Source organism: Arachis ipaensis, chromosome B3 (genome assembly GCF_059453495.1).
Source record: "Arachis ipaensis isolate K30076 ecotype BB chromosome B3, ASM5945349v1, whole genome shotgun sequence".
NCBI classification, from domain to species: Eukaryota; Viridiplantae; Streptophyta; class Magnoliopsida; order Fabales; family Fabaceae; genus Arachis; species Arachis ipaensis.
In genome coordinates, this window is record NC_142438.1 from 2,763,210 (window position 1) to 2,822,617 (window position 59,408).

The 59,408-nt window shown below is 32.6% G+C and overlaps 9 protein-coding genes and 1 non-coding gene across 11 annotated transcripts; 5 read left to right on the forward strand and 5 right to left on the reverse strand.

Moving 5' to 3' along the window:
- The first annotated feature begins 808 nt into the window (after window positions 1-808).
- LOC107629283 (Acyl-CoA N-acyltransferase with RING/FYVE/PHD-type zinc finger domain-containing protein) lies at window positions 809-6,722 on the forward strand. The gene is made up of 18 exons (XM_016332033.3): window positions 809-2,019; window positions 2,117-2,203; window positions 2,287-2,491; window positions 2,598-2,721; window positions 3,120-3,212; window positions 3,323-3,404; window positions 3,488-3,547; window positions 3,645-3,697; window positions 3,963-4,129; window positions 4,382-4,592; window positions 4,802-4,856; window positions 4,960-5,016; window positions 5,140-5,388; window positions 5,546-5,607; window positions 5,706-5,762; window positions 5,858-5,951; window positions 6,063-6,203; window positions 6,298-6,722. The coding sequence occupies exons 1-18, from the start codon at window positions 1,195-1,197 to the stop codon at window positions 6,385-6,387; spliced, it is 2,712 nt and encodes a 903-aa protein (XP_016187519.1). The 5' UTR covers window positions 809-1,194; the 3' UTR covers window positions 6,388-6,722.
- A 348-nt stretch (window positions 6,723-7,070) lies between these two features.
- On the forward strand, window positions 7,071-8,363 carry LOC107629282 (cyclin-dependent kinases regulatory subunit 1). 2 transcript variants are annotated; one of them, XM_016332032.3, is made up of 4 exons: window positions 7,071-7,190; window positions 7,305-7,462; window positions 7,571-7,631; window positions 7,928-8,363. In XM_016332032.3, exons 2-4 carry the CDS (start codon window positions 7,410-7,412, stop codon window positions 8,078-8,080), a joined length of 267 nt encoding a protein of 88 aa, XP_016187518.1. In that variant the 5' UTR covers window positions 7,071-7,190; window positions 7,305-7,409; the 3' UTR covers window positions 8,081-8,363. The 2 variants fall into 2 exon arrangements, with proteins under 2 accessions (XP_016187518.1, XP_016187517.1); XM_016332031.3 differs by having other exon boundaries at window positions 7,087-7,190; window positions 7,368-7,462.
- A 1,283-nt stretch (window positions 8,364-9,646) lies between these two features.
- Window positions 9,647-10,732, forward strand: LOC107634123 (uncharacterized). The gene is made up of 3 exons (XM_016337697.3): window positions 9,647-9,880; window positions 10,064-10,183; window positions 10,470-10,732. The coding sequence occupies exons 2-3, from the start codon at window positions 10,101-10,103 to the stop codon at window positions 10,594-10,596; spliced, it is 210 nt and encodes a 69-aa protein (XP_016193183.1). The 5' UTR covers window positions 9,647-9,880; window positions 10,064-10,100; the 3' UTR covers window positions 10,597-10,732.
- Window positions 10,733-11,741: 1,009 nt separating this feature from the next.
- ACD1 (Pheophorbide a oxygenase family protein with Rieske 2Fe-2S domain-containing protein) lies at window positions 11,742-15,276 on the forward strand. The gene is made up of 7 exons (XM_016332029.3): window positions 11,742-12,647; window positions 13,007-13,242; window positions 13,427-13,553; window positions 13,926-14,062; window positions 14,239-14,398; window positions 14,535-14,810; window positions 14,903-15,276. Exons 1-7 carry the CDS (start codon window positions 12,213-12,215, stop codon window positions 15,155-15,157), a joined length of 1,626 nt encoding a protein of 541 aa, XP_016187515.1. The 5' UTR covers window positions 11,742-12,212; the 3' UTR covers window positions 15,158-15,276.
- A 32-nt stretch (window positions 15,277-15,308) lies between these two features.
- LOC107629281 (histone H2B.9) lies at window positions 15,309-15,894 on the reverse strand. Its single transcript, XM_016332030.3, has one exon. It carries the CDS (start codon window positions 15,845-15,847, stop codon window positions 15,428-15,430), a length of 420 nt encoding a protein of 139 aa, XP_016187516.1. The 5' UTR covers window positions 15,848-15,894; the 3' UTR covers window positions 15,309-15,427.
- Window positions 15,895-17,418: 1,524 nt separating this feature from the next.
- On the reverse strand, window positions 17,419-18,483 carry LOC107632380 (protein SENSITIVE TO PROTON RHIZOTOXICITY 2). Its single transcript, XM_016336066.3, has one exon. It carries the CDS (start codon window positions 18,481-18,483, stop codon window positions 17,419-17,421), a length of 1,065 nt encoding a protein of 354 aa, XP_016191552.1.
- A 3,853-nt stretch (window positions 18,484-22,336) lies between these two features.
- RPL9 (ribosomal protein L9) lies at window positions 22,337-24,778 on the forward strand. The gene is made up of 6 exons (XM_016332028.3): window positions 22,337-22,572; window positions 22,733-22,860; window positions 23,480-23,525; window positions 23,848-23,945; window positions 24,026-24,073; window positions 24,261-24,778. The coding sequence occupies exons 1-6, from the start codon at window positions 22,420-22,422 to the stop codon at window positions 24,379-24,381; spliced, it is 594 nt and encodes a 197-aa protein (XP_016187514.1). The 5' UTR covers window positions 22,337-22,419; the 3' UTR covers window positions 24,382-24,778.
- Window positions 24,779-24,996: 218 nt separating this feature from the next.
- TRNAV-UAC (transfer RNA valine (anticodon UAC)) lies at window positions 24,997-25,069 on the reverse strand. Its single transcript has one exon. It is a non-coding gene; the product is annotated as a tRNA-Val (tRNA).
- A 5,049-nt stretch (window positions 25,070-30,118) lies between these two features.
- Window positions 30,119-31,455, reverse strand: LOC107629278 (zinc finger protein ZAT5). Its single transcript, XM_016332027.3, has one exon. It carries the CDS (start codon window positions 31,330-31,332, stop codon window positions 30,298-30,300), a length of 1,035 nt encoding a protein of 344 aa, XP_016187513.1. The 5' UTR covers window positions 31,333-31,455; the 3' UTR covers window positions 30,119-30,297.
- Window positions 31,456-52,182: 20,727 nt separating this feature from the next.
- LOC107629277 (superoxide dismutase [Cu-Zn], chloroplastic) lies at window positions 52,183-54,919 on the reverse strand. The gene is made up of 8 exons (XM_016332025.3): window positions 54,444-54,919; window positions 53,901-53,962; window positions 53,776-53,815; window positions 53,569-53,664; window positions 53,443-53,474; window positions 53,205-53,280; window positions 52,845-52,898; window positions 52,183-52,419 (listed from the first exon to the last, which is right to left on the reverse strand). The coding sequence occupies exons 1-8, from the start codon at window positions 54,679-54,681 to the stop codon at window positions 52,394-52,396; spliced, it is 624 nt and encodes a 207-aa protein (XP_016187511.1). The 5' UTR covers window positions 54,682-54,919; the 3' UTR covers window positions 52,183-52,393.
- Between the last annotated feature and the right edge of the window lie 4,489 nt (window positions 54,920-59,408).

The following is a 59,408-nucleotide window of genomic DNA, read 5'->3' on the forward strand; positions in this document are numbered from 1 at the left end:
TAATCGAGGAGCTAATCCGAAGAAAGAATTTGTTCTTTTTTGTTTTTTGGACACTAAAATTTGTTCCATAAGCACTAACAAGTGGTATTGCAACGGGGCCTTAGCCCAATAACGAATTTACAAACAATTGAGTTGGGTCTGGGAATTTTTGTTCCAATACAAACTCAATCCAAAAGGTAACTATAGCAAAAAGAAAAACGGAAAACAGGATGTTCATCCCCCAAAAAGAACAGGATTAATTTGATTTTCGGCAATAATATATACAAATTTGGATGTTAATACCAACAAAATATATATAAATTTGCACGTTGTATGATGATAAAAGTTACAAAAGCTTAGAAGTTAGAAACATTGTTCTATTCCGAACAAAAAATAAATTGCTTGCTTTACTATGTTTTACTAATAAGATAGTATTAATATTAACTATGTAAGTAGTTTCACACTAGTGGCACATGAAAAATTTAAATTTAAAAATAATATATATTTTAGCGCTTTGAAATACATTTAAAAAAAATAGTCAGAAGTACGCAAATAATACATTACACACTTGACACTGTCATCTTTAATTTAAGGTTTTTTTTTTTTTTATAATTGTAATTCTAATCAATGAATGTGAAAAGAAATAGTGATGTCAGTAAATGCGTCAACTGAGATCTAAAATTCTAAATGCAAGTCAAAGTAAAACAAAAATACAAAAAAATTGGAAAAAAGAATAAAAAATGGCGCCTATGTATATCCACAATGACACAAAACACGATCGCAAAGACGGAAAAAGACAACACCAAACACGTTTTGCTTTGAACATCGCAGGGTTATTTTCGTCATTCCAAAAATAAAATGCTTCTCATTTTCGTTTTCCTCTTCTTCCTTCTTGAAGGTAACCAATCCAACCTTCACACTTCACTGTTCTCAATTCAAACCTCACAGAACAGTATCTCTCCCTCTTTCTCTCTGTTTCCTTTTCTCTTCGTCAACCAAGTTCCCTAATTTAGCAATTTCTAGAAACCCTAATTTGCTTGCCAAGCTTTTAATTTTACGATTCCTGCTCAGATACGGTCAACGGGAGTAGGAAGAGCTACCAGTTTCGATAAGGTTTGAACTTTATGATTTCTTAGTTTAGGGGTCTTAGCTCATACTCCAATTAGATTTCAGGGGCTAGCTGAAGTTGATACTGTAGTGTGTGCGTGCGCGTCCATGGCGAACTGTGCGGATTCGGAGCAGTTCCTGGTGCTGTCTAGTATCCGGACGGGTCTCAAGAGAGAGTTTGCATTCGCCATGAAAGCTCAATCCGAGATCTGTGGGTCACTGGGCCGGACCAGGGCCTCCAAGAACGGGAATGCGGTTCAGGTCGTGAAAAGCCCGGTCAAAAAGCGGTCCAGGAAGTCAAGTTCGGGGGAAGGGAACAAGAGCGAGCCGAAAAGTGAGGACTTGAATTGTGGGGTGGTGAAAAGCGAAGATGGTGGTGGTAGAGGTGATGTTATGAGTGAAGAGGAGGCAAAGAGTGATGTTGTTGATGTGGAGGAACTAAAGAATGAAGGTGTTACGGTGGTGGTGGATGAAACGGAGAAGGTTGGTTGTGAAGGTGACGCGAAGGAGGGTGGTGAGGTATGTTGTTCTAAGGAAGATGGTGTTGTTGGTGGGGCAACACCGGTTTCAATTACAGGTGATAGTGGTGGTAGTTTGAAGGGTTCTGTTGTTTCTATGGAGAAGCCATTTAGGAGGTTTACTAGGTCTCTACTAAAGAGAAAGTTGGAAGAAGATGTTAGTGGCGCAAAGGATGGGAATGATAAGGTAAATAACAATGCCGAAGCTGTTGAAGTTGGTGGTAATAATAAGAAGCGTGCTAATGATAGTGGCAAGGATGTTGAAGTTGGTGATGATGTCAAGGAGGGAATTGAAGATGGTGCATTGGTTGCTGTGTCCAAGGCTAGTACTAAAAGGTGCCCAACAAGTCTGAAGGAGCTTCTAGCCACGGGGATTCTTGAGGGTTTGGCAGTGAATTATGCTCGCAGTGTGAAGGTGTTGGCTGATTTTCCTTCTTATTGTGTGGGCTCTCTTCTTGAGATATGAGTATTGCTGTTGAAAATGCGAGTGTCTAAATTTGAGAAATTTGCAGGCAATCAAGGCTGGAGAAGCAGAGCTTCGGGGAGTGATTAATGGCAATGGGATTGTGTGCCATTGTGAGGATTGCCATGGTGTTGAGGTAAGTAAAATGAAGATACACTTTATGTTACTGTATGGTCTAAAAATATTGTGTGTTAGTTCCTTTGTTTTTTGTGGAACTAGGTTGTGACGCCCACCTTGTTTAAGCTTCATGCCAGTCGTTTAAACAAGTGCCCCCCAGAGTATATATACCTTGAGAATGGGAGTACTCTTCATGACATCATGAATACATGTTTGGATGTACCATTAGAAACCTTGGAAGAAGTTATCCAAAAAGTTATTGGAGGCTTCACCATAAAGAAATCTACCTTTTGTTTTAACTGCAGAGGTTTGAGATTCACTTGTTTGATTTCCTCTGTACTTTTTTGATGTGCTTGCAAGCTTATTCCAGTCAGGCTAACAAGTAATTCTATTGTATCATTGTATATCTGAAGATACCAATGTTGTGTCGAGACTATTATGCAATTCATGCATGGAGTCAAAGGAATGCCAACCTAACCTCCCCACTCAAACAACTGACACTAGCAATTGCAATGTTTCACATGCAGTTCAATCCAGGTACTAGTTGTTTGCTTGATGATCATAATTAGTATATCATGGAATACTATAACAATTTAAGAAAGAAAAGCATGACATTTGTTGGATAGCAAGGCATTTTTTTTTTAAGTCATTGTTATATGTAATATAGGTAAGGCCATCGTCGGAATTTACCGAGCATTTCTTTTCTGTATATTTATTAGCAGCGAGCTTATAATGTGTCCATATTCTGATTGTTTCTATACTAGCAGGATGACAAGTTTGGTTTCAAGCATTGATGCATTGGTGCTTTATTTGAGTATCATTTGTACAGATGTATTTGCATGTCACTCTTACATATGTATTACAAAACTGATCGGAATATCGTTGCCTCAATGTAGTCATATGATTATATAACATGAACTGTTTTACTATTGCAGATCCCCAGAACCCATCGTGGTTCAAAAGTCAATAAACAATGGAATGAAGCACAGCACATCTCGTGATAAGAGTGACGGAAAAGTAACTAAGAAGTAAGCATTTGTGTTCTGTTGGAAGTGCAATTTTTGTGTATGAATTAAATATTATTTTTATTTGTTTCAACATGTATTTTCTCCCTTATACGTCTCTGAAATTTTGAAAGGGATCTACGCTTGCATAAGTTGATCTTTGAAGCAGATGTGTTGCCAGATGGAACAGAAGTAGCATACTATGTTCGCGGAAAGGTTGCATTGATAATGACTTGTCTTTATTTTCCTATTTTTTATCAATTATAGCACTTCTGAATGTGCTTTTCTTGTGTTGGCAGCGACTGTTGGATGGTTACAAGCAGGGTTTTGGAATAGTTTGTAGCTGCTGTGACAAAGAGGTACTTCTTCTTATGTAGTGTAATTGTCCTATATATTTGGTTTCAACCAGACATTTAACACTTCTTTTTGAAATACAAAATAAAAATGAATGAACAGATTAGTCCCTCCCAGTTTGAAGCTCATGCCGGTTGGGCATCACGTAGGAAACCGTGAGTATTTGTTGTTCAAACTCTATTATTGGATTATCGCCATGCATCTGGCTTTACCTTACAAGGCTGTCGGTATTCATTGCCTCTTTTCATTTGAAAACTTCTCTTTCGCCCCTCTTCTTCTTTTTTTTGCCAATTTTTCTCCTTCAACTTTCTAGCCTCAAATCTCAATGTGTTTGGACCCTCAAATTTTGTTGTATGGTGTATTGAGAAAATTGACTAGTGTTTGCTTCCCTGCTCTAACATTTTGATGTATTTATTGCAGTTACCTCCACATATACACATCTAATGGAGTCTCACTCCATGAGCTGTCCATCAATTATTTAAAAGAACGGAAGTTTTCCTCCAGTGATAATGATGACCTCTGCAGTATATGTTCTGATGGAGGGGATCTTTTGTGTTGCGATGGATGCCCAAGAGCATTTCACATCGGTGAAGTCCCAGTAACTTATTTTCCATATTGTGTATAAATTGATTCTTTTGTAATATACTTGTAGATGGAGTGTATGTTTTGGTATTTTGTTATTCATGTCTAGGAACTATTTGACAACTCAGGTCTATTTATGTTTATAGAAGAATTGTTTCTGGCTGAACACAGAATTAGTTTTGGCATGTGCCTTATTTAAATAATATGTTTCTGCTTTGTGATCTCACCCTTAATATTTGCTTAATTTGATGTTGCAGATTGTGTTCCTCTCCCCTCTGTTCCAACTGATACCTGGTATTGTAAATACTGTGAGAATGTCTTTCAGAAAGACAAATATGTGGCGCATAACGCAAATGCGTTGGCAGCTGGAAGGATTGCAGGCATTGATCCTTTAGCACAGATACATGAAAGGTGTATTCGCATTGTTAAAACTCACCAGGTTCACCATGAGGGATGTGTACTGTGTAGGTAATATCCTGTATTATTTAATTAAGCAAATTATTATATTATTTTCTGAACTTCTCTTCATCTGGCTATTCTTCCTTCATGAGCACTATGTAACTCTTGTAGTCATGACTAAATTTATTAATATATCTTACAGCATGCTCCTTTTATATTTTTTAATCACCCCTGTTTTTCTCCCCATATATATATGGCTCAAGTTTCTTAATTTTCAGGCAACCATATTTTAGCAAAATCTTTAGTCCCCGAACTATGATGATTTGTGATCAGGTAGGTATTGTGTTTCCGGTAGATTTTCAAATCTTAATAATTTTAATTATTCCTATGCTGCTAATATCTGTGTCATAAATTGCTGATTGAAGTATCTTTGCAGTGTGAGAAGGAATATCATGTTGGGTGTATGAAGGATCATAACATACAAAATCTAGAGGTACAAGATATTCTTTCCTTTTTGACTTCCATCTTGAAAGTTTGTTTAATCTTTATCTTTTATTGAGAAATTTAGTTTTATGCATTGTTGATGTAAATTTATTTGATGGGTGTAATTTACCAGGCATTGCCAGAAGGGAATTGGTTCTGCTGCTCAGAGTGCAATGGAGTTCATGCTGCTTTGGTAAATTTAGTGGCTGGTGAGGAAGAGAATCTTCCAGATTCCCTCCTTAGCTTGATTAAGAGAAAGCATGAAGAAAAAGGTTTAGAAACCGGGGCTGCTCTTGATGTTAAATGGAAGGTTCTGAACTGGAATCTTATTGCTTCTGACAAGACCAGAAAATTGCTTTCGGAAGCTGTTGCTATCCTCCATGTGAGTATATATTAGTTAATTAATTTTTTTAATTTTCACCTCTACTAATTACTGAGATCATGAACTAGAGCATTCGGATTTGGTGGTTTACCTTTATGTTAATCTTATATACTTTTTTGAGAGATTAACTTAGTCAAATTTGGTATTTGTTTCCTAGGAGCGTTTCGGTCCTATAAATTCTGATTCGAGAGCCGATTTCATTCCAGCAATGATTTATGGGTAAGCAACACTCAATTCTTTTTGTACTAGTGATACACTTATTCAACATTTCTGGACATGTGAATGAACCCCCAGTTCTTTTCTTCGGATTTCGACAGGAGGAAAATTGGGGATTATGATTTTCGCGGAATGTACTGTGCAGTTCTCATTGTCAAGTAAGTCAGATTGTGAAGTGTGATTTTTTGCTAAGCATGCACATGTTTGGTTTGATGCCACGTCTTATTTTGGAATCTATTTTATGTTTTTGCAGCCAAGTAATTGTATCTGTTGGAATATTTCGCATCTTCGGGCATGAAGTGGCAGAGCTTCCCTTAGTGGCGACGCCTACAGACTGCCAAGGACAGGTTTTTATTCAATTTTCACTTCAGCTATGATTAATATATACCTTTCTTCCTAGAACTTTTTAATTTGAGTAGTTACACATAGTAAATTATATATATGTTTTTTCTGAATAGGGTTACTTCCAGTGCCTCTTTTCTTGCATTGAGAGGGTGCTTGCCTCTTTAAAAGTGAAACATTTAGTCCTACCAGCTGCGGAAGAAGCTGAATCAATATGGACCAATAAATTTGGGTTTACAAGGGTTGACCAAGATGAGGTGTGTAACCTAATTTGGTGTCCGGCTATCCTTACTATCTATCTATCGTCGTTAAACCTAGACCTTGATCTCACCATTTCCATTCTTGTCGCAGATAAATGAATACAGGAGACGTCTCCGAATGATGATATTTCAAGAGACTCCCTTACTGCAGAAGCCGGTTTCTGCACTCGCAAGTACTTAGGGCCAAAGGAATATTTCATCTGCGGATCTTTCTTTTTAGGGTTGTTTTGCTGGGTGTAGAGTGGGAGCTCAGAGCAGAATAAAAGCATTGTATAGGATGATCTATTTGGTGTACAGAGAAAGAAAAAAAACACTAATCACTCCTCTTTCTTGGTGTAGTTCTCATATTTTTTGTTTTGGTTCTACTGAAATTGAAATGAGGGTCATGCTAGGGTTAGCCAGGACAATGGATTCTTAGCAACTAGCAAATTTTGATGTTACATTCATTTGGTTTTGGTGTATAATCCGGTTTTAATCTTAATCCCGATGATAAGGTGCTTTATCTGTCTTCATTGTTAATACTCTATTTGTAAAGTTATTAATATTTTGTTTGAGTAAAGATGAGTAACAAATAATAATACATTAATCGTGTAAATTTTAAGATAATGATGCAAATAAAAAAGATTTAGAGGAAGAGGAAAACACTCGTTATTTTTTTATGTATCCAACGCCTTCAAGTGTATTTGCGTGTAGAAAATTCAACGTTGGAGCGGGAAAATTTCAAATTTGAAAAAATAAAAGTCAAGTGAATGCTTCGTTTTTTAGCCGTTAATCTTTTAAATTCTTAATACTACTATCTTTTTATTTTAAAAAAGGAAACAAAAAATTGCACAGTGCCACAGTGTATTATATAAGAAGTGAATTTACGATTCCAACCCTTGTACTGATTTTTTCGCCACACAAATATATTCCCTCCCTCCCTCTCTCTTCCATTCACACACTCTCACTCTCTCTCTCTCTCGTTAATCATTTCTCGTTTCTCTGGTAAGCGCTCTTTCTCTCGCTCTCGCTTTCTCTCTCTCTCTCTCTCTCTCTCTTTCTTCTTCGATCAAACTTCAATTCCATTTGATTTGAGAAGATCCTGTTACTCTCTAACAGATAGATACTTTGGATGAGAATTTTGTATTGGATTAATTTTTCTTTGGACGATTGAACGAACAGAACAAAGTCGGAAAGGAAAAAACAAAACCCTAGGCTTTGACGATGGGTCAGATCCAGTACTCGGAGAAGTATTTCGATGACACTTACGAGTATAGGTAACAGTAACACGCACATTTCTCAATGTTTACATCATCTTTTCCAATCGACTCAACTTTTTATGTTTCTTCTTTTTTTTTTTTCATTTAATTTATATTAATGTTCAGGCATGTGGTGCTGCCTCCCGAAGTTGCTAAGCTGCTTCCAAAGAATCGACTTCTCTCTGAAGTATGTTAATATTTTTTTTATGTGTTGATCGAATTTCATTGGAATTACTCTATATTTTGAATCTGGTCATGCAAATTGGTAGAAATCAAGAGAAACTTTCGATTAGGTTTTCGAATTATATTTTGTAGTTATATAGTCTGTTGTAGTATTATTCAGTTGATGAAGGCATGAATATAATTGTTTATTCACTATTTTGTTTGAACTTTGAAGGCTCCTTTGTTGGTTGATACATATTTCTAGTTTTAGGGGTTTCATTTCTAATTCTTTTTCCTTTGTGCTTGGATTTGACTATACAGAATGAGTGGCGTGCAATTGGTGTTCAACAGAGCCGTGGTTGGGTTCATTATGCGATTCACCGCCCCGAGCCACACATCATGCTTTTCAGGAGGCCATTGGATTATCAGCAACAGCAGGAAAGCCAGACCCAGCAAAGCATGCTCGTCAAGTGAATTTAGTTTCCATTGAAAATCTGAAAATGATGATTACAAACAAATTTATATAGGTTTTTATATAGTCCGTTTTAACATGGCTGTGTTGTTAGTTGGCCTGTTGGGGATTCTCTTCTGTGGAGAATCTGAATTTGATTGAATGTGGTTTTTTTAGACTTTCCGTTGTCAATTTGAATGTCCTTAAACGTTGCTGTTTCTTAGGGATATGTTGGTGTACCTCACCTCTCGTGTACTCGTATGCATGCTGGATTTAATGATATTCACGGGGCTACCTTAGTGCTTACGTATGATATGTGAATCTGGCTCTGAGCTTTAAATTAAAGAGTACCTATGGTTTCCATTAATGGTGAATTGTAATACCCCTTTGCTACAAAATTTTTCAGTTCCGAACTAGATGTTTCATTGGAATGAACCATGTTACGTTCGTGCATCAAAAATTTTATTGTCCAATTTTTGCTTCACTTCACGTGTTTACACATTTCCAAACATTGAGCTTTTAATAAAGCATTAAAATAATAGTAGTGATGAGCACAATAAATTTGGGTGCAAATGATACAAATTGGTTGCCAGCCAATTAGAGGAGCGTTAGATACAAAATTTAGTGGTAATGATGAACCATCTTTTACCTTCACTCGCTGGCTGTATCATGAATTATACTTATATCTCAATAACTTTTTTCTGTTAAGGCTAGGGGTGTTCAAATCCAAATCGAACCAAATTAAACCGTTTATCCAATCCAATTCAAATCGAAAACCGATTAAAACCGTACTAATTCGGATTTGATTGGATTCTATTTTTTGCAAACTGGTGGATCGGATTTCGGATCTACTTTTCATAACTGATTTAATACAATCCAAACCGCATAATGTATATAATATTATTATTTTATTATTATATTTACAATTATATATATAACATGTTCAATTGTTTATACATTTTTATATTATTCATGTATTATTATTATTTAATAAATATTTTATGTTCAAAATATTATTTATTTATTTATTTTAATTAATATATAATTTTATTTTTATTGTTATATTATCGTTGGCTTTTTAATATATTGTTGAGACTTGTTATGTCATTGTTGATTATTTAAAATTTAATGTTGAGACTTGTTATATGTATTTAATTTTTTTAATTTATAAAACCGCAAATCCAATCAAATCCAAACCATAGCGAACACCCCTAGTTAAGGGCATGCGTATTCGTTTTCTGAAAAATAAAATAGAGAAACGAATGAAATTGTTTTTGGTAAGCTTTTTTTTTTTTTTTTTGTCAAGTGGATTGGACAACCCCCAATCCTAGGTATTACACCCATGTATTACACACTCACACAACACACTCACACATACTACATGGGTATACTATTAATATGGATTCTATATTCCTCACTGAGGATTCGAACCCGGGTGCAGCTCCCAGCGAGGCAGGTGATACTGCCATTGAACCAAGGCCTCGGCTGCGTTTTTGGTAAGCTGTAACTCATGGAGAAAATTCACGGGCCTGGCGAGTTATGTTGGGCCGTGTTGTTTAAACAAATTATTCATGTGGCCAAAAAAGAGAGGTCCAGCCCAAAAAACGGTCATCCTCCTTCTCATCACGTTCCCGTACAAGTGTCCTCTTTCTCCAACTTTAACTCCACTCTCCGATCGCAATTAGGGTTAGGGTTCGCAAGCTTTTCCAAATCAATAGCTTGCTCCACTACCTGCAGCTCTGAGCGCATTGCTATGGCTTCCTGATTGGGTTGGTAGCATCGCTAGCGAGTTTAGAAAACAATTTTGGATCACTTCTCAGAAGGTAGGTCTTTTACCTGATTAACTTTCGATCCCTATGAATTCTACTCGAAGCTTTCAACTTCTGTAAACTGTGAATCTGCAATAGTTTCTATGTGTTGAAGGTGTGTTTTGAAATTCATCTAGGGTTCGGAATTTTTGTTATATTATATATATAGGTAATGCTTTAATTGTTGTTGTAATGTAGCTGGTCAATTATTTGGGGGCATTTGATTGTTGCGTAAATGGCACGTGCGCGCAATCTAATAGTTGCTGGAGGGCTTGTTGCTTTTGCTTCAGCAGGGTTGGCATTTCCGTTCTACATGGCGTAAGTCAACTCAACTAAAATCTCAATCACTTTTCAATCTTCAATGCCATTTGCATGTTTAAATCATGTTTGAATTTCAGTTTGAAAGGTGCAAGCTGAGTTTCAAATCATGCTCAGATCATGTTTGTCTCAAACTGCAATTTAAAACCATTCAATATATGTGGCATAGTTATGGTGTGTGTGTGTGAGTTGGGTTACTTTCCTTGTAAGTAAACAATTTGCATGCTTTAATGCAAAGAAATTGGAGTTAATACTCAATAGTAGAGTTTGTATTGCATTTGCCCAGATCTTCAAAGAAGCCTGTAATTGACTCAACAAAGCCGCTTCCGCCGCAAGCAACTTTTCGAGGGCCTTACATTAACACCGGCTCGCGTGACATCGGTCCTGACGATCAAACTTTCCAGAAGAAATGAAGCAAGCCTGAGAATCACCATGTTTTGTGTTAGAAGGCTAAGCTCATGCATAATATACATACATTTGGTTATTCTTCAAAAGGAGTTTATCATCTGGCATGCAAATCATTGCAACCGTGGCAGAGTTGTGCATGTTCTTAAAAATAATTTTACACGTGTTGAATAATGTTTTGTTCTGAAAAAATGATGTAGTAGAATCTGCTAGCAAAGAGTTCCCCCACGGTTTGAGGGGATCATGACATGGCTGGTCGTTGGAAGATTTGAGTATCATCTTGTATGAACTAAGAACCAACCTAGACGGTGGGAGCTTTTTTTTTTTTTTTTTTCTCTTTTACTATTTATATTTTCTTTAAGAGGTTCTTGAATCTGTATGGATTTATGTTACTTGAGTGATTGTAATAAGAAAAAAGATGAATACTATCGCCACATTATGACTCGAAGCTCATTGTGAGAATAAAATTGCAAATTACTCAAAGCTCATTACCATTCTGGCTTGCAACTAATTTAGGTTGTGTGATTATCATTTATCAATATCTTTCAGAGACTGAATAAACTACCATTTCTATTTACAAATATTTTGAGCGACGGTAAATCTATTCATGAAGAAATATATCTGATTTTGTGATGATGGGTTTCATATGATAAAATTACTGAAAAAGGGCTGAAGAATTTAGTCATTGAGCTTGAAACTTGAAAGTGCTGTCCGATGTAAAACTCTTAAACTGCTTCAAAAACAATGGCCTCATTGTCAGATTTCATTGTTTCATGTAGTTGTTGAGAAACGTTGACGTCTGTTTTTGCATCCATGCCACAAGGGTAATAAAATTTTATCGTGACATGCTCTATTTTCAGCATCTAATCTAACACCGCTATGAGCATTGCAACACTTAAAACGTGCTCACCAACCGTTCATTGTTTTGTCTTTTTGTTCCCAGTTTTACTTCAAAATTAACTTTATGAACTCGTTTATTCACTTTGAATATTGAGCTAATACTCATCTTTTCACTTGATAAATTGAATAATTACATATACTACATTTTATACTTACAAAGGACTAAAACCAAAAGTATTGATGTTCTAGTTGAAGCTAAATTGCAAGACCTGGCCCACGTGTACTTAACGTATATATTATGCTACATGGCAGCAATAGCATCAATCTTGGAATGCTTCTCTTCAAAATTGTGGACGCCAATTGTTTCTCTCACAACCGATATTTTCAGTTCACACACTCTGGATCTTTCCTTTCTCTTTCTTTTTGTTTCCATAAGAATGGGAAAAAAAAATAAAGTGAAAGTTTCCAGTAATTACACAACATTAAGCGCTGTACTAATTCACTGAATTGAGGAAATAATCCAAAATAAGCAAATAACCTTTATTTTAATAAATAAAATAAAAAATGTCTGGAAAATGACAGTGTTGAATTCAGCAGAACATTGTCTGAAAACTGGAAAAGAGGGGAAGGGGAGAATACAAACATGAACATTTAAAACTTGCACGACTCAACAATCCTTCTTCCATTCCCCTTCCCTCAAATTCGAAACAATAACCAAAACCCTCTTCAAACCTTAACAACACCCCAAGCCCCCCAAAAAAAGTTTTTTTTTTTTTCACCATTGATGGCACTGCGACACTCTTCTTCAACCTTTTCAACCACGCTAACACTCTCTTCACCGAGAACCAAACCCCCAAAACCTTTTCCGCTTTTCTCCTTCACAAAGTTCCCATTTTTAACCGCACCAAACTCCATTTCCATCACACGGAGAACCAGAACAACCCTCTCTCTAACAGTTCCACGTGTTGCTGCGCCACCAACAAAGGTTGAAACCGAAGAAAGCAACGAAATTGATGAAGGTGCCGATGAAGAGAGCTCGTCCACGAAGTTCACATGGAAGGATCACTGGTACCCAGTTTCTCTGGTGGAGGATCTGAACCCTCGGTACCCAACGCCCTTTCAGCTTCTGGGTCGTGAGATCGTGGTTTGGTTCGATAATTCTAAGTCCCAGTGGGTTGCTTTTGACGATAAGTGCCCCCATCGTCTCGCTCCTTTATCTGTAAAAATACTCTCTCTTTGTTCTTATTCTATTTTATTGTATTAGCTGAATATTAAAAAAATCAAATATTTTCAAGTAGTGAGTAGTTTAAGCACTTTCACTCATGTGGCAATACATAACTTAAGGTTTGTATAAGATATTTTTAAACCTGTGATCTCACAATCCATAACTGAAGTCTGAGTAATATATAAGCTTATGTGTATGATGCTGTTTTTGGGAGAAGGATTTGGGTTCCATGTTTCTTATTTATTTACTTATTTGAAGATTGAAATTGGATTGCAAGATAAGGAGAATGTTTGAGGAAAAGGGGTGTTTTCAATTTTTGGGGATTAAAATTGGGTGTTTTTGGTTTTTGGCAGGAAGGAAGGATTGATGAAGGAGGGAACTTGCAATGTTCCTATCATGGTTGGTCTTTTGATGGATGTGGATCATGTGTTAGGATCCCTCAAGCTTCCTCCGAAGGACCGGAAGCGAGAGCTTTGAAATCTCCTAAAGCGTGTGTCACAAGGTTCCCTACAATGGTGTCTCAGGGTTTGCTCTTTGTTTGGCCTGATGAGAATGGTTGGGAGAAAGCTAATGCTTCCAATCCTCCAATGTAATGAACTTTATTTGATTCTGTCTTTAGTTACTAAATTATCTACTTTGAATTTTTAAATTCATTATTTAACTTTAGTCTAATTTGGTCAATTAAAATGTTGTCCACTGTTCTTTTATGCTATGATCAAAGAGTGTTGTTTTTCTTTTCATTTGATATGTATGGTGAAATTGTGTTTGTTTAGGTTGCCGGATGACTTTGAGAAGCCGGAGTTTGCCACCGTGAACATTCAGCGTGATCTGTTCTATGGCTATGATACTCTAATGGAGAATGTCTCCGATCCTTCTCACATTGATTTTGCTCACCACAAGGTACAAATAATGCCTTTTTCACTTGATTTATATATGCCGCATTGTTTATTCTTAGTCAATTTGCTGGTTGTCAATATTTTATTTGTATCTGGTTTGTTAATTGAACTTAATAGTTTATTTTATTTTGATGTCATTGGTGGAACTTTATATTTTATATTATTTTAGATCTCGGTTTTTAGTATTATAAGTGATGCGGTTGTTAAAAATTTGTCATTAGGGAGAAAATTATGGTTAGTTCCGTTTGTTATATATTATAGTCAATTAGTCATCACTCACCCTAGGACCAAAAAAGTTGGTGGAGTTGAAATCATGTCATATTGTTGAGTTCAATAATTCCATAATTGCTAAAATAGAAGTGATCAACATCCACAGGTTACAGGCAGGAGAGACAGAGCCAAGCCTCTGCCATTCAAGATGGATTCTAGCGGACCATGGGGCTTCGCCGGAGCCAATGAAGGGAACCCAAGAATCAGTTCCAAGTTTGTTGCACCATGTTATTATATGAACAAGTATGTTCATGACTTTTTACTTTGGATGTTGACATAATTTCCTTTTTCACATTCATCATAGATGTCAGCATTATCGATGAAAGGATATTGTCTATGCTTCTGTTTATGGTTGAAAACACCAAAATAGGTTGATATGTCGCTAATCTGGCTCCATATAATCGCCATTGTTATTGCAGAATTGAGATTGATACCAAACTTCCAGTAGTTGGTGACCAAAAATGGGTAATATGGATATGTTCCTTCAATGTCCCCATGGCACCCGGTAAGACTCGCTCCATTGTTTGCAGCGCTCGAAACTTCTTCCAGTTCACAGTGCCAGGGCCTAACTGGTGGCAGGTAACATTGAGGATGTTGACTTCGTTATCCGATCTACTGATTTATTTCAACAGATTGTAAGCTTAAGTCGAGCAGCGAGTTTCATGAATGCTTACATGTAACTTTGTCTCTGCTTGTTGCAATATACATATATCAGGTGGTTCCTAGATGGTACGAACACTGGACATCAAACAAGGTATATGATGGAGATATGATTGTCCTTCAAGGCCAGGAGAAAATCTTCCTTTCAGAAACCAAAGACGGTGGTGACATCAACAAACAGTACACAAACATCACCTTCACACCAACCCAGGCAGATCGCTTTGTCCTAGCATTCCGAAACTGGCTGCGGCGACACGGAAACGGCCAACCAGAATGGTTCGGGACAAGCAGCCAACAGCCATTACCATCAACCATCCTATCAAAACGCGAGGTATAGATAAACAAATCTTAACTCGACCCTTCCACACACCAATTCTGCGCCACTTGAATTTAAACATGAATTAAGTTGCTATGATTTTGTAGATGATGGATAGATTTGAACAGCACACACTGAAGTGCTCTGCATGTAAAGGAGCTTATGAGGGATTCAAAACATGGCAGAAGGTCCTAATTGGTGCAACAGTTTTGTTCTGCGCATCAAGTGGAATCCCATCAGAGACTCATTTGAGAGTAATCTTGGCTGGGCTTGCAGTTCTCAGTGCAGGATTAACCTATGCCGTAACCGAACTCCAAAAGAACTTTGTATTCGTAGATTATATTCATGCCGATATAGATTAACCAAATTACCACAACTGTAAATATACCACATCAATGTACCTATCATCGTGTATCATTTGGATTCATTAGGTTCAATTTGAACCCTATTACGTAGATTATGAACTTTTATGTTCTTTAAACCTAATTCGTTTATCTAATAATGCTCAAAATGTATATCAATTGGAATTAACAAGAACATATCATTTAAATAACAATCAGCATTGCATCTACATGTACCACAAGAAAAGCAAAACGAAATCGGTTCAAATAAACAATGGAAAAACCCTAAACCTAAGAGCTAGTGAATTTGGTAACAGCTTTGGTTCCTTCAGAAACAGCATGCTTTGCGAGCTCACCAGGAAGCACGAGTCTAACAGCAGTCTGAATCTCCCTGGACGTAATGGTAGGTTTCTTGTTATACCTAGCGAGTCTAGAAGATTCTTGAGCAAGCTTCTCGAAGATGTCGTTGATGAAACTGTTCATTATTCCCATCGCCTTGCTGGAGATTCCGATGTCAGGATGAACCTGCTTCAAAACCTTGAATATGTAGATCTTGTAAGTTTCCACGCTCTTCTTCGCCTTCTTTTTCTTCTTATCCGTAGATCCACCTTCCTTCGGGATCTTCTTCTCTGCACGGGGCTTCTTCTCCGCCGGAACTTTGTCTCCGGTTGCCGGTTTCTTCTCCGCTAGCTTCTTCTCTGCCTTCGCCATTATCAGAGATCAGAGAGTGTTTTGCTTTTGCTATTGAAATTGTGTTGTGTGTGAGATTGGAAGGAAGAGTAGGGAATGTATTTATATGTGTGGGGTTTCAGATTTGATTGGTGGAGAGGGTGAGGTGCGGATTGATGACGTGGACTGTTGAATGTTTTGATCTCTGTAATGGACGGATGGGATTAGTGTTGGGACATTTAATCGGGGCGCGTTATGATTTTGGAGAAGGATCAATTTTGTGTGGAAAAATAGTTGGCGCGCAAACGAGGCAAATTTCGAAAAAAAAAAAATGATTTGAGAGATTAATATTATTTTTATGATTTAATCGTCGTTATCTTAATGCCATATGTTATATGCCAAAAGGACAAATTATTTTATATTTAATTCACCTAAAGAAAAAGATTCTCTACCGAATCAAATGTTTTAAGTTATAATAATGCGACAAGATTGTATATATAACACTAAGCAATTTTTATCTTTTCTTTTCTATCTAGTAGTGATCAAAATGTATTATAAAAACTTACTCCATGCTTGTGTTCTAAGTTAGGCGCAGTCAAAATCTAGCTAGTAAGTATGGTGAGGGATTTCAAATCTATGTTTGGTTCAAAAGTAAAAGTGGGAGTAGATTTTATTTAAATGAGTTATATATAAAAATTCTTTTAGTGAAATTTACTTTTATTTCAACCTGACCTCCTAGACATATATAAGTTAAAAGTCATGATATGGGCACTTGATATGCACATCACAACATAGATTTGAATAGTAAGATACGCCAAATTTAATTGTGATTAACAACACATAAAGGCATGGGATCGATATAGTTCAAGTTGTATATATACATCTCTTAATTAAGTATTTGTAAATAATAAAAAGTGTTTTATGAACGAATATACCAAATACTAATTCTTATCAAAATGAGCTGAAATCTTTTTGTTAATTAAGGTGACACTATATTAGTTAGATGTATGTTCATATATATAACAAAATGTTTTTCCCTCTTATCATATATGCACACAACTAAACCCTAATGCTATATATATTTATATTTTGTTGTTTGCCATGGCATTTTCCAACTTAACATGTTAAGAACTAATTCGTCGTGAATTGGAACTCTATTTAAGGATTTGTTGCTGACTAATGAGTTGCTGCATATACAAAGCGAGATTCAAACTTCTGACACTTGGTTAAATAGAATAGTGAGTTAACTACTAAACAAATTCAACTTGGCTATGCTATATATATACCCATGTGAAATTCACTTATTGATATTAATTTTGATGCAATAGTAACAACATTATTTGGTACTTACACATGATAAGAAATATGGTAAAAGAAAGTGATAATATTGCACCTCTAGCTAGACAAGTATCCAAATTATATACGGAAAAGTTTAGGGACCAGCAACTTTTTCAAATTTTGGTCAGCATGTAACTAGTAAAAAAAAGTGAGTCATTGAATGAAATTTCACACAAATCTTACACCATTAAAATCATCATTAATGACTACTTAATGGCTACAAATACCAAAAGTTACTGCCCCTAACACTCCTCTTTATATACACAAACATGTTATTATGATCCTTGAGTAGCAGCATGAACTGGGGAGTGGCCAAGGAACAAAGCAAGATGTCCGAAGAGCTTGTCTTTTCTTGAGAAAGTGGTTCCACAAGAACACAACCATTTATTGGGATCACCACAGTGCTTCTCATGGGTCCTCAAATCAGAGAGCAGAGAGAAGTTCTTGTTGTTGCACCTCTTGCAAACATACATCTTTGGGCAATGGCTTCTCTTGTAGTGATTCTTCACACACACCATTGATTTCAGTGCCTGAAACTTGGCATGATTCTTGTTCCACCTGCACCCATCTTCAGGGCACGAATACTTCTTCTTCTTCTTCATCATCATCTTCTTGTTATTGTTATTGTTCTTCAAGGCTTCACTGGTTTTGAATTCATCTCCATGAGCCCTCATATGCATCCTCAGATTCGCTTCGCGCTTAAATCCTTTCCCACATACTTGGCAGAAATGTGTGTAGCTTGCTAACAAATCAGCAGCATCCAACTCAATTATATCTGTTTCTTCTTCTCCATCATCATCCTTAGTATTATTGTTATCATCACAATAAATAACAGTACTATTGTTATTGTTGTAGGGTTCAGAAAACCAATGGAGTGTTTCTTCTTCTTCTTCTTCGTCTTGTTCTTGTGCAGGTTCATCATTAGCAACACTACTAGTAATGATATTACTATTATTATAATCATAAGATTGGTGGTGATGAGGGTGCAATTCTAATTGTTGATTATTGCAAGTAGAAGTAGCAATAATGTTACCTGATGATGGATTGTTATAACTATTGATGTGTTGTTGGAAGGTGAGTCTGAATGAAGAGGAAGCAAGTATGATATCTTGGATGGTGGAGGTCATGGTGGATATCGCCATGGAATAGGAAGAACAAGGAATTGATGAGTGGTGCCGATTGGGGGAGGCTACAACCCCCACAAGGGACTGCAACTCGTTGATTTTATCATTGAGAACTGAGAGATAATGGTACATGGTGGATGATGATGATGATGAGTATTGCGTCATAGGTGGGAATCCACCACCACCACCACCTTCATCAGATGATGCAGCCGCCATTATTCCAAACCTGTTACTGCTTTTGTTTGTTATAAGGAGGGATCAGAAGAGTTCAATTTCTGATCTTCTTTCTCCTAAGGTTTGGTAGCAGCTCAAGGCTTTGACTTTTGTTACTTCTTCATAAAATACTTACATATATACATACCATAAATTCTTCACAAAATTTATTTTTGAATAAATAATTATTTAAATGTTATTGTTTTTATATGAAGGTGATATCTACAAACTCTAATATTTTTTAACTATAGTCTTTATATAACAATAATTTTGTGACTAATAAATTTTACTTTTTTTTAGCTAATATTTTATCATTTTTAAATATTAAAAATAAAATTGTCAACTTTAAATTTTAAAGTCTAATAATATACAAATAAAATATTAGTTTTTTTAAATGGTGATTAATATTAATAAAAATATGGATAATTTACAATACTTCTTAATTAATATTTATAAAAAAATTATTAATAAACTATAATATATATATATGGTTAAATTACACAATTGGTCCCTACACATTCAGTGAAATTGTAAATTAGTTCCTATATTTTAAAAGTTTGTAATTAGATCTTTAAAGAGAATTAAAATTTACAATTTAATCCCCGCTGATCAAAAAGTGTTGATTTAATAGAATATTCTCAGAATATGCTAAGAATATTTTGTTAAAATAGAGAATATATTGAGAATATTCTGTTAAATCAAACACTTTTTGAACGACGAGGACTAAATTACAAATTTTAATTATCTTTAAAGACCCAATTACAAATTTTTAAAATATAGAAACCAATTTACAATTTCACTAAAAGTGTAGGAATTAACTGACATATATAAAAGTATAATCGGTCAAATATACATATATACTCAATTTAATATATGTACAAATTGTTGGCCTTCTAATTTTTTGCTATTAAAATTTAATATATTACATCCTTAAGTTCTATTAAAATAATGAATACTAAAAAGTTGAAACTCATCCCCACTAAAAACCTCCCTTGCATGAAGCCACTCTTAGTTAAGCTGCTTATTAGGTATCAAATTAACCCTTGTAACTTCATCTGTCTGCGCCCAATAACATTTAGTCATTTACAATTTCAACACGTTGAATGTGAATGTTATGAATTGGTTTACATCCTTCTCTCCATCTATCTCAACTAACTTTCTTAATTAGTTAAAATAATATTAAGCTGATTTTTCTCTTGTATACATACATGTAGACACATAGGCTTAATTGTTGGTTTAGGGTTTCACAATCGTTCAAGATATACTATTTTTTTGGCTGAATTCAACGTTTTCTACTTAATGAGAAACAGTCTTTTACTCCCTTCCCTTCGTTTTCCTTTTTATAGATGTGTTTGTGTTTGTGCATCCAACAATATACCAGAAAAATACAAAAAATACAGTGAAAGTAATATATCAAATATATAAGAAATATAGAAACCAATTTTTAATTAGCCAGTGTCAATCAATATTACAGTTTAAGATTATAATTTAGAATTTAAAAAAATCAAAATAATTTTTAAAAAAATGGACTAATATTAACCCAAAATAATTACCTACCTAATATTCCTCGTATAAATATAATTGAAACACTCATTTCAAGTTTCAACACCTAACATAGTATAAGTTCAAAAACTTTAATATGAAAAAGAAGTGGGTTCATTTTGGAAACGGAAATGTTTGGTAACCAAAGAAAATCAGCCAAAAACAGCCATAACTTACCTTATTTAGCATTCATTAATTGTTGCGACAATTAATTAATATTAAATAAGGTAAGTTTTTGCTGTTTTTTTTGTCTACCTAGCATTACGCGGTAGAAAATGGTGGCATGAAAGAGAATAAACTGCGAAGTGCCTCAATTATTGATGTTTATAGTTATTAAAGTTACTTTTCGTTTGATTTAGTATATATATGTATAACAATTTAAAAAATATATATATACTAATTTATAAAAAATAAAAGTTTTACTAAATCACATCTTATTATACTCTAAGCCATATACTAATTTAGTTATAGTATGAGTTTAGGATTCATGTAAATGATCTCGAGATTAATTAAGAATGAAAACATATATTTCCATCTTGATCAAAAACTTATTTGAAATTAATGTAGTTCTGGACGTAAGGTCTAGATTTTTTTTTTATAACGGTTCAAATGTTTTTTTCAGCAAGATAAAGTTATCTAAAGTCTTTAAATGAGAATGAAGAGTGATACTTACAAAAAATAATTAACAAAAAAATTGAACTGTGGTTATAAATTACCATTAAAAAATATCTGTGCGTGATGGGATATTTATACAGTAAGAGTAATAATTTTTGTAACTTATCCTTTTATACTTTCTTTTTGTTTAGGGGATATTGAGATCCCATATTATGAATTCGAACCAAAACAGGTAATCGGGTCTAACCCGAACTAAACCGATGACTTTTGTTAGTGATTGGTTTGAATATCGGTTTTGAGAGTGCGAAAACCGAACTAATCTGCGAACCCGATCATATATTAATTAAATAAAAAATAAAAAAATTTATATGTTATTTTCATTAGACAATGATTATTCATTATTAATATGTTTAGATTTTAATGAGTTTAGTTTTTAATGTGTTTGGTGTTTAATATGTTTGGATTATTTATATTGATGTACAATAATGTAACTTGTTGAATTTTTAAGATAAAAATTTAGTTTTTTTATGAATTTCAAAGTTATCGGATACCCAATTATCTGAACCGAACCAATCCATTCTTAATTGGTTTGGTTTGGTTCGGATATATGTACAAAAAAATACAAATCTGAACCAAACTGAACCAATTACATTTTGATCGGTTCGATTCTAATTTTACCATAAATCCGAACCAAACCGACTCGTGCTCACCCCTAAATAGTGAATTAGGGGTGGCAATGGGTAGGGTAGAGTAGGGTTTGGATCTAACCCTAACCCTACCTGCGAGTTGAGATTTTTATATAAACTCAACCCTACCCTACCCGCGGGTTGAGAATATCCCAACCTTAATCCTACCCGCTCTTAATCCGCGGGTACCCAACCCTACCTACGGATTACAAAAAATATACAACATTATTATATAACTTGATGATGATTTAAAATAAAACTGATTTTTATGTAAAAAAATATTAAATTATCAATTAATAATTTTCTTTTAGTGGTTAAGAATCTTTTGCATTTAATGAGGGGTATTTGATTCAACATCCACTTAAAACATATTTTTATATAAGTATATAACGTAAACATATATAGAGTGCGGGTTGGTTGGGTAGGGTTGAGGCTCAACCCGCACCATACCCGACCCGCACGAGAATCCTACCCGCACCCAACCCTACCCGCTGCGGATCGGGTTGGCAACCCTACCCGATCGGGTGGGATCGAATTGAATACCCACGGACGGGTAGGATACATATTGCCACCCCTACAGTGAATCAATTTGTACGAATACACATTAGTGCAGGTGATGTCTTATTGATGTATAAGTTGGGTCGAGTCAGAACCAAATGATCCAGACTCTAACTAAGTCGGATAGTTTTGGAAACGGATCTTCTAGACTCTTAAATTTTGTGAACTGGCCTTTTATTTTGGGTTTGACCCCTAATATTGAGCCAGACCATGAACATATCCGAATTTTAAATTAATATTATTTTTTGACCAAAAAAAATTATTATTATTTTGTACTCTCTACATTTTATTTTGAGACATACAAACACAATTATTAATGTGGTTCATTTCGTATATAATTTTTTAATTAATTGTTAATAGTCAAATTGGACTTATTTTAAATATTAGACAATTCAAAAAAATTTAAAAACATTAGAAATTTTATTAATTGGACAAAGTAGAATAAACGACGTCGTATTGGCGAACAACGCATAAAAGATAAGACATGGCGCATAGCGAGAGGAGCACAGCATAGCTGGATTCTTCTTCTTGCGCAACAATGGCGTTAGCACTGCCTTCGCTTTCTTCTACTTCTTCTTCGTTTCTGCAGCAAAACTTCACTGGAAGCTCCAAGGGACCCACTTGCAACAACACCAACAACACCTCAAGCTTTTTGGTCTTTGCTCAAAAGAAGGCAAAGAAAATCCGAAAGGTTACATCCACATTCTATGCTCATAATTCCATTAAATTTCGTAACTTTATCTCTCACTCCGATTTTATCTTGTGTTTCTGCAACTGGGTGTGCTTGGTTTTGCCGCATTATTCTGTTTTTTAATTCCCCTTAGTTATTGGTGTGCTATTTTTGAAATCAGATTATATTGAAGGAAGATGTAGCTGAAGTAGGAAAGAAAGGACAACTTATTGATGTTAAAGCTGGTTTCTACAGAAACTATCTTCTTCCCACTGGAAAGGCACAGATTGTTACTCCTCTTCTGCTCAAGTAATGTGTAATTCAATTTGAGCTATTTGTTTGATAATTATTTACAACTTTCATTGTTGGGTATAAGACTGTAATATCTCATTGTAGTGTGAAGAAATAAGCTTCATCTCTATGAAGAGTAACTTTGAAGTGTGACTGTAAACTGACCAGACTCTTAAAAATTTTCTGGCCTTGATTGAGAGAAAGCATATAGATGTCTTTAGAGTTCATAACTTGAATAATCATGCTTGTTGCTAGAATTTATTTACTTTGTCCATGGGGCTTTGATATTTTGGGTTGGTCATGTTTGTGTTTTTTCCATAAAACTCAGGCTCTTAACTCCCCTTCATGGATACAAAATGAAATTTTGTAGTCCTTTCTCGGATTTTCGTTCTCAGCTTGAATTCACTTTTGCACCTTTTCAATGACAAAATAATCAAATTTTCTTGTACAAATATTTGATTTCATATTTTCTAGTCAATTTTTCCGGTAGGCCATCTTGTCTGAATTATTTTCTTATGCAGGGCTAGCTTAGCTTAGCTGCTTCTGTATGCAAAAATATGCATTGCCATATAAAATGTTAACAATAATGTATGTGTTGTTTGCACAATTTAAACTGAATTTCCCTTGCATCGTCTAGGGAAATGAAGTTAGAGGAAGAAAGAATTGAGGCCGAGAAAAGACGGGTAATCTTTTTCCCCATCCAATCCTTACTTGGATAGAATGTGTCTCTGTTAATGTGAACGAAGGTTTCCATTTGTGAGTAGGAGAAACTTCTGCTAGTAAGCTTTACATATAAACCTGGTGTTACGAAAATCCTGCTGTCTTTTTAACTTCTAACTCCATATTAGTTTTTATTCCGAAAATCCATTTCATTTTCATATCTTATTGTCTTCAATGCAGGAAAGTTTACAACTACTTTGATACTTCTTCATTATCAGTATAGTTTTCCCCCTCCTATATGATTATTGTATGCATTCCTCAGTATCTAAGTTTCTAGTTCTGCAGGTAAAAGAAGAGGCACAGCAACTTGCTCGAATTTTTGAAACAGTTGGGGCTTTCAAGGTGAAGCGGAAAGGTGGTAAAGGAAAACTAATTTTTGGAAGGTGAGGCTTGTTCTGTGCAATTTTGAGCTGTTGATTTATGCTCTATATGGATTATGCTTCTAAATTTGCTTGTTATTCAGTGTTACAGCTCAAGATCTTGTTGACATTATCAAAGCGCAGCTTCAAAGGTACTATCTGTCTAATGTACACAAGTCTTTCTTTTTGAGAATTGGGAGTCTAACTAGTCTTATGTAACATGTTATTCTTCTCTAAATGTGAATGACTATTCTTTTCTTCTTCCTTTGAAGCTTTCCAATATTAAGGAACAAGTGTGTTTATGAATAATTGTCATGTGATCTTTTGTGATTTTCATAGGGAGGTGGACAAGAGAATTGTCGAACTTCCGGAGATACGAGAAACCGGAGAGTATATCGCAGAGTTAAAGCTGCATCCGGAAGTTACAGCGAGAGTAAGGTTGAATGTCTTTGCTAACTAAAGCACAAGTATGAAGTTCTATATGCTAATAATGCACATTTGGAGCTACCGGCTTGCAATGGTTCAAGGTAAATAACCACTGTATGAATCTTCAAACATCAAGCTTTATGTGATTTTGTCCCAAAAGTTCTAATAGAGGAAGGATTCCTAATGTACTAGTTCAATGGTTTATGTTCATATTTCCTCTTTGAATGTGTATTCAAGTTTTAGGACCTTTGTTTGGAATGTACTATTTTCTTGGTAAAGAATATGTTTTGACTCAATGGTTTATGTTTCTATGACTTACTTCACTATGGGAGGGAAATTTGTGATGTAAAGTATTTATGTTGATTGGACTTGCCCATCTTTTTTAACAGCTACCAACATGGGACAAAGGAAATGAATTCTCTTCCTAGATAGTATCATGTGTAGTGACAAAGGTCATGTAAAATTTTCAGACGAGAATGTAATATTCATATATACATTACATTCCGGTGGATGAAAGCTTTTCGCATGCTGATTATTGTCATTAACAAATCATAAAACTTTGCTTTGCTTGGCCAAAAGAATGAAAATAAAATAAGACTTGAGTCATGAAGCAAATTCAAAAAATCAAATTAAGAGTATAATGTAAAAATGTTGCTGCCCAGGATCGAACTGGGGACCTTCAGTGTGTAAGACTGACGTGATAACCACTACACCACAGCAACTCTTGATGGTAGGGAATCTTAGATTATTTTTATATCCTATGCTCATGATTAATTAGACACAAACTTGTATTCTAATGAACTTGTGAAAATATTATACTCTAAGAACAAAATAGGGTCCAATTAGACACAAACTTGTATTCATTTTCTTAAATAAAAAGGTGATTAATTTCTTTTCAGGAAACAATACATACATTCCTTGTATTGTACATGTGTTTGGTACAAAACTTTTTTCAACATAATAATAAATGAAGAATAATTATACTTTAAACATAAAAGAAAACTTCGTTTAATTAGTTGTCTTAATGATAAAAAAGAAGTGGATTGTTGACAGCGCCCATGGTATTTGTTCACAATAATTAAGTAGTCATAATTTATACTTTAGGAAAAATTTCAATTGTATCGAGGAAAACCGATGTTTCAATTGTTTTAACCATTGATTTTAATTAATATATATTATATATATTTTTTATAATTCAAATTAACGGTTAAAACAATTGGAACACCAGTATTTTCGATATATTTGAAACTCTTCCTCTACTTTATACATATATTGGCCAATATACTATAACGAACCCTATATGTGGATATGCTTCTCCATTGAATATCATTGGCAAAATTCAAACGTATAATAGATTAAAAATTAAGTTGTTGAATCCTTCCAGGCTGCTACACTAATTCCAACTTAATACTCATCATGGCTTCTAAATTGAAATATGGATTTTATTAATATATTAGATGAGTAATCATAATAATGGATTGTATATATAATATTCTTTATATTATATACTCGTCGCTTTAAACCCTTTTCTACTATATATTGATTTCACTTCTCATACACCATTATCATAAGACAATTTGGTATATATATAATCCCGTTTTAAACTGTGAATTGTAAGTAAATCCACTCTAACGCCAATAATTATTATAAAAATAAAAAATAAATCTCCTCCATATAAAATGCAAAATAAGTAAATAACTGACTATATAATTATATATATTTGGGCCAATATGATCCACAAATTTTATTGTTCCATCACAATGACAAACCTTCAAATTGGGGATGCGTCCTAATGAATCGGATCCAAACCCTATTGAGGGTCAACACTATATACAGAGAGAGAATTAAGCAAGTGATTATAGGTCACTAATAACACAAATAGAAGGGGTTATTATGATTTATGAGGCCGGCCAGTGCCTACTTTTTTAGGCTATTTTGGTTGAGAGGGGGGGGGGGGGGGGGTTGTAGACATAGTGTTATACACAAAGTATGTAGGGACATCATGCCACATAGTATAAAACCAACTCATGCCATTTGAGGAATTTGTCTCTATCACTAAACTTTGAACCAATGCTAACTCCACATAACATAAACCTTGTCATAGCCAGAAAAAGATAAACAACTTCACATGTTAACAAAATGCATGCTTCAACCTAGCTAGCTAGCTCAATTTATTTAATTTTCTGCTACATAATATGCAATTTAATCATCATCATCATCCAGCTGTTGTGAAGATTAGAAAGCAGGCCAAATTATTTTAACATAAAAAAAAATTGGACAAAAAAAAAAGAGTATTTTCAGAATAATTTGTGGGATTTAATTATTTATAAGTAATTTACACATATACTTAGTATTTTTCAATTTATAAGAAATTATACCCCTTCTTCAATATTTTTTTTCCTCTTTAAAACTCTTCTTTATGTTACACCACAAGCTTGTGTTAAACTTTGGCAAGAGTACGAAGTAGTACGTACTATATCTCTATTTGTTTGGATAAATTACAAGAATATGATGATTTAAAATCATCATTCAAGTAGTTTTTTGTTTTTCCTCATTATTTTTGTTTTTCTACTAATAATGGAAATTGATGACATCTCAGCTGATTTCATACCCTTGTCTTGTGGTGATTGGTAATTTCATAGCCATTTGGAGTAAGCAAATTAAATTAAAGCAACCAATTGAAAAAGTTTAATTATATCACACAAACCCATCTTCATTGCTTTGGTTCCATCTTAATCACATTCTTATATTACATTAATAAGTTATAAACTATACTTCAACCCACATTCTTAAAATCTTAGGCCTTTTAACAAAAGAAGAAAATTACTAAAGCATTGGGTCTATGATCATAGTGTTAAGGTCCTAAGTTCCCTTTAATTAATGAGAACAATATTTATATAAATAAAGTATAGTTTAATGAAGTGGGAATAAGAGGATATAATTGTGGGGGTTACATACATGAGATAATGGAGAGAATGAATTGAAGCTCTCCAACTAAGACAACATACATGTGCTAATGTCAATGAGTGAGTGAGTGATCTCTTTTAATTTCTATTAGCTTATACATAATATTAATAGTATAGTCTATAGTATATTACTTTGTTATATATGTTATGCATTCGGACACCTCACGCAACATATGTGTCCACATGCTTCGCTTACCAGCATTCACAAAAACGTGCACATAACTAACTTTAGATAAGTGGCCAGTGTAAGTGACTTAAAAGTCTTCCCATCTCTCTCTCTCTCTCTTTCTTTTTTCCTTCATTGCTTAATTCAAGTTACATCTCTTACTCAATATATAATAATGACATATATGCCCAAATTTCAAGCTATAAGGCAAAATTAGTAACTATTTTATGCATTTCTCAACTCTTATATAATCTTTTGTTATTTGAATTCCCTTGATTATGTGAATATATGAGTAAAGATGTGTGGAATGATGGGTGCAAGTCCAAGAACTAAGGTTGGACAATACAAATGAAAATGGTATAATATAACCTATGATGCACGAATATTGATATGTATATTAAAATATAAAATAATTTTTTAATTATTTTTAATATATTTTTTAATTATATAAAGAATATAAAATATTTTTTATTTTAATAATTAATGGTATATATTATTTTTAAACTTATTTTATAAATACATGTAAAAAATAAGGTTGGATACGCTGATACGTGATGGTATTTAGATGTGTCTAAGCGTATTTGGTAAATAATTTTTTATTTTTTATTAAGACACAGTTAAATATAAAAAATACGTATATTGAATAAATATTATGTTCAAAATATATCCGATACGCAGAGACGACAAATAAAAAAAATTACCCGTAATTCATATAATATATAAATATAACTCTCCTAATCAGTAATAAGGTGTTTGTGGCCTCAAAGTTACCACTAATATCTTTCTTGGGAGCATCAAATTTGTATGGGCTGAAACAGAATTCCAATGAGAATGAGATAATCCCCAAGATAATTATTACTATGTATCTAGTCACAAATTAAACAATAAATGTATTTAATTAATTATTTTAGGGGATTACAAATTTAATTAAGCAAAGAAAAAAATAGCTAACTTGGCAGCTGGTTAATTAGGTCAAAGTGTTTAATTAGTTCAAATCTAAAAGCAATTACTATAATAGAGAGATGGAGAGAGGGGACCAGCAAATATGATAATACTTAAATTAGCTTATTATAGTATTTAGAATAATATATATAGCAAGAGACAGGGAGCCATAGAAATTGAAAGATACATGGTGAATAATAATGATGGCTTCGCAAGCATAGCATATGGCAACGACACAATGCATCATTTCATTTTTGTTACCAAAATTAGTTTGTTTTAATGCATCCCTCCTTTTCAATTTATTATATTATATTCTTGTGAATTAGTGAAGGAGAGTGGGAATGTAATGTATGTGGTAGCTATAAGTCCAGAAGTATATGCATGTATGTATGTATATATGTATGTATGTATGTATGAGAAACTAAAGAGAGGGAATGAGAGAAAATAAAGAGATCTCTAAACATAGCATGTAAAAAAAAAAAATCAATCACGCTTACGTGATCAACAACATTTCTGCTAACTTCTGCCAACTCTTATTTATAAATGTGTTTAATGAAAGTGTCTAATAAAAATATATTTTTTTATGGTTGTATTTAATAAAAGTGTCTTTATAGATATATTTTCTGGATGTATTTCTTTATATATGTGTTTAAAATATAATAATTAATTATTTTTAGCAATAAATTGACAAATAATATATTGGTATTTATACTTTTCCAAAAAAAATACATGATTAAATAGATAGTATAATCATGTGATAAAAAATGGGTATCTAAATATATGGGTACATCAAGAAAAATTACATGATACAATACATAATATATATAATCATCATGTGATGGAAAGTAGGATATCTAAATAAAAATAATAAGTTGCATTCATATTGCAAATGAAAAAGTTATTTCAATAGATGAAAAGAAGAAAAAACCTAACAAATATGTATATATAATTAGCTAGGTATTTTTTAAGGTGGTTATGTTATAGTGATTACAGTATTTTAAATTAAAAAAATGCTGCTAAAAGTTAAAGTAAATTATTTAATAATATTTTTAATTATCAAAATATTAAAAATATTATTTTAATTTTAATAATACTTATATAATTACCGAAATATTTTTATACTAAAATTCACCCTTAATAGTATATTATAAATATGCAATTATAAAATTACATAAAAAATATGTATGTATGTATGTATGTATTTATGTATGTATGTATGTATGTATGTATGTATGAGTGAGAAACTAAAGAGAGGGAGTGAAAGAAAGAGATCTTTTAGGCTTTATTATAACAAAAAATGAAAAGCACACAAAAGGGAACCTAATCCACGACTTTTGGTTGTGGTGGTGGTTATGCCAAACCCTAGCTATACCTTCACTCTTGCATATCACTCTCCACTCTTCTAAAAACCATTAGTAATTTCTTTTTTCTTCATATTTAAGACTTCGATCTTAGACTATTAGTTACGTTTTTTTTTTGTGGCTTCCTTAATTGGTTCAACTGATCAGATATAAGGTTCTCAAAATTATACTAAAAAATAAATAAAGGAAAAGAAAAGAAATATATATATAAATAAAAGGAAGATAAATAAAGATGCCCTATCACTCACTTTTCGTGAATGAAAGGCAACCATGAACACTAACTACTTACTTACTCAAAGTATTCCAACTTCAACAAGTAGATCATATTGTCACGTATTTTTATAATTCAAAATCAAAATGCTCAATTATTAATAAAACCAAAGAATAATTCCAAAGAATCGATAATTAGCTAGGGAATAATATGTAAATAATTAACAATAGTGCTAAGTAATAATAATTCACATTGATCCATAATTGATCAAAATAATGAAAATTCCACCCTTCCCCAACCTGGCCTAATAATGGCAGTCCACCAAAGCCGGAGCAGCTGAGAGCACCATAGATTTCTTAGTTGCTGCGGTAGCAAACTGAAACTTTGGCTCCCGGAGGTCTTCCTCCGGAGCCGGAAGGTTGAGATCCAATTCTAGAATATTTCGAGGCTGAACTTCTACTGTTGTAGTTATAACAGTAGAAGTTGCCTCAATTCTGCTTAGGCCAACATTGGCCTGAGCAGTACTATTGGCGGCTGCGGCCGCTGTAGCCCTATGCCTTCTCATGTGTCCACCCAGTGCTTGGCCGGATGTGAATTCGGAGCCACATATGGAGCACTCGTGAATCTTGTTGGGCTTGTTGTTGTTGTTCCCGTGGAAATTACCTTTTTGCCCACTCCCAAATTGTAGAGAAATTATTGGATTATTATTATTTGGAGGGACAGTTTCAATCTGCTGGCTATGATGAAGATGATGGTCATAATTGGTCTTCATCATAAGTTGCTGCGGTGGTGGGGGAGGCAGTGGAGGTGGCGGAGACGGTGGTGGTGGTTTCTTGTCCTCGGCGGCAGGGATTGTTGTGAGCTTAGGCTTCTTGTGACTGGCTCTATGACCACCCAAGGCTTGAAAGGAAGGGAAGGTTCGGTTACAAGTCTTGCACTCATAAATATAGAAACCAACCTTGTTGTTGTTTATGGTGGCGGTTTCAATCTCCGAGAATTTCTTCTTGTTGTTACCACAACCATCATCATCTTCATCTTGATCATCAACTTGTGGCGGTTTTTGATGAGAATCTCCTCCTCCTTGAGCAAGAAGAATCAAGCAATTAGCCATGTCTTCTTCCTCTTGATTGGTTGTGGAAGAAATCGAAAACGAGCCGTGATCATCGCCGGAAGCGCTAGAACAGCTAGAGGCCGGCATGATGACGGTTGCGCCGCCACACAAAAGCCTCAACCTTTTGGTCCGTTTTCCCTTGGCTATATGATGGGTAGCATCATGATGAACAACATTACAATTATCATTGCTAGTGTTGGACAAATAATAGTCTTCCTTGTAATCCATTTCACAATTCAACACAAATTATGAGATAGAGTGAAGATAAGAAGAGTATAGAGTTATGTATTTATATAGTTTGGGATTTGAGAGTGAATGGGAACAAATGAGTTTGAAGCCGTCCTTGCTCTTTATAACAGCTACTTAATATTACTAAATAGTTGTTTACTTTGCCACCCAAAATCTTCCTTGCGTTTCCAACCTTGCAAGTGTGTGTTACTAACAACAAACTCTTCTTTTTCTTCCCTCTTCCACGCTCTCTTCTTGCCGCGTGCTTTCACGCTCTCATCATCTACCACACTTTTCTCTCCTCTCTTTCTGTTTCACTTCTACTACTACATACATTTTATATATGCTGCTTTATTTCTTAATATGTCTTATTAAACTTGTGTTATCATAACTTATGTAATTAATTACTCTTGGAATATATATACAATAGTTTTATAATTTTATAGATGGTTAACATATTATAAAATTTTATTTTTTATTGTTGTGTATATATGTAGGTGAAAACTTAGGTGAAGTCGACTTCACGTGAAGTTGATACCTGAGAACCGTTAGATGAAAATTTAGTCAATTCAGTCAAATCATCTAACGGCTCTCAGATATCAACTTCACGTGAAGTCAACTATACCTGAATTTCCACCATACGTAACATAAGTCTATTGGAATTGGGTGTGTTATATTTTTCATGATTCATCCATGATTATATATTGAATATTGGATTATTGATATTTTTAGTTTATAATTAATAATGGGAATATGTTAATGAAGCTAAGCAGTGTAACTTGCGAGTACAATTATCAATTAATACGTGTTAATAGGTTATTAGCTTAATTAGTAGTTTTGTGGATGGTAGAGATCTAGAAGGAAATTAGGTTGAAATTAGAGATAATTATTGTTATTATTAACTATAGTGGCAGATATGAATCTGAATTAGTGTTATAATTGTAGGTAACTGAAAAAGTGGATTAAAAAAAAAAAACTATGAGAGTTTAAAGAAGAGTTGAAGAAAGAAAGGTTGGTGTTAAGTGTTAGCGTTAAGGGTCGGTTTCACACTCTCTTTTGGTTAGGCTTTAGGCCAAACAGAAGGAAAGGGTAATTAGTAACACTATTTACACTAATAACCTATTCAAGCAAAGTGAGATTGCACGTTAAAAGCATGTATGTCAACCCTCCTCATAATAAGTATATATTTCCTCTTCTCTCATTAAAGAATACTTCTAATCCAATTGGAATCATTATTAGAGATTATTCGGGTGGCTTTTAAGCAAAATTAATTAAAGCCCCTTTAGTACCATCCCAAACAATAACAAATACACATATACATATATTTTTTTTTATTATTTTGTATTTAATTAATGGTTAATTAATTGTATTTTTCTTCCTTAAATTTTATGTCAATGTATATCGAAAGCTATCAAATTAACTATCATGTATTTACATATAAATATATGTGTTATCTAATTCAATTTCAAAGTATATTTAACATTTCAATATGTATTTTAAATTAAACGATTAGTTAATTTGGTAATTGATTTTTAGTGTGGTTAGTTTGTGTGAGTATGCAGTAGTGATGTGTGACTAGAGAATTATAGCGTAGAGAATAAAGAGTAGAAACAAAAATGTAATAATTGATTCTTATTATTTTTTTAATAGCCAAGAGTATTATTTATAGATATATCAAAGGGTTAAATTACAAGAACCAATATAAAAAAAGGTGAGGCTCTAACTATTCTTTGACTGTATCAGTTTCAGGCCCTATATTAGAAGTGGTACTCTTCACATTCCTCTTCAAACTCAGTGTGGAATTGAAAACCACCTGAGTTTGGTTCGAAATTTATGAAAGAGAGTTGCTGAGAGGGGCTTGGTCAGCACATCAGCTACTTGAGAATCAGAAGGAATATGAACCACAAAAAGTTGGTGTTTTGCAACTCTATCTTACACAAAATGCAAATCAATTTCAAAATGTTTGCTGCGACTATGAAGAATTGGATTGGCAGCAAGTATAACAACATTCAAGTTGTCGCAAAAGATGGTTGGGGAGACAGTTTAAGGTATGCCAAGTTCCTGTAATAGCTTTTGCACCCAGAGAACTTCAGCCTCTGCTTCTGCCAAGTGCCTGAATTCTGCTTCAGTGGAGGATCGACTCATTACATTCTATTTTCTACTGCACCAAAAGATAAGATTACAGTCTAGGTAGATACAATAACCACTGGTACTTCTTCTATATTTAGTTAGATCCTCAAACTCCGGTGAGCCTTGGGAGACGAGTTTTAGAGTAGATAACATAGGGGTAGATACAGACGTACAGTTTTAGATTCATGCATCTGAGCTCTGTGTAATAGATCCATAATATATTTTGACCGAGATATGTGTAGGTCACCATTAGGTATTATTGAATTCTAAGCCAATAAAGTAATGCAGGCCGCCTAAATCCTTGAGAGAGAATTTATTATGAAGAGATTGAATGAAAGTCTCTATTTTAGATACATTGTCTCCTGTAATAACTATATCATCAACATAAACTAAGATAGATAGCAGAAGTATTAGTGATTCGAACAAATAATTAAAGAGTTATCAGCCTTAGTATTAGTAAAACTATAATGAAAAAGGGTGGAGCTAAGAGCAGAAAACCAAGCACGAGGTGCTTGCTTCAAGCCATAGATTACCCTATTTAACTTACATACTAAAGTAGAGTTAGAGGAAGTAAAACCTGGTGGTTGCATCATATAAACATTCTCATTCAATGTGCCATTTAGAAAGGCATTATTGAAATCGAACTGCCGCAGAGGCCAGCCTTTTGTCACAGCAATAGAAATCACAGTCTTAATGGTAGAGGGTCTTATAACAGGACTAAAAATCTGGTTAAAATCCAAACCTTCAACTTGGTGACATTCCTTAGCTACTAGTCTTGCCTTATATTTTTTAATTGTATTGTCCGGAGCTCTTTTCACGGCATACACTCACTTGCATTAAATGACTGTGGTATTGGGAGGAGGTGTAGTGAGATGCCAAGTGTGGTATTTCATTAAGGCGTTATATTCTTCTTGCATGGCCCCTAGCCAGTGAGAAGAATTCAAGGCCTGTTTCAAGGATGTTGGTGGATTTTGAAGAAGATCATGGGAAGAGACAGCAGCAGTTAATACTTTTGGTTTGTAAATGCCAGATTTTGACCTGGTAACCATACTGTGTTGGTTTTGAGTGACTTGAGGGTGGGGGTTTGGCAAAAAACAGGAACTCCTGAGGGTTCAGTTTCTATTGCTTGAATTGGAGTAGCACTAGAAACATTTAATGAGGAGTTGGAGGAAGGTTGGATTGAGGAAGTATGAGGATTTGAGAGATGGAAATTGGAAAAGGTTGATATGAGGGGAGAATTGACATGGTGCACAATCTCAACAGTTGGAATATAAGGAGGTAAAATAGGAGGAGCTGAATCTTTGAAGGAAGAACTTGTATTATGAATGCTATAAACAACAAATAAGGATGAAAAGAAAAACAACTGGTCATCAAAGATAACATTTCTTGCAATATAGATTTTTCCTTGAGATGTAAGACATTTGAACTCTTTAGACTAAGGAGCATAGCCCCAAAAAAATACATTGTTGAGACCTATAGTCTATTTTATGAGTGTTAAAGAGTCTGAGATGAGGATAGCATGCACAACCAAAAACTTTGAGTATGATGTAATTTGGTTTCACATCATTTAACATTTCATAAGGTGATTTACAGTTCAAAACTTTGGTAGGAAGTCTATTGATAAAAAATGCAGAGGTCAAAAACGCATTTTTCCAAAAAGAAAAGGGAAGTTTGGCAGTGGCAAAAAGAGATAAACCCATCTCAGCTAAGTGCCTATGCTTTCTCTCAACAACTTCTTGTTGTTGATGGATGTGTGGGCAAGACAAGAGATGAACAATATCATTTTTTGCACAAAAAACTTGAAAGAGGATGACAAGAATTCTTTATCATTATCTGTTTGCACTTGTTTTAAAGAAAAACCAATTTGTTTCTCCATTAGGGTTTTATACTATTTAAAAATTTCAAACACTTGGAATTTATTTTGAAGCAAAGACAGACAGGTGTATCTAGTAAAAGCATCAACAAAACTTACATAATACCTAAAATCAGATCGAGATGCACTAAGAACTGGATCCCATATATCAATTTGTAGAGGACAAGTATATATAGTGTCAGAATTAGAAAAAAGAAGCACATGCATTTTAGCCATGCAACAATATTCACAAACAAAGGAATCAGAGTTCTCATTATTATCAATTGGAATGTTACATTGTTTTAGGATAGTTTTAACAATAGAGAAGAAGGATGTCAAAGCCTTCTATGTCAAAAAGCAAGGTTAAATTTGCAAATTGCTAAAAAAGACTGAACCATATTTTGATGATTTAAAGACTGTAGAAAACAGAATTTTAAAAGCATGCAATTCATTCTTAAGGATTCTCTGGAGAAGAATTTCTTTGTTGACCTGTGATTTCACACAACAAAATTTAGAGACACTCAATAGGTTCTTAGCAATTTCAGGTACATGTAATAGATCTGTAAGAAGAAAAATTCTTTTTGAAATTGGACGAGTTAAAACCAAATTTTCATATTGAGAAATAGCAATTTTGGGAGACCATCACAAATTGCTTCAATGTGTGTTCTGTAGTGACATCATAACCAAGAGAAATGAGAGAATCTACCAGTTTCTTGATGTTCTTGAGGTATGATGTGAGGATTATTGCCAGTTAGGATTCCACAAAGAAGTCTCATTGCTAGTATAGTCCCAACCAACAAATAACTCTCGCAATCAAAGTTTAATATAGTTGTCACAAGTTCAAACCCAATAAAAATTTACCGAGAGTATTACTCTCAAGTCGTCCTCAAGAGAATGGGCAAGTGTGTGTATCAAGGTTGGCTAGAAATCTAGGGTTGAAAGGCATATGAGCAAGAATTTAAACTAGCAAACTTAACATCTAAGAAACATAAATTACAAGAAACTAAATCAAGATAATTAAAGCAAGAGCTAAGTAAATGGCAATCTAACAAGACACTATATAAATCTAATTCTATTCTAGAGCTAATCTAAACAACTAAAATTAACTAAAGCAAGAATTAAGTAATTAGAATTTTGGATTTTCAAATATAAGATGCAAAAGAACTCTTGGCTAAGGCATAGGAATTGAGATCACTATCCTTGTCTAATAACCATATATTGACAATTATGAGGAACCAAACCCATCAAGTCTACTTCTATTCTTGAAGTATGTCAAATAGGTTGATCAACATCAACCCATAAGTCACAACCTAGCTACTAATTGACTTAGTAGTAAGCGAGTGTTAATGGGTATCAAATTGACAAACAAGGGATCTCAGATCACCAATTCAATTAGACCCAATGACTCAATGTCACTCAATTCCTTAGCCTAGGCCAAGAGTATAGAAAACTACTCCATAACTAGTGAAAATATTTTGTCAAACACATAATAGACAATAGTTAAAGACATAACTAAATTACATAATCAAATAGAAATTAAAACCATCCACTAAAAATTAACAATAAATAAACTTAATTAAGATTAAGAAACATGAAAACTTCAATGCATTAATTAGAATTCAAAATCAACAAGGTTCATAAAATGAGAATTAAAAGGGAACATAAGGAGAAGAACACAATTCTAACACAAGATTTAAGTAAAATTATAACTAGAGAAGCTACAATTAGGTAAATAAAACTAGAAGTAACAATATCCAATTCAAAAATTCAAATAAGAAAATGATCAAAATGCACTAAACTTAGAGAGAAGTAAGAGTTTTTCTATCTAGAAAAACAAAGAACAAAAACTAGCTAAAATTGTCTATAATGTGTGTATGATTGATTGCCTCCCTTCCCCCCATCAATTCTTAGCCTTTTCCCATTCAAAATCAAGTTGGATTTGGGGCTGGACCTCTCAGAAATCGCCAGCCACGTTTTCCATAAATGAGTCACATGCTGAACGTCACGCGTACGCGTGGGTCACGCGTGCGCATCAACTGAGCTCTTCACAAGTCACGTGTATGCGGAAGGTCACGCGTACGCGTCATCTGAATTTCGCAATTGTCATACGTACGCGTCATGTCACGCGCACGCGTCACGATCTGCTTCTTCAAATCTCTATTCTTCGTGTTTCTTCCACTTTTGCATGCTTCATTTTCATCCTTTAAGCCATTCTTTCCATATAGATCCTAAGATCACTTAACAAATACATCACATCATCGAATGGTAATAGGAAAGGATTAAAAATTAGCACTTTTAAGGCCTAAGAAGTATATTTTGAATTAGGGGGTAAGTATTGTTTTGGTCCCTAACGTTTAGGGTCAGAATCAAAACCGACCCCAATGTAATTTTTTATTTAAAATCATTCTTAACGTTTTATTTTGGTATTAAAATCATCCTTTTGAATAAAATATTTTTTAAATGACAAAACTACCCCCTTTCTCCACCATTTCACTATTTTCTCCTTCTTCTATTAACACAATTCAGAACTACAAATCCTTCATCCTCCATTAACAAAATCCAAAACTATGAATGCTTAAATACAATTAACAAAACTCAAATCTAATTTCAAGAATAAAAAACATATCAGAAACAAAAAAAACAGAAACAAGAATCTAATTTCAAGAATAAAAAACAAGAAAAAAATTAGAGAGAATTACAATAGCTCTAATTGAATTGGTTGGCTCTCCTACCTGGGATCCCAACTATCATCCATATCCGTTTACCTTACATGCTATCAAAACAAAAGTCCCTCCACCTGTTACACACTCTTCAAATGGAGGGAAAGAAGCTCTTTCACTAGTGATTATAAGCTTGGTGCCCTTAAATGACAGGAGGGGAAGAAGCTCTAATGGAAGCATCCAATTAACTGGAAATCCCACCTTTTAGATTCTACATTTGCTACTGCTGTAGTGGAGAATGAATCTACTACCTGTGCCAGCAAACAAATACTAAAAATAAGAAAAGGCTAGGTGTCCATACCACCAACCAACTCCTGAAAGAAAAACAAGAACAATCCAGAAGCAGGAATAAGAACAAGAAATCCAAAAACAAAACAAAGCAACAACAATCCAGAAGCAACGTCAACAGAAGCGGCGGCAACACGGTGACTACTCACCACCACCATCGTCTCTCTCTCTCTCTCTCTCTCTCTCTCTCTCTCCGGCGGCGATGCGACAACCTCCACCATAGCAGCAGCTCCCTTCTCCTTGCGAGGCTTCATGGATGACCAACCATGGCAAGACGCGGCGGGACGAGGCTGAACGGCGGCTGGGCGTGACGCATTCCTCACCTCGATGGCGATGCGTGTGACGGCGGCGACTCCTCCCCCCTTGGTCACTGGCTCGCGTCCCTCTCTCCCTCTCCCATGGGTGCGACACAATGGCGACGGCGACGCGTGTGACGGCGGCGACTCCTCCTCCCTTGATTACTAGCTCGCCATCCCCTATTCTTCTCCCTCTCTTTTCTTCTTCTCTTATCAGCTCTCTCTCTCTCTCTCTCTCTCTCTCTCTCTCTTGTGTGTGACGGTGGAGATGAAAAGAAGATAGGATTTGGGGATTAGGGTTAGAGAGGTGAGAGAGTAGAATAAATGGAATAAGGGTAAAATTGTCCAAAATGATGATTTTAATACGAAATAAAACGTTAAGGATGATTCTAAATAAAAAATTACGTTGGGGACAGTTTCGATCCCTAAATATTAGGGACCAAAATAATACTTATCCCTTTTGAATTATGAAGCATAATTAGGAAGAAATCATAAAAATATATAATTTATATGAATAAGTGTGAAAAACATTGATGAAACCCACCAAAATTAATACAATATAAACCTTAAAATTGAAGTTTATCGAGGTACTATGATATACTCTAAGAATTCTTTTTGGTATTCTTTAGCTGTGCCTTTATTTGCTTGATTTTTGATTTTGTAGATTCTACAAACCATTGATGAAGCCTGTTCCAGATCTGAAGAGCAGATTTAGAGCCCACCATGTTGTTCTTATAGGAGCTATCAAGAGATGTAAAAACGATTCTAAATACTTTAAAGAAATTGTACCAGCTGCTTGAGCTGCATCAGATTCATATTTTGGGGGTTCTTTGCCCTCAATAATATAGTCTTTGAGATTTTTACCCTTAATGGTAAAAAGAGCTTATTGTTCCCAAATAACAAAATTGGAACCATCCAATTTGTCAAAAATAGGTTGGAGGAGAGATTTGTTATTGTTGGTTGAAGCATTCGGAGCAATCAAAGCTATGGGTTAGAACCTTGAGAACAATGATGATACTGAGGGATCTGAAATTGTGCCTTCACCCGAGAGTAAAGATGCGACCCAAAATCCGAAGAATAAAAAACGTGGTATTGTTGTTGATATTGCAGTGTCGGAATCGGGCGCTATAGATCGCGATGTTTCAATTGAGAAGCCGAAGAAGACCCAAGATTTAAAGAAAAAGAAAAATATAGAAGGGTCTGATATCATGTGTGAGTATATAGCAGTGATGTGTGACTAGAGAATTAGAGAGTAGAGAATTAAAAAATAAAAAAAAATATAATTGATTCTTATTATTTCTTTTAGTAGCCAAGAGTTATTTATAGATATATCAAAAAGTTATATTACAAGAACCAAAATTAAAAAAAGTGAGACTCTAACTACTCTTTGACTGTATCAATTTCAGGTCCTATATTAAAAGTGGTACTCTTCACATGATTATATATAATTTAGTATTTAAATAATATATAAATCAACCTTTTGAACTTAACTTTTAAAAAAGATATTATTGACCACGTTAATAAAATTTGTTATTAAATGTTTATAAAAAATACATAATCATAGTACATTTAGAAAATGCACAAGACAAAATCAAAAATATTATTGGGAATATATAACTATCTAGAGAAGAAGACAAATACAGAAGCAAGCAAGCAAGCAATTAATTAATTTTATGCCTACCAAAAATAATATGTGGACATACAATAACAACTATTTTGCATCTCTACTATCATATATAGCGCATCTTAATAAGTATGGGTGTACTTTATTTGAGTTTATGTATATTTTGAAAATTTCAAGAATTAATTTGTAGTATTAAAAATGTAGAAATTTTATTTATTACAAATAACATAAACTTCAAAGAATAAATTACCATTAACAACTCTAATTGTATGCTCTACTACATATTATTATTATTATTATTATTATTATTATTATTATTATTATTATTATTATTATTATTATTTTGCTTGGTTGTGGGAATAGGGTAGTAGTGTATAATAGTATCTAAGGGTGTTGAGTAATCCAAAGAAGAAAAGAAAGGGACATAATAAGTGGCATGACAAGTAGTATAGGATTCGGTTAATGAATGAATAAAGACTAAGGAGGGTATATGTAGCATACAAGTATGTTATATGCTACATAGGAATGAACTTTAGCTAGGTACGTTTCCTACTCAAGTTAAGACTATGCTTCCTTTTAATTCCATTATTTTCATCACTTGTTATAACCTTCAAATTCCTCATCTTCTGCTTAAAGCTACCTTCAGCTTAATTATTGCTAGCTAGCCGCTCATCTGTCACAATAATAAATTATTGTTTTAGTAATCATTTGAAATCCATTTTTAGTAAAATTTAAAAACTAAATTTGTTCTTTATTTTATTATTACCGATGCTAAAATCATCGATAATAATAAAAGTAAAACTATCGAGAATCTGTTTTATCGACAAAGGAACTAAATTTATCGACAAAATTATAATAACATTGATAAAATAATTTTTAAATGCCTTAAGGTAGCGTTTGTTTTGAGGTACTGAGACAGAGATTGAGATATTGAAATTCAGTATCGTGTTTGTTAGTTCAGAGACTGGTACTAAAATTTCTGTCTCTGTCTCTAAAATTTCAGTGTACCTCCAAAAAGTAGGGACACAGGGAACTGAAATTTTTAGAGATGGAGACTGAAACTTTAATAACATTTTATACCTAAAATATTTTCATTTCAATTAATTAATTCCAATTTTATCCTTTGTGCAAATTAAATTAGAGTTTCATTCTTGTTTCAATTCCTATCTCCCATTTTGTACCAAAGAGATTTATTTCAATTCCTGTCACTTAGTCTTTGTCTCTCAGTCTCAGTCTTCCGTCTCTGTCTCTCCACCAAACGCTACCTAACTGTCGATAAAATTATCATTTTTATAATATAATTGGATTTTCAATAATAATAATAATAATAATAATAATAATAATAATAATGTTATTTTGATTTTGTAGGTAAAAATATCTTTTTTTTTTTTAATTTCTTGTTTCATTTGAATTTTTCAACTTATTCATCTTAAAATATGATTATAGTGGAAGAATGTGCTTCTCACGCCATGTTAATTAGTTCTCATTAATGAATCATAATATTTTAGATGTGTACATATAATAATCACCGTTGATGGATGTAAGTGAATCTAACACATTAGACTGTGCATACATAAAAATGGAGCAAACCATGCCATGTGGTGATGTCCTTGTATATCTAATAGGATCGGATAATATCAAATTTTTTAGATGATTAAACATATAAATAATTAGATCAAAGGAAACTAATTAAGAGAAGCAAAAGCGAAATGAAGTGCCATTTGGAAATGGAAGCTAGCTAACGGTGGTTAAGGTGTATGTACATTGTTTTGATATTATTAGTAGCTAGTTAGAGATTTGTGGAGTGTGATTGGAAAAAATTCAATTATACAGTGTGGTCCTAATAAGTTTGATTAATAAGATGTTAGTTACTGATCATTCTAGATCTCAAATCATTAACTTAATCGTCTTCACCAAGACATGGTCCACTAGTAGGTGAGGTATAATTTTATACATACATACATTATATTCATGTATATATAAAACCATTAATTAATTTTTAATATACTATATAGTCAAACAATATACACTACCAACACTAGAAAAATTACACACTGTTGACAAGGGAAAAAGAAAAAAAAAAGAAAATTAGTCAATAGTGGTAGTTGTACTAATTAACTATAAATGTGAATTTTATTTGTTCTATTTAATTTTAGGGGTGAGCACGGGTCGATTTGGTTTAAGTTTATGGTAACATTAGAACCGAACCGATTAAAATGTAATTAGTTTGGTTTGGTTTGGATTTGTATTTTTTTGTACATGTATCCGAACCAAATCAAACCGATTAAGAACGGATTGGTTCGATTCAGATAATTGGGTACCCGATGACTTTGAAATTCATAAAAAGAAAACAAATTTTTATCTTAAAAATTCAACAAATACAATAAACATGTAATATCAATAGAAATAATCCAAACATGTTAAACACTAAATACATTAAAAACTAAATTCATTAAAATCCAAACATATTAATAATGAATAATCATTGTCTAATGAAAAAGTCATATATATATATTTATTTTTTTTATTTAATTAATATATGATCGAGTTCGCGGGTTGGTTCAGGTTCTGCACCTCCAAAATCGATACCCGAACCAATCATTAACAAAAGCTATCGGTTTGATTCGGATTGGACCCGATTACCCGTTAATTTCAAAACCAATTTAATTGGTTCGGTTCGTGTTCGAATGGGTAATCGGATACCCGCTACCCGTGCTCACCCTTATTTAATTTGGTGTATTATAACTTTATAATACATGGCACTAGCTAGAACCATAGGTTCATGTAAGCCTCATTTTGATCCTCATCAACGTTATGACCACTATTCTAGCTACTATATTTCATTTAATTGGTGCCATGATTTTGATTTTAATTTAAGTATATGTTTGGGTAGATATGGCTTAGATCCAAAGTTGTGTATTTACTGGTTCATGTACCGTTGACCCAATCTTATTAGTATACCATAGCTTGTCGATCTACAAATTAATTATTTAATTTATAGTTGCCTAAACTTCAAGTCAGTTAGTTGCTCCAAATAAATCGATTCATTGTATGAGTATTAATGTAATAGTTAATTATGTTTATTAATAACAATATGTATGAAATCATTTTTAAAAAGATTAAATAATTTCACCCGTATTATTATATTAATGGTCGTTTTGGCCTTCTGGGAGAAGTTAAGTGAAGGTATTTTTATACGTAGTAATATATAGTTTCATACAAGCTAATATTGGTAAAATTCAGTAGCTTAGAAACCAAGTCAACAAGTAACTATGAAAACATACACTTTGTCACGTTTTTGTTTTAGAATCTTAGGACTGATCAAATTGTACGCTACTCTCAAATTCCTTCCTACAAAAGTGTACATATATTAATTATATTACTGAACAAAGAAAAATATATATATGTTAATTAATGTTTGGGGTAAAACCGTAAAATTAATCAGTAACTTCTACGAATAATAGTTAGATAAGTGCAATAATAATAAATTTTATTATTCCCTCAAAGTTTTAGTTGATTATGTCATTATGTGGTAGGGCCTTCTATATGTTGTGTTATTATATATGTATTATGTAATAGCCAAAGATTAAACATTGACTTTTAATTATATGCGAGTGTTCAAGTCAAAGTCCATTTCTAGGAACATTTTCCAAACCAAAGCTAGTTTGGTTGTTTAAAATTATTAACTAATTTTAATTATCAATATATATAAATTTGTATCAAAATAATGGCAATAAAATTGGTTTAATTACTCTCCTGGTCTCTATAATTTTGCAAAATTTTCAATTAGGTTTCTATACTTTTTTTTTTCTTTTAATTGAGTCCTTGCACCAATTTTTTTTAATTGGGTTCCTACATTTTTTTTTCTTTTTATTTAGGTCTCTGTACCAATTCTTTTTTTTTTAGTTAGGTCCTTATAAAATTAAGCCAATTACTATTAAGAGGGACTTAATTGAAAAAAAAATTGGTGCAGAGACCAATTAAAAAGAAAAAAAAGTAAAGAAATCTAATTAAAAATTTCACAAAACTATAGGACCAATAGAATAATTAAACCAATAAAATTCATTAAATTAACATATGCATGTGGGAACGAAGATTCCTGAACTAAATATATAGAAGAGATAGATTTATGAATAGGTAACGTGAATTATTTCATAATAGTGGAAGGTTCAATGTACAGTGAATGGAAAAAAAAAAATGAGAGGCAGAAAAATTAAAATAAAAAATAAAATAAGAAAAAGTACGGCAGATTCTTAGCGTAGCAAATTGAATGTGGTAAGTTGAAGTTGTGTTGTGTGAGGCACGTAATGTGAGATAGCTTGGTATTTGATGCTGCCATTGCCATAACCTCAAAAACTCTCCCATAAAATTATGTTAATATACGTAAAGGAGAAAATTCAATAAATAAATATATTGATTGAAAAAGAAGGGGCTAAGAAAGTGTAGCATTATTATTCTTTATGATATTATGCAATTTGCTATGAAAAATAATGTGACTATGCCGCTTTTTCCAACTAAGGCCATGTAGCTACTAGCTATTAGCAGTACCAATTAATAACTAATTATTATTATACTTATGTAACTTGAATTATATAAGACGTTAACTTGAATAAATGTTGGTTTTGTGGTTACATTTATTCCTCTGACAAAGTATATATATACATGCACACTAAATTTTGTGTGATCAAAATTATTAAAGAATAAATTTAAAATATAAAAAAATAAATAACTATCTCGGGAGTTTTTTGAACTATCATGAAGCCCCTATTAAAGATATCTTTTTTAATCTTTGATTTTTAACTTTGCATTCATTAATAATTTTTTTCTTGAGTTAACAGAATGTATTTACGTGACACGTACATTAATTAATTGATTTGTCTGTGAAATATCAACTATAATTAATAAATTTTTTTTATTAAGAATCTGATTGTTTTTCGTAATAATTGTCAAGGTTGTTTAAAAAATTTTTTCTCTATTTTTGGTTTATTTTTTATATATATTAGTTAAATTTATTGTGTAAGAAAATTGAAAAATATTAGTGATTTTTAAATTTTTTTTTACTTATAAAAATTGAAAAGAAGATATATATTTTAATAAAAATGATATTGCTAATTATTGTTCTCGGTCTTATCGATTTGTTACTATTTATTCCAAAATATTAAAATTTAAATATTTGATGTTATATCTATATGGTTAGTTAACATAATTATTTTTATTTATTGTATCTATTTAAGATATAATATTGTGTCAATTTTTTATTATCTATTATAAAATTAAATATGTAATTTTTTAATAATTAATAATGAATTTATGTGAATTATAATAGAAAATTTAAATTGAGTACACTTAAAATTTAATATAATTCTAATAATATAATATCTTAACAATTTTTTTAAATAAGAATAAAAATATTAAAAAAATATATCCTTCATTCAATTTATATAAGTAAAAAAATTAAAAATTATTAATATTTCTCAATTCCTATACGATCTCTAACAATTATTACCCTCAAAAGACAACAAGATTCCAACTAAAAAAAATAATCTAACAATTTTAATTGACACTTATTGAACAAATCATCACTTTAATGTGTCATATAATAGACATATTTTATTAACATAAAAAAAAATATTGATAGAGAGACTAATCATTTTCATAAAAATAAAGATTAAAAACAAAAAAAAAAAATTAAGAATCTTGTTATCTTTTAGAGTATAATTATCAGGATAGTTTAGAATTTTTTTTCAACAAAAAGAATTGTCAAAATAATTCATATCTTCAAGTGTAGAGAACAAGTGTGACTATAGAATTATAATACTATACTATATGATCAAATTAAAAACTAATATATGTAACCTAGAAAATGGAAATTAAATATGCAAGAAAAAATTACCAATTAAGACAAATTATACAAAAAAGGTCAAATGTCCATCTTACCTAATTAGATGAAAAAGACTTCTCAATTGTTGAACTAGCTAGAGAGTAGTTCTCATTTTCAGGAAAATGAAAGAACAAAAAGCAAAGGAACATTATTTCATGCTCCACTTCGACCATATATTTTAGGAGAGAGTATGGGTCGGTTTAGTTTAGATTTATGGTAAAATTAGAACCGAACTAATCAAAATATAATTAGTTTGATTTGGTTTGAATTTGTATTTTTTTATACATGTATTCGAACCAAATCAAATCGCCGATTAAGAACGGATTGGTTCGATTCGAGTAATTGGATACCCGATGACTTTGAAATTCATAAAAAAAAATCAATTTTTTATCTTAAAAATTCAACAAGTACAATAAACACGTAACATTAATAGAAATAATCCAAACATGTTAAACACTAAATACATTAAAAACTAAACTTATTAAAATCCAAACATATTAATAATAATGAATAATCATTGTCTAATAAAAAAGTCATATATATTTTTTTATTTAATTAATATATGATCGGGTTCGCGGGTTGGTTCGAGTTCCGCACCCCAAAATCGATACCCGAACCAATCACTAACAAAAGCCATCGGTTTGATTCGGATTAGACCCGATTACCCGTTGATTTCAGAACCAATTTAATTGGTTCCATTCGGGTTCGGACGGGTAATCGAGTTTCCACTATCCGTGCTCACCCCTAATATATTCAATACTCATATATATCAAGCTTATAACTATATCAACAAAATATTATTTGAAAAGATATACATTATATATATTTTGTAGTGAACAAGTGACCGAACAACACGCTCTTGAGAAGGGAGTTGGGCTAAAATATTATTCTTATATATATATTACATATTAATTTAATGAAATTAACTACTAGGTAGAGAGTGAAAGTAGTGGACTGAATACTCCAAGTCCACTTTAAACAGTTCACACGTCACTGAGGGAGAGAAGCTTGTGAACCACTCATGAGAACAAAACAAGTTGGTTGTAGCTAAAGCACCTCAAGTAAGTAACTATATTTATATTTATATTGCTTTAATTTGATTCATTTATATTATTATTATTTATAAAAATTTTAATTACAACATATATCATGTCTATTTTTTTTTTTTCTTTGGTCAGCAGTGAACGAACCACCTTTGAAAACGATAATTTTCATATTATCCGCAACTATATTTATATATATATTAACTATGCCAAAACCATGCGGTCCAAGAAAGTGACATGGCCAAAGGAAAAACCCACTTTATATTGTAGTTGGGAAAATTCCCACTTCACTAACATAATAGTTTCACTTTCATATCCTCTTTTTTTTTTTTTTTTTTTTTGATATAGTATAACGAGAATGACGATATCTAATGTGTTTTGGTAGGTGTAGAATATGTGACCTTTCAAGTAAGATTATTAACTAATTAAAAGTGTCACGTTCGTTGTTGAAAAATATGCCAAAAATTACATATTTATTAGCATGCTAATTATTATTAATTAGTATATAGTTTTAGGTTTAAGGGTTTGGGTCTTTTGTGTTGATGGGGGAATAGATTGCAAAAGAATATACAAAAAGAGGAAGAAGAGGATAAAATTAAAGGAGAAATCGGTGTGATGAAGTAACGAATGTGAAAATCAAGTTAGGCTAATGCCTATAATAGTGGTCGATCAAGGAATATGTAACAACCTAGCTAGAATAATATTCATATAAAATAAATATTCATATTTTTTAATCAAATATTTGTGGATGTTCTAGTTAAGGTAGAGGTGAGCATGGGTCAGTTTGGTTCGAATTTATGATAAAATTAGAATCGAACCGATTAAAATATAATTGGTTTGGTTTGGTTCGAATTTGTATTTTTTTTTTACATGTATCCAAACCAAACCAAACTGATTAAGAACGGATTGGTTCGGTTCGGATAATTGGATACCCGATGACTTTGAAATTCATAAAAAAAAAAAACCAAATTTTTATCTTAAAAATTCAACAAATACAATAAACATGTAACATTAATAGAAATAATCCAAACATGTTAAACACCAAATACATTAAAAACTAAACTCATTAAAATCTAAACATATTAATAATGAATAATCATTGTCTAATGAAAAAGTCATATATATTTTTTTATTTTTTTATTTAATTAATATATGATCGGGTTTACGGGTTGGTTCGGATTTCGCATCTCCAAAAATTGATACCCGAACCAATCACTAACAAAAGCCATCAATTTGATTCAAATTGAACCCGATTATCTATTAGTTTCAGAACCAATTTAATTGGTTTGGTTCGGATTCGGACGGATAACCGGGTATTCGCTACCCGTGTTCGCTCACCCCTAAGTTAAGGTTTGCAAAGTATATTTGTTAGGCACTAATTAATATAATGAAGCTAGGTGTGTAGGTGGAAGCTAAGTAGAATATGGAATGAGGAATTGCTTAAATTCAAAGTGATGTTGAATGGCATGGCATGGAACACAAAAAATCAAAAGTATTAGTAGATAGTAAACCTAATACTTACTCCACCTCCTCCATCCTCTCATGGCGGTAAAGACAAAGTGGTTCGTTGCAACTAAGCATGCACTCTATCTTCTGTCTTCTTATTAATTACTTCTTACATTACAACAAACTAAGACTTTCATTTGCACTCTACATAAAATTTGTTTTTATTATTATTATTATTTATTTTCATAATTTCAAATGTTCTGGATCAGTTGTCACTTGGAAGCAACCGGCTTTTGAACAGCAAAACTTTAATATAAGACATTACTTCCACATTATGCATATTTATTTATAGAATATTACCCTGCAACAGCTGCGTGCCAAAACAATTATGAAAGACAAATACTATAGTAGTTGCAAAATAAATAATAGAAATAAAATAAAAGGATATATATATATATATATATATATATATATATAAACGTATAAAAATAACAATATTGTATTACAATAATATTTAAAAGACAATAAAAAATCAGTCTAAAGTCTAAACAGCTTAAAAACATTTTATTTAATATTTATTAATTTAAAGTTCTGACTCTTGTTTAAACGGACTAATAATGTATCTATTAGACTAACTCAACATTGAAACATGTTATTGTGAATCCCATTTAAGTGAGTATTAACTCAACTGGCCAAAGCCTCCTTAATTATTGAACAATAATGAATAAAACGGTTTATAATGTTCAATTTTATTTTATTTTTTGAAATTGAACATAAAATAAAATAATTTTAAAAGAGTAATTCTAGAAAATTATAATTTTTATGTTAATAAATTTTTTTTATGTTAATAAAAATTACTTTTATATGAATTTTAATATAAAGTAAAATTTTAAGAAAGTGATTCGTAATTTTAGAAATTTATAATCTTTTATTTTTATTAAAAATTGTTTTTATTTTACAAAAATTAAAATAAAATACCTATTCTAAAGAACATTATAAACCGTTCTACATGAGGTTTTTACAGTTGAGTTAATGCTAACTTAATTGGGATCGTAATCTGTATTTTATGATTATTGAAGCCCATGTCATTGTCCTTAGTAACTGACAGACGTCTGTAGGTAAGTTGCCTCTTATTAATTATCACCAGAATAATTATATAATTTTAAATATATATAATAAATATATAATTATAAAATTATGTGTATAAAATTATAAATATTATATTATATAAAATAATTTTAAATATTATCTTAATATTACCGCTGTATATATTATACATAGTGTTACAAGCACTTACTTCAAACTGTTACATTATACCTAATACTATAATATAACCTCTCTATATATTAATTATTCTTATTCACTTTATAAATATCCCAAAGTGGTATGATATTCATTAAAATATATCCGTGTACAATGTTTGGTTTCTATCAAATTCCTTGAAAGTATTGATCTTAGCTTTGACCAAAAAGTTTGTCATGTGCTGTTTAGCAATTATAAAAATTGGACATACATATATGCATATTTCTTATGATGATAACTATGAAATTAGACATTTGTGATACTTAACTCAATTACCCTACAAGCAATGAGTGCGTCAAGACAATGATTTTAATTATCAGCGATCACACACACACATATATATAATATATTATATATTATGAGATTTGAGGGGGGGAAAATGAAATGTTGGTAACCTTGGTGATGTTACGTTACGTTAGTAATTAAGAGGATATTGCAAAGAGTGAAGAAGACAAGTGAAGTCACGGGTAAGTGTGTATAGTGTATAGTAGATTAGTAGTAGTGGGTCGGCAAATCCTTCGATTAGGACAATGACTCATTGCCAACTTGTGTCTGTGTCTTAGGGTTACCCTTTACTATTACTATTACATACATTTCATATGCATACAACCAACTCTTTATTTATCTCTTCATCATTATTCATCATCCTTAAGTCGTGACCAAGTTGAAACTTTACTAGCTACTACTACTACTACACTTAATTATGGAGTTAAACCTCAATTTAGCTTTTAAAATTTGGCCTGATACTCAGAATAACACTCACAATTTCGTTGGTCCCAATTAGAACCCCCAAATTTACAATTGTGGCTCCAGCTGGCTCCTGTGATAATTTCTGTCACCGGAATACTGAACTAGCGCAATTGCATGGTATGGTGGACACTACTTAAACGACGACGCATTGGTTTTGTGCCCAAATCCTTTGGAAACCACGTAGTGTAAGGATTTTCTTGGTGTTTTGCAACTTATGATTGTCGTAGTGGAAGAAAAGAGAGTTTTAACCCACAAAAAAACTGAAACGACGTGGTTTCCAAGGGTTTGGGCACGAAACCAATGTGTTGTCGTTTATGTAGTGTCCACCATGTCATGCAATTGCGTCAGATCAGCATTCTAGTGACGGAAATGATCGCAGGACAAACCGGAGCCACAATTGCAAATTTGGGGTTCTAATTGGGGCCAACGAAATTGTGAGGATCATTCTGACGGACTAAATTTCAGGGACCAAATTGAGATTTAACTCCTTAATTATGCAAAGGCACGTGCACTGTTGTTGCTCTATCCCCTTCATTTATTTGTTGCTTGCTCTATCATAAGTTACTTATTAAGGCCATAGAATCGCCACGTGGCATCATCTATTACATGCATGTTCTAACATGCTATGCTATGCTCCCATTTATTATATTTGGGTAAAAAATAAGATACACTCTTCGATTTTACTATTAATGTTAAAGTGTAGGCTGCCGTATAGCTAAGTGCAAGTTGCTTCCATTCAAAGTCCAACTGCTAACTAGAAAAGGTTGTCACTAGCTAAAGTAGTGTGATGACACATAATTAGTAACGAAGAAAAAAGCTTTAACGAAACATTCCAACTTCACATGATTTCATTTTGCTAACCAAAACACTCTTGACTCTTAAGCCACAAACTCATCGACACCTCTTTAACCATAGCTAATCAGTGCAAGTTTCTAGAAATAGTATGTTAAATTTTTCTTGTTTCTGGGACTCTGTTCCCTGCTCTAACTTTTTTAGTCACAAAAAAAAAAAAATAATCTATACTATTAAATCATCTTAGTACATCAAATACAAAGTTCAACTGGCAATTACTTCGAAAGACAATGAAGCCCTTGACAAAAAAAAATCCAACCCGATCCCTGACAATTACTTCGAAAGAACAACGAGACCCTTGTGCCAAAAAAAAGTCAATGTTGTTTTTTTTTTACACAAAGGCTAATAATCAGTCCCAAAAAAAATCAGGAGTCGGATTTGGTGTTTTTTTTTTTCTTGGAGGCCTCGTTGTCCTTTCGAGGTAATTGTCAGGGACGAGTAGGGTATTCACTCTTATTTTTTTCTTCACTTTCTTAGAACAAGCAAGGCAAGTTCCTGTCTTTATTTAATTATTATATTATGGATACAAAGTCATTTCCAAAAAAGGCCTTACTATGCATGAAAAGCTAGCCTGCTGGTTCTAGAATCTAGAATTCTAGATTGCAAGCGATAGATCAATATGAAGAACCAAACTAGGTTGGTTGACAACCATGCAATAAGAACCACTTCAGAAATCACATTTTTTATTTGGGATTAAACACTTAGAAGCATAATTAATCTCCTGGTGATTGGACAAATATTATATTTCTCCCACATTTTTGTAAGGACAATATGCTCCATACTGAAGAAAGGAAAAGCCATAGAAGGTCTTCATGCTTCAAAGATTGTGGTAACCAATGAAAAGATAAAATGTCTGCTACAAAAACACTCATTGCATTTACAGTGGAGTCAGACCAACTACACCTGCAAACAAGCAAGCACAACACACACATTGTCAGAGAGGAAAAACAAAAAATTTATGATGGAACTCCAAAACCAAGGTTTGGGCAAACGCTATTCAACTATGATTTAAAAATTTCCAAATGAAAACCCAAACATGATGTTAGAGTAATGCAATGGTATTATGTAAAGCCCTGAAGATGACAACCAATATAAACGTTCCAAAAGCATTTCCCACCAAATTACATTTTCAAAGACACAGTAAATTTGATTATAGTTCATACCTATGAAGAAATCACTTTAACATCAATAATAAATTAACGGAAAATAATTCGTATAAGAAATTTGCAGCAAAGAAGTGAATCAAACAACACATAACCATACTGAAATGGATGAATTCATAAATATGAAATGAGCAGAACTCTTTTAATTCATGATTTTATTCATACCACATGCTAATCTTCCACCAGCATTTCCAGTTGTCAAACTAAGTTCATGCCCACCTGCGAAAGTACAAGTACTTGTGCATAAGGATAAAGTAAAAATACTCCAGTTATGATTAACATACTATACTTAGTAATTATATACAAGCCTAAAATGACAGCAAGGGGATATAATATGCCATAAGACAAACAACCAATTCCATTTTCATATCACAGCTCCCCTGTGATAAGTACACATCCATTGCACATTCATATTCTAATAACTTGGCTAAGACAAGTTTTGAGGCTAAGATAATTTCCTCTACAGCAGGGTCAAGTGAAGCGGATATAGAAACATAAATAAGTGTATGAAGAGGAAAAGCTAACCCTTTCCAAGATCATCCTCAAGTTCATGAACCACGAATGCTCTTCCAACAACTGAATTGGGGCCAGTGAGTGGTATCTGCATGTTTTGCAACAAATTACACATTTGACTATGACAGAAACAGAGTTACAGTTCCTCAAAATAAGATTTGGAATTCACAACCATGAAAAAATGGGCAACACTCTGAAAAACTTGTGAGATAACAAATTGCTGTACTGAAATACAAATTATATAAATTACCTGCTTATCGACGATTGTTGCCTCTGCAACACCTGTGTTGCAAAAATGGCAAGTAGTTTATACATAGCAGGTCCAGAAATCATTTGATAGTAGACCAATAAAAAAGTGAAGAGAAACAATTATTACCATCTGCATTAGCAACTATGTTTCCCAGGTCACCCGCATGACGGACTTCATCCTCAGGAGCACCATGTGTCAGGTTATTCGGGTTGAAATGCGCTCCTAAACAAGTCATTCAAGAAGCAAAACCTTTAACTTGGTCAATTGAACCATAGCAAGAAAAATGAAAACCTTGGGCTAAAAAAGTTGAAAACCAAGGCCAAGCTTCATTACCTGTTGAAATACAGCCGTTTGTGGTATCACCATACTCATGCTGCAAGATAAGACATCAAGATTTTGAAAGGGGAAAACAAAAGATACCATTCTCAGTATAATTATCAATTGCAGAGAATACTCACTAGGTGAAATCCATGAAGACCTGGAGTAAGGCCAGTAACACGAACATTAACAGTAGTAGGGCCTACACACCACAATCACACAGATTTAGTTGATTAACAACATACTAAGAAGTAAACTAATCCCATATGATGCAGTAAACACCTGAATTATTGCTATTGGAATTGATGGATATCAATAAGACTTATAGCACGCTTAGCAAATAGCAACACATTATCGCAGAGATACAATAACTTTTCTTTATGAATTCGTGAAATTTTTATTATAACCTGTTGTAAACTTAACATATCAGTCCAAACAAGAACTTAAACTAACACAAAAACCGCTGAACAGAATCTAAGTAGAACTACCCAACACAGAGAAAAAGAATAAATAATTCACCAAAAGAGGAAATTGGGAAGCTTCACAAATTCACAATGCACTACTATATAATTGATGAAGAGTTGAAGACTAAGATAGCTTCACTGGGTTTTAACAATGTAACGAAGTCAATTTTGACCAGAAAGTTGGAAACTTTGAGAGAATGGAAAAGAGGGAAAGCAGACCGTTGTCATCCTGGGTGAGAGTGACGACGCCTTCGACGGGGGAGTTACCCTTGAGGACGGCGACGGCCTTCTTGGTGGCGGCGACGACGGTGAGGTGCTTGGCGGCGGAGGCAGAGAGGGATGCAAATTGGGATTGAGGAGACAAGTTGATGGAGACGCCGGAGAAAGAGGACTTGAGGATTGAGCTTGGGAAGGGAGAGAGAAGGGGTTGTGGCGCCACCACCATGGTTGCTTGCATTGTGGCAGTTGTTGAAAGAGTGAGGTTAAGGTGTTTGTGATAATGCCGCAGAGAGAGTAACTCAGTAAGTGTAAGTGTTAAGAGTGTGCGAGTCAATGGTTGGTGGCTACTTAAAAAATATGATCCACCAATCTGTCACTGCCATTCACTATCATTCACACACTATCCCTTCGGCCCTCTCTAGAAACCTCTCTTGGTTTTTTTGGTCTTGTATATTCACTTGTCCTAACTTTTTTGATAAAAGACCCAAGATTTTGTTAACATTTGTATAAAACTTGATTGATAATGCTCACGTTATTACAAATTTACAACTAAGTTAGATTAGTTAATTGGTGAAGTTATTTGTTTACTTAAATAAATGTTAAAAATTAAAATTGTTTATACAGTAATTTATTGACAATGACAAAATTTTAATACATGAAAAAATTACTCACATTATTACTAATATTTTATAAGAGTTTAATTTTGATATATACAAAATTTTATGAGGAGAGAATTTTTTATTTCTCAAACTCACTAACACTCATAATAATAAGGAGAGAATTTTTGAGACAAACACTAAGTATTTTGATTCATGGAGAGATGAATAACAACATACATACGAAGCCTTTATATAGGTAAACCTTCATAATAAAATAATAATTCTTATAACGATTAAGCACTAGTCGTAATAATTCAAGAAACATATAAAAACTTTGACTAGTCAATTTCTTGTTCAAATTTGCTTCAAATTCTTAATCATCAATCTTGAAGCTTTCAATTCATGATTCTTCATTCTTCTAATATGGAGATGATGAGTGCAACTTGTATTCAATTCCAATTCAATTTGATTTTGAACTTCTTCAATGTTCTAATATGTTGTAGTTGTACTACTTTCTTGAATATTCTTGATTTAATTTTCTAACATTGCCTCCCTTAAATCAAGCTTGTAGAGTTTATCATTCTAAGTATCTTCTTCAACTTGTAACATAACTCGGGCTTCAATGGCTTTGTAAATATATATCTGCAACTTGTTTTCTTCAGTTGGACAGTACTCGATCACAACTTCTTTCTCATTTACCAATTCTCTGATTTTATGAACCCGAATATCAATATGCTTCGATCTTCCATGAAATACTGGATTTTTTCAAAGTGCAATAGCTGACTTGTTATCACAAAATATTGTTGTTGGAGTACTTTGTTTCTCGTTCAATTCCTCAAGAATTCTTCTTAACCAAACTGCTTGCGTTGCACAACTTACTGCTGCTATATATTCTGCTTCTGCTGTAAAGAGTGCTACTATTGGTTGTTTTTTTATGACCATGAAATTGCATTAGAACCAAGATGAAATACAAACCCTGAAGTACTTTTTCTTGTTTCTATATTTTCAGCCCAATCACTATCAGTATAGCCAACAAGATTTATTTCATTAGTATTCTCATAATAAATTCCATCATTTAAAGTACCTTTGATATATCGAAGAATTTTTTTTGCCGCTTGCAAATGGTTAGTACAAGGCTCCTCCATAACTCTGCTAAGCAAACCAACTCCAAATACAATATCTGGTCTAGTCGTAGTCAAGTACCCTAGACTTCCAATCAATCTTTTGTAGTATGTGGGATTTACTGCTCTTCCTTAATTTGAACTTTTTTTCGATTGGAGTAAAAACTGGTTTTGAGTGCTCCATTTGAAATTTCTTCAAAATATCATTTGCATATTTCTTTTAAGAAATGAAAATTCCATCATCTTTTTTAAGAACTTCGATGCCAAGGAAATAAAACATCAAACTCATATCTGTCATTTCAAAGTGCTTTATTATAGCCTCCCTGACTTCTGTAATTATCTTCAAATTGTTGCCAGTAAAGATCAAACCATCAACATAAAGACACACAATCAAGATATCTCTAGGTTCATCGAACTTTATATAAAGAGTATGTTCAAATGGGTATCTTTTGAAACCATTATGAGTAAAATAAGAATCAATCTTTTTGTACCACGCTCTTGGTGCTTGCTTTAGCCCGTACAAAACTTTCTTCAATTTGTAAACTTTATCTTCTTCTCCAAGAACTTCATATCCTGTAGGTTGCTCAACGTACACTTCTTCTTCTAAAGTGTCATTTAGAAATGCTGACTTAACATCTATTTAATGTATTTTCCACTTATTTTGAGCCGATAGTAAAATAATCATATGAATAGTGTCTAATCTAGCAACAGGAGCAAATACTTTAAAGTAGTCGATACCTGATTTTTGTTTGTATAATTTTGCAACTAATCTGGCTTTTCACTTTTATTCATGATTTTAGTAGATGTACAAAAAAAAAATTGTTATGATACCAAATGTAAGTATAATACCCACACTTAATTGGCCCTAGGATCACTCACTCATATAAATGACGCTATCATTTTTTTCATTTCTCAAACTCACTAACACTCATAATAATAAGGAGAGAATTTTTGAAACAAACACTAAGTATTTTGATTTATGGAGACATGGATAACAACATACATATGAAGCCTTTATATAGGCAAACCTTCAAAATAAAATAATAATTCTTATAAGAATTAAGCATAGTTGTAATAATTTAAAAAACATGTAGAAACTTTGACTAGTCAATTCCTTGTTTAATTTTACTTCAAATTCTTAATTATCAATCTTGAAGCTTCCAATATATAATTCTTCATTCTTCTAATATGGAGATGATGAGTGCAACTTGTATTTAATTCCAATTCAATTTGATTTTAAACATTTTCAATGTTCTAATATGTTATAGTTGTACTACTTTCTTGAATATTTTTGATTTAATTTTCTAACCGTTAGAGATAAGAGAGAAAAATTTGATTAAGTTTGATTCAATATTTTAGTTGGTGATTTTTTTTTATAAATTTTATTTTGAGAGTCTTTCTCAACTAAATTTTATTTTACGGTCAAATCTTTTATTATATAAATAATTAGTTGCTAGATTATTTAATGCATTTACAATCATACAATTATATTTATTTTTTTAAATAATTATTTTTTTAATTAATTAAAAAATAATTATTTTTACTCATCTAACCTATTATTTTAACTTAACATGAAACAAATTGAGCAATTGAACTCAATCTATGATCAATATTTTAAAAATAGAGGCTTAATAAACTAAAGTTAATCGTTTATATGTAATATAATATAAAATACAAATTAAAATATATAAAATAACACATGAAATGTACAAAAAATATAAAGCGATTTAGCTACTAATGATAATTTATTTTTAATGTATTGATAATATTTTTTATATTTTAAACTTAATATAAAAAAATATTTAAAACTTTTTGTTTGGGTTGAATAAATGGAAAAAACTGATTACAAGGCCCTTCAAAATATCTAAAACTTTTAATACGTTTTTGAACGAAGTACGAGACCATTATTGGGCCTTCTCGGTTTATATGAACACAACACTATCTCTTTTTCTTCCAACCAGGCTTATCTAAAACAACCAGGCCCATCTTGGCTCATATTTATTTGGATATATAAAGCTACTAGTCTGGATCATAACCAAATAGACAAGACCAATGGTTAAGCCAAAAACTAATGACAAGCCTAATAGTAAAAAATGTTAATAATAAAGACGAAAGAATCCAACTAACTGCGAATGAGTTATAGCTCAAATGACATAGTCTCTTCGTACTCAATTAAGAGGTTGCGGGTTTGAGTCTCTTATCTTTGGTAAAAAAAAAAAAAAATCAACTAACTTCCTAACCAATTAAATGAAATCCTTAGTCTATCGGACTTAACTATCTCGAATTCAATTTTTTTTTAAAATATAAAAATAAACTTGTTTGCTTGAGAGAATAATCCATTTTGTGTGCCTCTATATTATTTAAAGAATTAATTATTGGATTTTTGAATGAATAGATATCCTAGTTTAAAAAAGATGAAAAAATCTCCTTCGCACTGCGAAATAAATAAATAAAGGTGGAAGAATACAGTTATTGATAAATAATAGATAAGATAATAATAATAAACACATTGATGAATACTTTTTTCCCTCCTCACATGTTCGTTCCTCTTTTTGTCAACTTTAATATAGACATACTTATCTACCAATCCTCATTTTTCTAACTTTCTTTTATTCATATTCTAATTTGCTCTAATCTTCTTGCTTATCTTTGTGCACGTGAAGATTTGTTCAGCAATCATTTATTATTCTTAGTTCTAATTAGGCTTCATGTTCCAGCACAATTTTTATTTCCTTCCTATAATTTAGAGGCCGAAATAATAAACATGAAAATAAAGCTGCATATGGATCGGATAATATCCACATATTTGCGATAATTATCCGCGTCCGATTCGAATTTTGTGGATATTATCCAATCCACAAAGTCATCGGATTGGATCAGATTCGATCCGCACTATAGTAGGATCGGATTGCAGATTTGGCAGTGATATCCGCGGATCCGATTCGCAAATTCGCATATCCGCACATCTCATATAAATAGCATAGTTTAAGAAAGTAAATCCTAATGTAATATGAATTTTAGTGTATTATTTTATGAATTTTATGATATCTTGTTTTTAATTTTTTATATTGTACTTTAACTTAGAATAATTAAATTTAAATCTTGTGTTATTATTTTGTTTTTGTTATTCAAGAGAACTTTTATTGATAATATTTTAGAAGTAAATAGGCTTAAACAGGTGAAAAATGAATTTTTTAGATTTTTTTTTTGTAAAAATAGCCAAACAAAATCTTAAAATATATTTT

Coding starts and splice junctions, on each gene's coding strand:
- LOC107629283 (XM_016332033.3), top strand. CDS start 1,195: ATGGCGAACTGTGCGGATTCGGAGCAGTTCCTGGTGCTGTCTAGTATC. Junction 4,130..4,381: donor CCCAAGAGCATTTCACATCG/GTGAAGTCCCAG, acceptor TTGATGTTGCAG/ATTGTGTTCCTCTCCCCTCT. Junction 5,017..5,139: donor ATAACATACAAAATCTAGAG/GTACAAGATATT, acceptor GTAATTTACCAG/GCATTGCCAGAAGGGAATTG.
- LOC107629282 (XM_016332032.3), top strand. CDS start 7,410: ATGGGTCAGATCCAGTACTCGGAGAAGTATTTCGATGACACTTACGAG. Junction 7,463..7,570: donor GATGACACTTACGAGTATAG/GTAACAGTAACA, acceptor ATTAATGTTCAG/GCATGTGGTGCTGCCTCCCG. Junction 7,632..7,927: donor AGAATCGACTTCTCTCTGAA/GTATGTTAATAT, acceptor TTGACTATACAG/AATGAGTGGCGTGCAATTGG.
- LOC107634123 (XM_016337697.3), top strand. CDS start 10,101: ATGGCACGTGCGCGCAATCTAATAGTTGCTGGAGGGCTTGTTGCTTTT. Junction 10,184..10,469: donor GCATTTCCGTTCTACATGGC/GTAAGTCAACTC, acceptor GCATTTGCCCAG/ATCTTCAAAGAAGCCTGTAA.
- ACD1 (XM_016332029.3), top strand. CDS start 12,213: ATGGCACTGCGACACTCTTCTTCAACCTTTTCAACCACGCTAACACTC. Junction 12,648..13,006: donor ATCGTCTCGCTCCTTTATCT/GTAAAAATACTC, acceptor GGTTTTTGGCAG/GAAGGAAGGATTGATGAAGG. Junction 14,399..14,534: donor CAGGGCCTAACTGGTGGCAG/GTAACATTGAGG, acceptor TACATATATCAG/GTGGTTCCTAGATGGTACGA.
- LOC107629281 (XM_016332030.3), bottom strand. CDS start 15,847: ATGGCGAAGGCAGAGAAGAAGCTAGCGGAGAAGAAACCGGCAACCGGA.
- LOC107632380 (XM_016336066.3), bottom strand. CDS start 18,483: ATGGCGGCTGCATCATCTGATGAAGGTGGTGGTGGTGGTGGATTCCCA.
- RPL9 (XM_016332028.3), top strand. CDS start 22,420: ATGGCGTTAGCACTGCCTTCGCTTTCTTCTACTTCTTCTTCGTTTCTG. Junction 23,526..23,847: donor TTGAGGCCGAGAAAAGACGG/GTAATCTTTTTC, acceptor CTAGTTCTGCAG/GTAAAAGAAGAGGCACAGCA. Junction 24,074..24,260: donor ATCAAAGCGCAGCTTCAAAG/GTACTATCTGTC, acceptor TGATTTTCATAG/GGAGGTGGACAAGAGAATTG.
- LOC107629278 (XM_016332027.3), bottom strand. CDS start 31,332: ATGGATTACAAGGAAGACTATTATTTGTCCAACACTAGCAATGATAAT.
- LOC107629277 (XM_016332025.3), bottom strand. CDS start 54,681: ATGCAAGCAACCATGGTGGTGGCGCCACAACCCCTTCTCTCTCCCTTC. Junction 53,665..53,775: donor AAACGGCTGTATTTCAACAG/GTAATGAAGCTT, acceptor TGACTTGTTTAG/GAGCGCATTTCAACCCGAAT. Junction 53,281..53,442: donor CAACAATCGTCGATAAGCAG/GTAATTTATATA, acceptor CAAAACATGCAG/ATACCACTCACTGGCCCCAA.